General features: G+C 41.0%; 1 non-coding gene and 2 pseudogenes across 1 annotated transcript; 2 read left to right on the top strand and 1 right to left on the bottom strand.

Moving 5' to 3' along the window:
• Positions 1-3,919: 3,919 nt before the first annotated feature.
• On the bottom strand, positions 3,920-26,094 carry LOC127804555 (uncharacterized; annotated as a pseudogene).
• Positions 11,219-11,325, top strand: LOC127805387 (small nucleolar RNA R71). The gene has a single exon (XR_008024121.1). It is a non-coding gene; the product is annotated as a small nucleolar RNA R71 (small nucleolar RNA).
• Positions 26,095-26,799: 705 nt separating the features above from the next.
• Positions 26,800-26,899, top strand: LOC127805403 (small nucleolar RNA R71; annotated as a pseudogene).
• Positions 26,900-72,089: the final 45,190 nt, after the last annotated feature.

Below are 72,089 nucleotides of genomic sequence, written 5' to 3' on the forward strand. Positions count from 1 at the left end.
TAGGCGTGGCAACGGGCTTGATCGCATTTCACCTCGTTGCCTGGCCATCGGCGGGGCAACGGGCTCGATTGCATTTTTTCTCGTTGCCGGGCCATTGGCGGTGCAACGGCTCGATCGCATTTTTTCTCGTTGCCTGGCCTTAGGCGGGGCAACGGGCTCAATTGCATTTTACCTCGTTGCCAGACCATAGGCGTGGCAACGGGCTCGATTGCATTTTTTCTCGTTGCCGGGCTATAGGCCGGGCAACGGGCTCGATCGCATTTTACCTCGTTGCCGGACCATAGGCTTGGCAACGGGCTCGATTGTATTTTTCCTCGTTGCCGGGCCATAGGCGGGGTAACGGGCTCGATCGCATTTTATCTCATTGCTGGACCATAGGCGTGGCAACGGGCTCAATCGCATTTTTCCTTGTTACCGAGCCATTGGCGGGGCAACGTGCTCGATCGCATTTTACCTCGTTGCAGGGCCATAGGCGGTGCAACGGGCTCGATCGCATTTTACCTCGTTGCCGGGCCATAGGCGAGGCAATGGGCTCGATTGCATTTTACCTCGTTGCCAAACCATAGGCGTGGCAACGGGCTCGATCGCATTTTTCCTCGTTGCCGGGCCATGATAGAGCGTATATTTTCATATTATTTAGCCCTCATATTTAGTCTTATTGCACGTTAGCTGTGTCATTTTATTCATCTTGATTTTGATTTGTTTTATTTTATAGGAATTGAGCTTTACACTATTTTATTTTATTTTGGAGAGATTTGGGCTTTCTGGGTCAAGAGGTATTTTGATGGCAAGAAGGGAAACAAGGGGATTGGAGACAAAGAAGCAAAAGTGTGCTGACAAATTTGACCTTCTGTGCTTCTTTCAATTTTTTGGCCAAGTTATAATCCCAGAACGTAATAATGTCTTCAGAGATATTGTAGAGTACTTCTTGGGATTTCTGGAATGGTATGGTTGTTCCAAATCCGAGTTCGTTTGTGCTTCCAAACATCGCTTCAAAGTTGGGGCCGAAAACTTGGGTCAAATTAGGAAAGCTGCACAGACGCTGAATCTTTAAAAGGCCATAACTTGGGCGTCCGATATCCAAATCAAGTGATTAAAAATCCAAAATTCATCTACTCTTCCTGATCTACAATTTTTATGAAGGGGACGAATCCCATAACGCACGTTATTCTATTCTAAATCAGCTGTGAAATTTCGGTAACCTAGGGTTTCCTTCCTAAGCTCTATTTAAGCACATTAAGAGGCCATTAGGGGAGGATTAATTCTTTTCTCACGTGAAAAGTAGCCAATTTTCCTTTTCTCCATTGTTCTTTTCAAGATGGAAGGCTAAGGATTTTGTAACCGGTTGCATGCCATACTCCTTATCTGGTTTGAATTTTTGGACGTTTTTGTATATCTGTTTTCATCTTTAATCTTATGGTTTTGTTTCTTTGCTTCTTCTCAAGTGTGTATGTATTTTATGTGATCGTATGAATGCATGCAAGATGCTTGGGAAGATTTGACTAATAGGGTCGATTGGGGTATTGGTTTGCAAGAAACAACATAAACTTAGTGGGCGATTGTTCATGTCGGTTTCAGATCTGTGTGCTAAAAAATTTGAAACTTGTATATTGATTAAGAAGATCTTCTGTGATTTTTATATTTGTTTCGATTTAGTCCTCGGTGATTGTCAAGCATTTTTTTTTTAGATCTGGGGATTAAAGATAAATAGGTTCTTTATATGGTGGATGATGATACTCGAGTAGGGAGGAAAGGTTACAACTGGTTGCATTTCGGTTTACTGTGTTCTTGTTTATTTTGTTTTCTATTTTTCATCAATAAAAACCCCCCCGTTTAGTCTTGTTTTGACAGATCCATTTGAGGTTCGTTGGGAGACGACTTTGGGTTGCACCCTTATTGCAAATCCGAATCATTATTCATCTAATCTATCGGTGTTCGACAACCCGACCAGATTTTGAATTCCCTCACACTTAGACTTTTGCACTCCTGGGCAAAACACTAGACTCTATGATTTAAAACCAAAGATGTGGAATGGTGCAAAGTTACATGCGAGGCAAGTCTTCAAGAATTCAGCATTCAAATATCATCTTTCTTAAACTTCCAAGAAAACAAGTAGTATGGCAATTCATTCAATAGGACAAATCAAAAGAAGCAGTCTCTCACAGGACAAGTGTATGCTCTCAAATCTCTCAAGAGGTGGTGGTAACTATTTCGCTCAAATTCACCCAATCACAATTCCACTACCATAAGCTTGTTTATCTTCTCAATCTCCACTATCCATGTCACATGCATACCACAAATCAAAAGGACTTTATTCAAGGGTTGTAATGTGGGGAAGAAAGAAATGGAAAGACAACAATGAAGGAAAACATGTCTTAGGTCGAGAAAACACTTCATGTAAATCTAGGATCAAGAGATAGAATTTCCAAGTATAAACATTATGAAAAACTTTGCATCTTTATTTAGTTGAGTGCGTTTTACGCTCCGTCTCAACTTTGCTTTCTTCTTTTTCTCATCATTTTTTTTTTCATCATTTTTCATTTTTTTTTTGAAAGAGGTGAGTGCATTTTACGCTCCTTCTCACCATTTTATCCTTTTGCTTGCTTTTCTTTTTCTTTTTTTTTCTCAGATGCAAATGGCCTTTTGCCTTATGACTTGCTTGATGAATTCAATCTCTCTCTCTAGAATGCATTTAATGTCTTTTTCCTAAGATTGGAAGGCTCAAAAGGGCAAGCAAAGAGAAAACAATGGTTTTTTTTTTTTTTAATTGGGTTAACCAAATGGCCGAATGGGTTTGAAAGAAAAGAATGCCTTAATCATATTTGGGTCGTGCATGAACAAATATAGCCTCAACCAAGAATCAAAACAAGTTCTAGAGTGGAGATCATGACAGGTGAATGCACACACAAGAAAGACAATAGGCTCAAAATCCTCACGGTTGTAGACTACCCAATCAATCTATCAAATCAAACTCATTGCCAAGTCACTTGAAATCAAGGAAGATAAGATTGAAGTTCTAATCATGCTGGGTTCTTTTAGACTTAATTGCTTAACTTGCATTTCCACGCAAAATAGACTCAACTAGACCCAAGGAAAAAGAAATATGAAAAGATAAAGAAAATGCTGCTAAAATAAGAATGTTGCCCCCCCCCCCAACACTTAAACTTTGCATTGCCCTCAATGTAAACATGCAATTTCAATCAAGAATAGGACAAGTAAATGTAAAAGATTAGGGAGAGAGAAACAGCCTGATTTTGTCAATTGTAGGCGGCGTTGAGGAGATGCAGCTCCTCCACAGTATGCTCCTGAAAGCTCTCGTAGAATGGCTTAAGCCGCTGCCCGTTCACTATGAATTGCTTTGCATTGGACTCGTCCTTGATTGTAACTGCACCAAAAGGAAAAACATGAGTAACTATGAAAGGACCAGTCCAATGGGAACGTAACTTACCGGGCATCAACTTGAGACGGGAATTGTATAGCAGAACTTTCTGGCTAACTTCGAATGTCTTCCTCACAATAAGCTTGTCTGCACATCCTTGGTCTTCTCCTTGTAGATGCGTGAGTTCTCATATGCGTCCATCCTAATCTCCTCAAGCTCTTGAAGTTGGAGCTTTCTTTGGGCACCTGCGTGAGCCAGATCCATGTTGCAGTTCTTCACTGCCCAATATGCTTTATGCTCTATCTCCACTGGCAGGTGGCATGCTTTGCCAAAAACAAGCCGGTATGGGGACATGCCAATGGGAGTCTTGAATGCGGTACGGTAAGCCCATAATGCATCCTCCAATCTCTTGGACCAATCTTTCCTATTGGGCTGGACTGTCTTCTCCAAGATGTGCTTGATCTCTCTGTTGGACACTTCAGCCTCCCCATTGGTTTGTGGATGATATGCTGTCGCCATTTTATGCAAGACTCTGTACTTTCAAAGGAGGGTCGCCATTTTTCGATTGCAGAAATGAGAGCCTTGATCACTGATGATCACTCGGGGAATGCCAAACCTACAAAATATGTGAGAACGAACAAAATCTGCAACCACATAAGCATCATGAAGTCCTGGTGGCTTTAGCTTCCACCCATTTAGACACATAATCAACAGCAACAAGAATGTACACAAAGCCAAACGACACAGGAAATGGACCCATGAAGTCAATGCCCCAAACATTAAAGATTTCACAAAACAATAAGGGTTGTTGAGGCATTTCATTCCTACGTGATATAGTGCCTGTGTGTTGGCAACGTGTACAATTCTTACAAAACTCATATGAATCCTTAAAGAGTGAAGACTAATATAATCCAGAATCCAGGACTTTCCTAGCTGTACGTTGGGGACCAAAGTGACCACCACATGCAAGTGTGTGACAAAAATTTAAGACAGAAGCAAACTCATGGTTAGGCACACATCTCCTGATGACCTGGTCACTACACATGCGCCACAGATAGGGATCATCCCACACATAGTACCGAGCCTCACTCTTAAATTTATTTAGTTGCTCTTTTTTAAGATATGCAGGTAATTCAGAAGTGACTAAATAATTTACCAAATCTGCGTACCAGGGCTCAATACCATGAATGTGGTAGAGGAACTCATCTGGAAAATCATCTCGGATAGGCTGTGAGCCCATGACTGTGGAATCTGAAGAAGGAGGGACCCTGCTCAAATGATTAGCTATTAGGTTCTCAGCCCCACTCTTATCTTTTATCTCAACATTGAACTCCTGAAGTAGGAGCATCCACCGTATCAACCTGGGCTTAGCATCGGGCTTCTTCAATAGGTATTTCAAGGCTGCATGGTCAGAAAACATGACAACATTAGAACCCAGAAGATAGGAGCAAAATTTATCTAAAGCAAACACAATAGCTAAAAGCTCCTTCTCAGTCGTGGTGTAGTTTGCTTAAGCAGCATCCAAGGTGCGTGAGGCATAGGTAATGACATGTGACTTCTTCTCCACTCGTTGTGAAAGAACGACACCAACTGCATAATTGGAAGCATCACACATGAGCTCGAATGGCAAGTCCCAATTGGGTGGCTGTATGATAGGTGGGGAAGTCAGGCATCTCTTCAACTCATCAAATGCCTGCTTGCAATGTTCGTCGAACTGGAAATCCACATCCTTTTGGAGTAGGTTGGACAAGGGATAGGCAATCTTGCTGAAATCCTGGATAAACCTCTTATAGAATCCTGCATGTCCAAGAAAAGAACGAATCTCCCGCACAGAGGTGGGGTAAGGCAGAGAAGAAATGATATCGACCTTAGACTTATCAACCTCTATACCCCTCTTGGACACTACATGCCCCAAGACAATCCCCTGCTCTACCATGAAGTGACATTTTTCATAATTTAGCACAAGATTCTTTTCAATGCACCTCTCTAACACTCTACCCAAACTAACTAGGCAGTCATCAAAGGAGGTCCCATACACAGAGAAATCGTCCATGAACACCTCTATGCAATGCTCAAGAGGGTCGGAGAAGATACTTACCATGCACCTTTGAAATGTACCTGGAGCGTTGCAAAGACCAAATGGCATCCTCCTATAGGCAAATGTGCCAAAGGGGCAGGTGAAGGTGGTCTTTTCCTGATCCTCCGGTGCTATGCAAATCTGAAAATATCCAGAGAAGCCATCAAGAAAACAATAGTGTGACTTACCTGCCAGCCGCTCCAACATTTGGTCAATAAATGGGAGAGGGAAGTGATCCTTCTTCGTGGCGAGGTTGAGTCTCCTGTAATCAATGCACACTCTCCAACTATTTTGTACTCGCATCGGAACAAGCTCATTCCTCTCATTAGGCACCACTGTGATGCCCGTCTTCTTGCGAACTACCTGCACTAGACTCATCCACTGGCTATCAGAGATAGGATAAATGATACCAACTGAGAGTAGTGTACTTACCTCTTTCTTTACCACATCCAGGATGGTGGGGTTGAGTCTCCTCTGGGGCTGTCTCACAGGTTTAGCTCCTTCCTCTAGATGAATCCTATGCATGCATATGGAAGGGCTAATCCCAGGTATGTCTGCCAATGTCCAGCCGATGGCTCTCTTATGTTGTTTCAAAAGAGCCAATAACTTCTGTTCTTAGTGAGGCTGCAAATTATTTGCAATGATGACCGGTAACTTCTCGCCATCCTCCAAGTAGGCATACTTGAGATGCTCGGGTAGGGGCTTGCACTCAAGTGTAGGTGGTTGCTGTAATGAAGGGACTAACCTGTTTGGCTCTAACTCAATGGCAGCAAGGTTAGTAGAAACAATATCCTCTATGGGGGAGCCATGAAGATCAGAATGTGCATGCTCATTTTCAACTTTAGAATCACGATTATCTAGAAATGCAGCAATCTCAGAACATGCATCACATGGATCACTCTCATTACAACAATCAGGACAGATGAAGGAATCTGGAAGGTCATGAATAGTGGGGAATGCATCAATCAAATCACAAGACTTAGTGCATGCTTCATCAACCAACAATTGAATCAAGTTAACTTGCAAAGTGGAATGATCTTCAGGGGGACATTTCATGGCATCAAGTATGTTAAAATGAATGGTGCTACCAGCAAATTCCATGGAAAATGTACCCTCATGCACATTGATGATAATCCTTGTAGTTTTCAAAAAATGGCCTACCTAATATAAGAGGTGCATGCTCATGCAAATTGTCATCTTCCATATTTAAAACATAAAAATCAGCAGGGAAGATACAATCCTTAACCTTAACCAAGACATCCTCCAAGACTCCAGAGGGGTAGGCTGTGCTGCGGTTGGCTAGCTGGACAACCACTCCTGTTGGCTTCAAAGGACCACACTGCAATGAAGCATAGATAGAGTTAGGCATGACATTAATGGATGCACCTAAATCTAGCAAAGCATTACTAAATTGCATGTCTCCTATAGTACAAGGAATGGAAAACGTCCCTGGATCTTTGCACTTCCTTGGCATGGCAGGTTGTATGAGAGCTGAAACATTCCTCCCAAGGTTGACCTTCTCATTCCCCTTAAGCTTCCTCTTGTGAGTACACAATTCCTTGAGAAATTTTGCATACTTAGAAATCTGCCTAATGGCTTCAAGGAGAGGGATGTTGACTTCAACTTTCTGGAATGTTTCCATAATTTCTTTATCTAATTCAGCTTCTGCCCTCTTCATGCTTTGGGTGACTCTATGTGGGAAGGGCAGGGGTTGGCTGATGGAAGCTTCTCTCTATTCGGATTCATTGCTGGTGGGTTGGATGCCTTCTTGTATTGGAGTGGGCTGATCTTGCTTTCTGCTACCAGCATCTTCTTTCTGATTTTCTGATTGTTCACTTGTTGGACTAGCTACTTCTTTGCCGCTTCTAAGGGTGACGGCACTCACATTATGTAACGCCCCGCTCCCACCTACGGGTGTTACTCACGAATAACCAACTTACTATTTACACGCTAGGGCAAAGATGAAGAGACGACTACGTTTTAACAGAAATGACCTAGGTGGGAACTAGGCTTTGCCCTCTCTTCGCTCCGCTCGAGGGTCCAGGAATTATCAGACGACCTATTAAAACCCGAAACCTTGCAATCGTCATCCCTTCTCAAGCTCTTTAGTGATGAGCTTAGGGTGACCTCCCAGGATCGAAAGAAAATAAGCTATAGCTCTCTAGCTTCAAATAAATTATGGCATAACGCCTTAATTGTAAGAAAATAATTTTTCTTTTCTTTGCCCCAACCATTAATCCATTTATCTCACATTCAATTCCTTTGGAAAATATTTGGATTAATATTTCTTTGGAAAAATTTAAATAAATTTTCCTCATAAATCTCCATCGATTTTCCCCCTTAATTATTTCAAAAATTCCTTAATTTTCCAACCATTAGGAAATTTATTTATTTTTTTTGAAATACAAATCTCTAGGAATCCTCATCCAATTTCTAAGATTTAAGGGGGAAAACTCCATTATTTAATTTTTCAAAATATAGAAAAATTTCCCTCAATTGCCTCAAATTTATATTAATTTAATAATAATTTAGAGGCTAAATACTCATTTATTTATTTATTAAATATAGATTATTTCAGAATTTCCAAAATAATATCCTATATTTAAATAAACAGGAATTAAATAAATAAAAAAGAAAAACAGAAAAAAAAACTAACAGCAGCAAAGGGGGGGGTGTGCGGCAGCTGGCCGTGCCCCCCCTCCAACCCGGGGCCGCGCGCGCCAGCCTCGGGCGCTGGCCGCGGCCATGCGCGCAGGCCGCGCGCACCGGCCGCGGGCGTTCGTCGCGCGGCCATGCGCGCAGGCCGCGCGCGCGGCCTGGCCGTCCGCTCGCACCAGCTGCGCGCGGCCGCGCCAGGCGCGCCCCTGGCCAGCACACTGCCCCCACCTTCTTTTTTTTTTTTTGAAATGAAACCCCACATTTCCAGAATATTTTCTCATGCCAAGGGGCTTCCAAACATTCAAGTTTGCCCCCCCTTTTCCCACACTTAGCCTTCATTACATATTAACAAAATAAATACAACACTTAAAGCATAAAAATACATAAACATTGCTACTCTTGCTTTCTTCCTTGCTTTCAACTCTCAACCTTGAAAAACTCCCTTCCTTCTTGCACATGAGATACCTACATGGTGAGGATAAAAACCTCATGAGCTATTAAGCTCAATAAGGGTGCAATGACAATAGTATGAACATGAAAATAAATGTGATGCCAATGCATGTATGCAACATGGTTAGGGCTTCCACATCCTCACAACCACCTTGGTTTGAGGCTTTAATCTACCCTACCCCACTCAACCTCATGGCCATAGGTCCTAAAACACACAACATGCCAATGCACACATAGAAATCATGCATCATACTTATAACTTGCAAGCCACCATCCCATGGGGCTATCCCTTACCTCTATTCTTTTTTGATTTTCCACAATCTTTATCTTCAAGAGAGCTTCAACAACTTGACTTGGCAAGACTTCACTTGCTTCCATTCCCTAAAGAAGTAAAAGAAATAACCTTGATCTTTAAAAATCTAATCCTTGAAGATAAGAAGACTAAGAGGTTAGAAGACTTAGATTTCTTTACAAAAACTAAAGAGTTTACCTCTAGGCTCTTTCTTCTTCTTCTTCTTCTTCTTCTTCTTCCTCTTCTTCTTCTTCTTCTTCTTCAAATGGCCAAAGGGAAGACTTGTCTTCCTACCTTGCCAATATATAATTTTTCTCCCTCTTTCAAGAATGGATCCTAACCTTTGGATCTTTGTGGTTTTAAGAGGAATAATCCTAGCCTTCCATTACAGGCACAATCCATGTGCTTTGGAGATTTTTAATCTCAACCATCCATTGTAATCATTCAAAATTCACTTCCATTTATGTTGGCAATCCATGCCAACTTTCAAGACTAATTTATGACCCTTGGATCAATTTCCCAATCCAAGGCCAAGTCTCCACCCTTGGATCATCTTGGTCTTCCATTCCAAAATTAGTCATTTTCCTCATTTATTTAATTTGACTAATTTCACCTCATCACATGAGTGACCACTTGAGAGACATATATATTTTCTTTCCCACTTAATTTAATGTGACCATTTTCCATAATCAATGCTTGACCATTTTTATTTCTTTTGCATTTTCTTTAAATGCAACTTAATCATGCCTCCCATTAATTGCAAGAATGACCATATTCCAATTAATTTAAATTTCTATTTACATAATTGTGACAATTTCACCCATCAATAATATATATATCAATTGTAAGGCAACTTTCCAATTAATTGCCATTTTAATGAGATAATTTTCACCCTTCAACCATGAAAATCTTTTTTTTTTTCAAAATTCAAATTTGAATTTCTTTTCCCAACATCATCATCACCATCATTAATGGCTTGAGTGACTATTAATCTTTTCCTTTTGGGTTTAAAATAATCACTCTCATCCCTTCCATTTTACTTGGACAAGAAAATGCCAAGTGTCACTCCATGCCACAACCTTGGCTTTCAAGACTTAATCTAAGCCATCCATGTGGCATTTCCACATTATCCCACTATTTTAGGGAAAATCCATTGTTTTTCTCACATAAGTAATTTATGAGTATTTTTCCCCATTTCCATAATTTAATTCCATTATAGAATTTACTCCAAAATTTCCAAAAATACTCTTTGCAAATTTTCAATCCCATTTATCTCCACATAATCCAAAATGGGAACTAATTCACTTCCATACTTAATTCCACCTAGGAATTATTCCCAATTTACCAAATTACCCTTTATTGGACTTTACTATCCAAATTACCAAAATACCCCTCTCATAGGGCACCCTCAATCTCAAGGATCCAACACCTTCTCAAGGGCGTTTTTGGAATTTTCTCACTTTCTTTCTCATTCATTTAACACCTGTAACACCGGGTGTTACACATTACTTCTTTGATTGGTCACAGGTTGAGAGGGTATTTGGCCAAAACCTTGACTCCTTAGCTCATTTATGTTGGAAGCTAGCTGCCCAATTTGTGTCTCCAAATTCTGAATAGTAGTCTCTGTTCTCTGTTGGAATTGGAGTGTGTTGGATGCTAGTTGCTTGACAAGATCATCCAAGCTAGGTTCCGATTTGGGTGGTGGTTGTGCGGGCTGCATAGTTTGATTTGGCCTGGGTGGGGCATGGTTGCTGGAACTTGGACCTTGAGGATGATTGAATCTTTGTGGCTGCTGAAATTGTTGCTACTGTAAGTCGTGAGTCTGGTATGGATTTTGCTGCTGGAATTGCTGATTTGAAGACCCTCCATATCTGAAATTTGGGTTATCCCTCCATCCAGGATTATATGTGGCTGAGTATGAATCATACTTATGTTGTGGCTGCTGTTGGAAAGGTTGATTGTGCTGCTGGAATGGTCTACCAGGGAAGATGCCAGCAACAGATTCAGTGTTCTCTTGTAGTTAGGGACATTGGTCTGTGGGGTGAGAGGGTAGGGACCATATTCCACACAACTGCTGCTGTGGTTGTTTCCTCTCCAATGCCAATTGTCTAACCATGGAAGCCAACTCCTCCAACTTGTTCTCTATTCTTTGCTGGTCATTGGTTGCTGCAACACTAATTTCATTGATGCCTCTTGTAGGAGTGTTCATTCTTGTGCCAAATTGCTGTGCATTTTGGATATCAGCTCCTGGGCAGCAGTTGGGGTCTTTTCAGATAGTGCTCATCCACTTGCAGCATCCACAAGATATCTGTCCATTGGTATTAATCCTTCATAGAAGTATTAGACTAGAAGCTGGTCGCTTATCTAATGGTGTGGACAGCTAGAACACAATTTCTTAAACCGCTCCCAGTATTCATGCAATGTTTCTCCACCTTGCTGTCGGATGCCACAAATCTCCTTCCTTATGGCTGCTGTTCTGGAGGTTGGGAAGAATTTTTCCAGAAATACTCTCTTCAACCCATCCCAACTTGTGATGGCGGCAAGTGGCAAGTAGTAGAGCCAATCCTTGGCGGCCCCATGTAAGGAAAATGGGAAGGCCCTCATCTTGATTTGCTCTTCATCTACTCCCTGTGGCCGCATGGTGGAGCAAACAACATGGAACTCTTTCAGGTGTTTATGTGGATCTTCTCCTGCAAGACCATGGAACTTAGGCAACAAATGAATTAGTCCAGACTTAAGTTCGAAGTTGGCATCTAGCTGGGGGTATTGAATGCATAAAGGCTGGTAATGCACATCAGGTGCAGCCAGCTCTCTAATGGTTCTACCATCTAAATGACCATGGTTTCCATTGTTGCCATTATTTCCATTAAGCCCATTATGACCATTACCAATTCCATTTCCATTGTTTACATTATCAGCCATGTTGATATGTTCTGGAATAGGCTCAGATGGTATATGACAGTCAACAACAGTAGTAGAAGCCTTGAATCTAAAGTCTGCCCTGTGCTTTCTAAGGGTTAATTCAATCTCAGGATCCAAATCAATTAATTTTTCCTTAGAGGACCTGGTCATGCACTAAAGATCAACACAAAAACAGCACACAAAATGGCCTATGCACACCAAAAACTCAAAAACACAAAAACACAAAACATATCAATCAAGAAGCCCTTAGATGATTTTTTTTTTATGCAGTTTTTCACAAAATTTCAACACAAAAACATTGAGGGACCTAGAAACACTAAAAACCACACAAAATTAGCCACTGAAAAACACAAAATGGCCCCAAAAGTGGTCTAAACGTTGGAATTTGGCTAAAAAACGCCCTCCTCACTGGAAAACAGTGACTATTTCTCCTCACACCCCCATTCCTTTGGACATAAAAAATCAGGGCATTCCAAGATAGTCGACGGCGGTGAACAGTGCTGGCTATGGCAGAAAATAGAAGAAAACAGAGAAGAAAAAATAGAAAGAATGAACAAAGAAATAAAAGAAAAAAAAAAGAATGAAAAAAATCTTGTTATGGAAGAACAGATTGACGGTTCCCTGGCAACGGCGCCAAAATCTGGTTGGGCTGTCGAACACCGATAGATTAGATGAATAATGATTCGGATTTGCAATAAGGGTGGAACCCAAAGTCGTCTCCCAACGAACCTCAAACGGATATGTCAAAACAAGACTAAACGGGGGGGGGGGGGTTTGATGAAAAACAGAAAACAAAATAAACAAGAACACAGTAAACCGAGATGCAACCAGTTGCAACCTTTCCTCCCTACCCGGGTATCATCATCCATCATATAAAGAACCTATTTATCTTTAATCCCCAGATCTAAAAAAAAATGCTTGACAATCGCCGAAGACTAAATCGAAACAAATATAAAAATCACAGAAAATCTTCTTAATCAATATACAAGTTTCAATTTTTTTAGCACACAGATCTGAAACCGACATGAACAATCACCCACTAAGTTTATGTTGTTTCTTGCAAACCAATACCCCAATCGAGCCTATTAGTCAAATCTGCCCAAGCATCATGCATGCATTCATACGATCGCATAAAATACATACACACTTGAGAAGAAGCAAAGAAACAAAACCATAAGATTAAAGATGAAAACAGATATACAAAAACGTCCAAAGATTCAAACCGGATAAGGAGTATGGTATGCAACCGGTTACAAAATTCTTAGCCTTCCATCTTGACAAGAACAATGGAGAAAAGGAAAATTGGCTACTGTTCACATGAGAAAAGAATAATCCTCCTCTAATGGCCTCTTAATGTGCTTAAATAGACCTTAGGAAGGAAACCCTAGGTTACCAAAACTTCACAGCTGATTTCGAATAGGATAACGTGCGTTCTGGGCTTCGGCTCCTTCATAAAAATTGTATATCAGGAATAGTAGATAAAATTGGGATTTTTAATCACTTGATTTGGATATCGGACGCCCAAGTTATGGCCTTTTAAAGATTCAGCATCTGTGCAGCTTTCCTAATTTGACCCAACTTTTTGGCCCCAAATTTGAAGTGATGTTTGGAAGCCAAAAAGAACTCGGATTTGGACAAACCATACCATTACAGAAAGCCCAAGAAGTCATCTACAATATCTATGAAGACATCATTCACGTTCTGGGATTATAACTTGGCCAAAAATTTGAAAGAAGCACATAAGGTCAAATTTGTTAGCACACTTTTGCTTCTTTGTCTCCAATCTCCTTGTTTCCCTTCTTACCATCAAAATTCCTCTTGACCCAGGAAGCCCAAATCTGTCCAAAATAAAATAAAATAAAACAAAATTAAGATGAATAAAATGACACAGCTAACGTGCAAAAAGACTAAATATGAGGGCTAAATAATATGAAAATATGCGCTCTATCAATCACCTGAGAAGTTGAGAGAGTTTTTGAAGAAGTTGTGTGAATCCAAAGCTAAGTTAGAAATTTTTGTGAAAAAATTCTTCTACTTATCTCTCTCTCTGATATTCATGAATAGAAGTGGTTTCGAGTGGATTGACTTGGCATATAACACTTGGAGGATTATACGACAAGATACCTAGTGTTGAAATCGGATTTCATCAAAGAGGTAACATTTTATTTTTGCCTTCAATTTGTTAAACCATAATTTCTGAAAAACGAAATACTTGCAAACTAAATTTTAATTCCACTATGCATATGATAAGATCTATGTAATCCCAACACGTGCAGCAAGGAATGATGTGATTTGAAATAATTGCGAAAAAGTCTGACAAATGGATTGGCAGCTCCCGAAACCCTCATCAATTAGCTTGTATCAGCTCCTAGTCTGAAGATCACACTGTGAGCTGGGGGGCTAGTGTTATGGGTATTTTTGGGGTCACATTAAGCGAGTTGGACTCGACCTAATGGACCAGTCCAATCTCTCTAAGCCCAACGGGCCCAAGCCCGAAGCCCTCAGAATAAGGTCGCACGTCGCTAAGACTCGAGCTCAAACTACGGGGAGCAAGCGAGCTCAGATCATGGAGATCATGCAAGCTTAGGCTGCGGAGCTAAGCGAGCTCCTAGTAATGCTTCGAGCTCGCTGGTCGACCACTCAACTCGCACGACAAAAACAACGTGGAATAACCAGAGGTGGAGCCCACTTGCTTTATTCGAGGCAAATCGAATCCCAGATAATAAGGAGCCCACTCCCGGTTTTATGGAATTGATAAGGACCCCTTATCCCCCATGATATTATCTTTCCATTTTTTTATTTTATGTAAATTGTAAACACTTACACTATAAATAGGGGTTAAAATCATTGTACAAGGGGGAAACAATAACAACATACTATTACTTTGCCGGAATCACCAGAGAACAGTCATGGACTAGGCATCATTCTGGCCGAACCACGTAAAAATCTTCTCGAGTATTCTTCCTTCCTTTCTCTTGTGGTTGATTTTCTTATTACTGGTTTTCAAATCCTGGTCAACCAATTTCGAGTGTCGACAGGTAGTGTATTAGCTAAATTATCGAATTGACTTAGTAAAAAATTTAGTGGAAATTCATTGGAAGATTTCAATAGAATTGTTGCCATAGATCAATTTAATTAATTTAGATTATATGTAATTTTATAGGGAATTTTGACTGCATCGATGATACGTTTATCGCATTATCGGCAGTTAACGATTGATAAGGTAAGGGTTTAATATACTCTATGTGTAAATTACTATTGTCATGGCTTGCATAAGATGTTAAGAGAGTGCCTAGGCATGGGACGGTGGATTTCTAACCGTGGGAGTCTCGAGATAGGGTCTAGGAGGAAACCACTAGGGGCCACCTAGATCCTGAGATAGGTGTGGTGGACAGATTTGCATGCATATTGCACTTCATATTTATCTATGATGTCATGCTCAATAATTTACTGCATTGCATATTACCTTTCCTGAGTCCCATGACTCACCCCCTTCATTCCCACTAACCACACAAATAGCTCGGGGTCCGGTAAGGGAAAGGCGGTGTATGACAATGATCAGCTAGATGATGAAAGTGGCAATTCATGATAGGAATGCGAGTCTAGTGACTTGTAATTGTTTTACTTAATGGCTATGTCGAATGCCATCTGTACTTATCGGTTGGACTTGTTTCTTTTGTAATAATGAATACTTTGAGTGAGTGACTTATAATTGCATCCTATTAATCTACTTATGAGAGTAGGTTAGATTTGAGACTTGAGTGTCCTTCTACTGCTTATGAGTCTTAGATCTCAAGTTCTCGATGGCCGGAGGCCTTGAAGCCTAGACCCCACCTAAGGCGCCCACATCATTTTTAAGGTATAGCTGGCCTCTGGAATTGAACCTCTTGATGTAACATTGGGTTACGGTGACACCCGATTGTAGGGATGGGGTGTTATAGTGTACCTATTGTGACTGGGTGGATGACCATTTGAGTGGTAGTTATTTGAGGCTTTCAGCCTACTGACTGTGAATGTAGTGCCAAGGGGATTATCTATTTTATCGTTAGTCTGACGGTTTAGCTGGATCTGGTGAGCGAGATACGAGAGGCCTATGTGGGTGACAAGTATTTGTCTATGGATAGATGAGTGTGGCTAGCCCAAGGGTTTTAATTTTTGAGATGTGAGGTGGCATTCTCAAGTTTTGGGGCAGGATATACGGGCCTAACCTTTGAGAATTGAGGCAAATGATTCTAGATGAGGCCCACAGGACTCGATATACCATGCACTTGGGGGTTCATTTGATCACTCATTTGCAGACTTTAATTGAAAAATTTGCAAAGTTATCTCTCAAGGTAAAGCCATGCAGTGACACTACAGTTATGGTACAGATGCACTTGTAGGTTGACTTGTGGGAAGAGATTAAGTAGGCTATGGCTAAAGAGGGTAGTTTGAGGCAATGGGTGGAGAAGAATGGACAATGTAAACGACTTGAATTTAAACACCATAGAGGTGCATAGACTCATGGTTACAACTATTCTAGATAATCCCTTCACGAATTTCAATAACAGATTGTCAATCTCAAAAAGCTTTCAACCATTTTCGAATAGTTAGGGATCCTATCACAGTGGTCCGGTCCCTTGGGACTTGGATTCTAGTCCAAACATAACAACCACGGTGATACACAAACTTTGGCATCTAACCGTCTCCACAGTTCACTATGTAGCTCTAGCTCATGGGTCTCACACCCCTACCATAAGCTAGCTTACAAGCTACTCCAGTCATTAGTCATGAGTCCATCACAAGTCTTCTTCTTTGGTCCCTAGGCTCAGATCCGTTGTTACAAGCCACACACCCATGGCGCTATTGTCATGCTAGAGCCTCTCATCCCGTCTTCCGAGAGTTGCAATTGACTCCACCCCTATCACTTCTGGTATTTCTTTTAGTACTAGCCTTAACTCCAAACCTTATGTTTCCTCAAGTTAGTCGTCTTTGAGGACTTTATAATGCTTAACAACGTAGGACCGATCAACAGACGTGCCTCAAAGATCGATAGCTAAGGCTTAAAGCTAAAAGATGATCGACAGTCTCGTCACACTAGTCGACAGCTAGCACCCACCCATACATCCAACGGCTGATAGACATGGCATGGATGGTTGATAGCTCAAGCTAAATTCTCGAAAATGGTCGATGATTTTGGCACATCGAGCGACCTACATTATGCTTTTTCACAAAATGAATATCCACCGATCATGCTCAAATTACTTCACACCAATTCTCATTTTCTTTCAATTCATTATTCACATAACTGAAAAGACAACAATCCATAACCACACTACTAGGTAGCACATATAGGCACTTACATCAACCATAGTACCCCAATCTTGTACCACTTTAACCTTACAAATGATACTCTTCACTTCCCCCTTTATCTGCGAAATGATCTCATCATTATGATAAAAAAAGTCTCATTATTTCTCAACAATAGAAACAGATACCACCTAATCATATTACAGAAATCGAAAAAATTCGGACACCCTAGAGCCGACCCTAGAGACGTTACAAATAAAGTCTCTAAGATACAAAAATAACTAATAAAAATAATGATGATGGTGAAAAAGAACACGACTTATAGATAGAGCAGTACCTTATTATCAAACGGTATGTTATAATGGGTTTACTTATGTCTTTTATTATAATAATCTATTTATCTTTGAGATGACTGTCCTTGCTCGGCTCCCACTACTCGTGTTCTTGATTATGTCAGGGGAGGTAAATTGCAGGTTGAGCTTTTGGCCATTGTATAGGGTGAGAATTAAACTCCTAACCCACCGAATTAACACCAACATATTACTCATCCGATCACTCTCGATAGACCTATGCCCTGAGGACAATAATCTATCTATCCTTGTTAGGTCATCACATGGGTTTAATACAGAGATTGGATGAGGGGTGAACCGAGGAAGAGGGAGAGAGTGGCAGGGATCATTGAAATGAGGACAAAGTTTTTCAAACTCAACCAACGTCTCCCAATGCACCATTTTATTGATGCTTTGAATTGCAACAACTTAGAAATTCGAGGAAACTGTTAAGAGAGAGATTGAGTCATTGTTAGTTGGTTTAATTAGTGTGCTTTTTATAAATTTTTTTTTATTATATGAGAGATTTAAATCTGATTATTATGTTATATGATTGATGTTAGTGAGATGATCTGAATTATTATATATTTAACTTAATTTAGGGAAACGACAAAAAAAATATATACAACAAGTTACTTACTGAAATGCAACAACTGATGCTAACACGTGGCATGATTGCATTAGGTGAGTAACATGGTCCATTCTAATGGCTATTAGTCAGTAGCATAGGTAGGTACTTTGGGTAATTAAAATTGTGCCTGTAATTATACCGAAATTATGTTTTAGTCAAAGTGCGTCCACGTACCTTGGAAATGGCATATACGTTGCAGCGTGAGTTGCTTTGCATCGTTGAGGCCCAACTCACGCCACGTCGCTGCGCATGTTGTGTTTACTTGCCTTGGAGCTAGAATGAGATGAAAGAAAGAGTTGCCAATTATTGCAAACATGTGTTTCATTATTTGCCATTGTTTTTCTCAAGGAAAGCCATAAGTTCTAGTCGGCATGTAAGCAAACAGCCTCGAATTGACTATTAATTACTTCTTCTTTTTTTGTTACTAAACAATAACAATTTAATTAGCTGATACCATTTCTATATCACTCTACTACCAAAACAAATTAAGCAGTTGTTTATCTGGTATTGTCTTTTGGAGAAATTATGTTTAACAGCATTTTGGAAAGGAGAAAAGGACACCTGTTAATTGCCTGTGTCTCCCTCCACTTCGTCTCTTGAATATTATTATTATTATATAGTTTTAAAGGTTTGAGATGAAGAAACTATAGAGAATGAGGTGAATGAGCGAGCTACGAAACAGGGATGAAATGAGGGAGATTGTTTTTTTGGGAATGGTGATGTGGTATGATCTATGTGGTTAATTAAAATCTTATCAATGATGATAGATAGATGATCAAGATTTAACTAATATGACACTGTTATGTTAAATAATAATTGTAACATCCCGTATCGAGCGATAGGAATGACTGGAACAACTTACCTTAATGAGCCTATGCGAACTTCTTAGGGGTTACCCATCCTTAAGCTTCCCCAATTCAAACACACTTAACCCAAGAGTTCTTTGCCAATATCCAGCCCAAAAGCTATCCAGCTGGTGTTGTTTCCTTCTTACAATTGTCAGGGCCTACTTCATGATATATCCGCTAGCATAGGACATTTGAAAGAGAGTCCTTCCAAAATGGAATACAGAAGCTGTTGAGTTCTAACCTAGTCAAGAGGGGGGGTGAATTGACACCTTTTAAAAACTTTAATGCAAAACTTATGCATGTATATATATGAGAAAACAAATTTAATATAAACCAAAATTGTAATTGAGAGTACGGGAGCACTTAAATACTAGATGGATAATATGATATCCGCCAGCTGTGCTAGTATGTGCTTAGATCCAATATACTCTTCAAATTACAACTTGGTGAAAACATGTGATTTGAATGCACACAATAACAAGACTTTAAATAAACCAAATGGAATATTGAATGAGTAAAAGGAATGATCAATTAAAGCAAATCAGAATATAATAGCCAATAAGAATGTAGGCCTTAGGATTTGGCCACACAAAACCAAAAACAAACAAGTATAATCAAGCAAGAATAAGTAAAGAGTGAAGAGAAGAAGGACACAGCGATTTATAGTGGTTCGGCCCTTATGGCTTACATCCACTACCTAAGGATTCCCTTCCTTAGGATTTTCAATCAAATCCACTATATGAAACTTTTCTTACAACCACCAAAGCCTTCACTTGGCTTCACCACCACCAAACTATTTCTGGAGTCTCACACTCACTAGTTTGGATTTTGTACGCTCTTTACAAGATAGTAGAGATTGAGAAATAGGGTTCTCTCAAAAATAATACAATAAAGTGTAGAGAACTCTCTTAGTTTTCCCTCAAGAAGATAGAGGAAAAGAAAGACTTAGAGAGAATGAAAATCTTGGCCAATGATGTAGAGAATAATAGGGCTTCCAAAAGTTGTTCCAAAGCCTTCAAGAGATCCTTTTATATAGTGTTAGAGCAGGCTTTCCTTGATCAATCTCAGCCCTCCATGTGTCAAGTCTTCAAGCCAATCTTAGCCCTTCGTTTTGAATTTTTGATTTACCTTCCATAATCAGCTAACTTGATTGATCTTCAAGACCTTTGAATTTTGTAGATCTCCAATCAGCCTTGAATGAGCAAATCAATTCCAATAATGCATGGCTGATTTTAAGGATTAAAAAATATCACCCAAACCCTTCATAATTCTTGCAAAATCGAAATTAAATAACAAATGATCAATTCTGACTTCTAGTTGATCTTCAAACTCCTTTGATTGTGCAATTGGCCCCTTAGCTTCCATAACAAGCATAGCTAATTTGAAATTTGAGTTTAAACCTCCAAATGGTGTAAAATCCTTCAAATATTCTCATAATGAAGCAAATTTGTCCAATAATGAAGATATCAATTATAACTTCAAAGGCCCTTAATTGATCAAGTTTCCATACTAAAAATGTTGATAACAAGAAGAGAATCAATTTGTGTAGCTGAATATATGCAAGATATCCTTAGAATATTCTCCCATAATGAAGATATCAATTAGCTATAATGAGGATATCAATTAGTCATAATGAGTAGGATAATTGATTCCATGATTTGAGTAGAGGATCCTTTTAATGAGATAGAATTAGCAATAAAGGAAAGTAATATCATTCAAGGTTTAACTTTCAAACCTTAATTTCGTCCATTAATGTTGAACAATAATGCTGAATCTTTAACTTCTCCATTTGAATGCCATTAAAAAATTCTTCCATATTTAACTGAGTAAAGAAGCTTCTAAGAACCTTTAAATTTACTCCATGATTCTCTTACCATATTTAGACCAACGAGATAATGTAACCTTGATGAGTGTGCTCCACGTGGCTGCCATGTCAACAAAATGCCACATTAACAATGCCATGTTGCCAAGTTACATATATGGCAACTCCATATAGTGGATTACTCCAATCTCCTCAAAAACTTCCATATATATCTTTTGAACTTCCCATATATGAACAAGGATTCAATATATTTTCTAGACTTTCCATTCTAAGAAGAACTTTCCATTCATAGCTCAAATACTCAAATTTCTAGAAAGCTCTCTAAAAACTTGTTTCCATATATAATGAAATCTCTATATAAGTATAAGAAGTTTCCATATATAACTTGTGTCATGAAATCACTAAAGAATAGCTTTGTAAGCCTTATGAAGGCTTCATGCTTTATTAGTACATAAAATATAAATTCACATTCACACATGCCAATCATCAATCATCAAAATCTACACTCAACAGAAGCAAGCATAACCAAAGACTTCATATTATAAATGGCTTCACTTCTAATAGGAGCGATAATCTTTCTTACAACATTTATTAAGGCTTTAAAAGTCATACACTTCTCAAAATAAACAAAGGCCCTAAAAACATACAAAAGAAATAACCTTTGACCCTGGCTTTCCACACAAGTCTAAAAAATCTTTAGGTCGGGGGAGATCTTTGTACACGACTGAACTCAACTTTGAGCCCTACTAGACTCCCCTTTTGCTACAGATTTTTCCTTACTTGGAATGACAACAAGCAACAAGTGAGCCACAAGGCTCAGCAAGCATAAATATAGCAAAGGGAATAAAGATAAGATGAATCTATAAAAGCATGCATAAGATAAGAATCAATGGAAGAAGAAGAAAAGAAGAAGATGAAGAAGGAGGAAATTGCCGAGAGAACCAAGGGAAGAAAGAGAGAAGGAAAATGAAGATTGGAGAAGAAGCAAGAGGGCATGGCTTGCCTTCTCGCTAGCCACCAAACCCACCAACTTCACTCCCCTTTTCCACATTTGCCCCTTACATTCACACACACAACACTACTTTATTAAGCCCCTTTTAGTCTTTTGGCCTTATTTACATTTTCTTATCCCTTTTTCTTTAATCACCAATTTTACACACACAATCTAACATACATATATAATTTATGCCAAGGCCCACTTTTATTTATTCCCCAAGCCCACTCAAAAGCCCATCCCATGCTAGGCTCATGGAATTATCCAACCCATTATTTCCTTTCGGGCTACAAACCCTTGGTCCAAGCCCACTTCATTACACATTTTATGTCTTAAATATTACACACATACACACACACATTAATTTACTTTCAATTAAATTTTAACCAAAAACATTATTATTTTTTATTTAATTGCATCTAACAATTAAGGCCCACATGAAATGCTCTACACCAAAATGTAATTATCATCTAAGATCCATTAAATGGGTCATTACACTTTCTCCCCCCTTAAAATAATTTGGTCCTCCAAATTCGTACCTGGTTGAGCAAATAGTTGGGGAAACAGACGCCGCATCTCATCCTCATGCTCCTAGGTAGCCTCGTCTAAGGAGTGACGCTGCCACTGAACCTTCACAAAAGGAATCGACCAGTTCCTCAAAACTTTTTCCTTTCACTCCAAAATGCTAGTTGGCTTTGTCCACCTCTATTCCCTTAGCAGAGACAATATGCCCTAGGACTATACCTTGTTTGACCATGAAATGACATTTTTCCTAGTTAAGCACAAGGTGGGTTTCTTCACAACGAGCTAGAACTCTCTCTAAATTCTCTAAACATGCCTCAAAACTAGCTCCATAGACAGAGAAATCATCCATAAAAACCTCCACAATGTGTTCTGTCATCTCACTAAAAATACTCATCACACACCTTTGGAAGGTGGCAGGGGCATTGCATAGTCCAAAAGGCATACGTCTATAGGCAAATGTCCCAAATGGACATGTGAAAGTGGTCTTTTCCTGGTCCTCTAGGGCAATGTCAATCTGGTTATATCCTGAACAACCATCAAGGAAACAATAGAATGCTTGCCCAGCTATTCTTTTAAGGACTTGGTCCAAGAATGGCAATGGAAAATGGTCTTTTCTAGTCATTGCATTGAGTTTTCTGTAATCGATGCACACTCTCCATCCGATTTGGATGCGAGTAGGGATCAATTCATTCTTTTCATTTCTCACCACTGTGACTCCAGACCTTTTTGGGACCACTTGAGTGGGGCTGACCCACTTTGAATCCGAGATGGGGTATATAATACCTGCATCCAGCAACTGTAGCACTTCTTTCCTAACCACCTCTTTCATGTTAGGATTGAGTCTCCTCTGCATTTACCTAACAGGTTTAGCATCCTCCTCTAGAAATATCCTATGAGTGCAAGTCAAAGGGCTAATTCCATGCAAGTCTGAGATGGTCCATCCTAAGGCTTTTTTATGAGCTCTCAGAATGTTTATCAGTTGAATTTCCTGTTGGGATGTCAAACTTGAAGAGATGACTACGGGGAGTGTGTTCTCATCACCTAGAAATGCATATTTTAACTCACTTGGCAAAGATTTCATTTCAGGTGTGGGTGAGGTATTATCAGATTGTGACTCCTCATTGTTCAGAGAACCCAATGGTTCTGATTTGGGAATCCATTGAGCCACAGGCATTGCTTCTTGCTCCCTAGTGTTCTCCAATTCTTTTAACTCTATCTCTTCTTGATCTTCTTCCATAGATTTGTTCAAAAATTCTTTTGCAAAATAGTCCTCAGCTAATGTTTGAACCAAATCTACTTCCTCCACCTCATTCTCATCTATGTGTTGTTTGGAAACTTTAAAGATATTCATCTCTACAGTCATGTTTCCAAATGATAACTTAAGTATTCCATTCTTATAATTAATTATGGTATTTGAAGTTGCTAGGAATGGTCTACCAAGAATGACTGGAACAGGGGGTTGAGGGCCTTGATGGGGTTGTGTGTCCAAGACTATAAAATCAACAGGGAAGTAAAATTTGTCCACCTGCACTAATACTGTTGGAAATGTATGCCCTAAAGACACGTATTGTTTAATTTATGGTAATGATGTTTCTTTTATTCAGTTTATGGCACATATATTATTTGCATTTAATTGTTAGAAAAGTGTCCATGCTATTAAGTAAGTGATTCATGTGATGGGTCGTTCTTCACAGTTAGGCATGAATCATGGGTACTTAATGAGCAAGAAAATATTACTCTTGATCTTTTGATAGAACTGGGCATTCTATCATGATAAGATCATTGTGCAATAGATCCTAATGGAGGATGGCTTGCCTTAGCCAGTAAACAGTCCGTTTACTCTAATTGTACAAGCGCATTCGGAATGCGTAGAGTGGACCTGTGATAGAAGCTAATGACAAAGTACTAATTATCATGGAGCTAGTCTATCACTGCTACTACGTGGACGAGTACTCTAATACTTGAGTATTAGTTTGTGGTCTAGTGAACCTAGAGCTACATTCTTAAATTCACTGTAGGTGAGGTCTATCAAAGATCAATAACCTTTTGAGTTGGGAGTATGGTTTCTAATTAGCTAAGACAGACTGATATAAGATAGTTTCTGTGATTCACCCCCTTGTGATTGTCCAAGAATAATCAAATAATCCAGAGCCCTAGGAACGTGACTTAAGAGTGTGTGCTTCTGGGTAGCTCCCAGTGATAAGCAAGTACATTCGAGTAGTCATGGATTATTGGACTAGTGATCTAAGGATGGTAGAAATCATTTAGAGAGGTGTTAGTACATTATTCCTTTCTAAATGATGGGTGTTACGCAGAGGGGTATTTTTGTCATTACACTAGTAAGTCAAAGACATTGCATATGCAGAATTATTCGTGGGGTCAGTGTTACCATATGGTGATAGTTAGAACACTTAGAATGATAAAATATAGCTACTAGGTAGCAGGGATATTTTGGTCATTTTAGTAGCCGTGAATAATTTGTCTTTTGGTCCCCGGGGTAGCTCAATATAACTCATGTATTATTTAATACATTTGGCTTGTTGGATGAATTACATTGAGAGAGAATTATTTTATTCAGAATGGTCCATAATTAATTGGGCTAGAATAAAATAATAGTTCATTAGTTTTTAATTAATTGGGCTAACCCAATTAGAAAATTAATTAAATGGACTTGGCCCACTAGGGTTTTAACCCTAGGGTTCTCCCTATATATTCTCTCCTTGGTTGTTTTTCATCCAAGTCGATTTTACTCTTCTTCACCGAAAGAGAGGCCACGAGTTCGAGTCATACTTCAGAAGATCGAAAGAGAGCCTCCAAGTTCTGATGCGAAGGAGCCGAAGGATTGCAGGACAACTGTCATCTCCACCACGAGAAGAAGCTCCCGCCCATCCTCTGCCTGTCGCCTCATTTCGTCCGGTAATCCGAAGGAAAAGTAAGTTTCCTAGATTCTTATCAGTACGAGGAAAGTTTTTTTTTTTGAAAAAACCGCTTCCGTTGCATGCTATGTTCCTCGTTATGGATCCTTCAAATACATCCTCCACTATCCCCCTAGGGACTTTGATTGACCTATCAGCAAGCTATAGGGTAACTCTTGTTGGCTTGAGTTCTCCTAAGCCCAGTTGCTGATATACACTATAAGGAAGCAAGTTGACACTTGCTCCTAGATCTAAGAGTGCTTGGTCCACCCTCTGGCTTCCAATTATGCAAGAAATGGTTGGGCTACTAGCGTTTTTGTACTTAGGAGGTGTTTTAAGTTGCAGGATGGAACTCACCTGTTCAGTTAAGAATGCTTTCTCATTGATGTTGATATTTCTTTTAACAGTACACAAGTCTTTTAAGAATTTTGCATAAGATGGTGTCTGTTTGATTTCATCAAGGAGAGGAATGTTAATCCTCACCTGCTTGAACACTTCATAAATATCAGCATTTTGTTTTTCCCTCTTTGTTTGAGTAAGTCTTTGAGGGAATGGTGGTGCAGGGTTGCTCTTGAATTCTTCCACCTTATTTTTTTCTTTAGCTTCCTTTTTTTTGTTTTCAAGTTTTTCCTCCAAAGTTGGAGCATTGTCATTTTTTATATTTTCATTTTGTTCTTCTTCTTGTGCATTAGGTTGGCTTGTCCTAGGATCATCTGGTTTGTCAATTATTTTTCCATTCCTAAGGACAGTAACTGCTTGCACCTGCTCATGATTATTGTTCCCACTATTTGATGATTCCACTTGATTTGTTTGCCTCACGGGGTTGGGATTTGGTTGAGAAGGGAATTTCTCAGGTTCTCTCACAGTCAAAGTTTGAGTTAGCTTGGTTAGCTGACTCCTCATATCCTCAATTGCCCTATTTGTTTGCTCTTGGAATTTTGCTACCTGGGCATTGTTCCCCATCTGCCCTTGCATAAATTGTTGTAGAGTATCCTCTAGGGATCTCTTATGCGGTGGCTGATATGAGCCAGATGGTCCTTGGTTAGGCTGGTAGGGCTATGGCTGAGGTTGTGGCTGTGGTTGTGAGGGAAATGGTTGGTGTGGCTGAGGTGCTGAGTCATTTCTCCAAGAGAAATTTGGGTGGTTCCTAGAATTTGGATGGTAGGTGTTTGAGTTTGGGTTGTACCCTTGATAATTTCCACCTTGGTTCTGGTTTTGGTATATCCTACCCTTTGTTTTCCTTGGTTGTGAGTTTGAAGTTTGGCCATACAGCACTTCTTTGAAAGTAGGGAGAGTTGGACACTCCTCTATTCTATGGCTATTGGCTTCACACACTACATAATGCACCTCTACCTCATTGACAGCCTCATTTTTTCTATCTCCAATTCTTCCATTTTCTTTATCAACAGAGCTAATCTAGCACTGATGTCATCAGTTTCATTTAATTGGAGTTCTCCCTTTGGTTGTGGATTGTATTGGTCTCTCAAATCTCCCATCGTTAATGGCCCAACTTCCCAATTTCTAGAGTTTTCAGCTACACGGTCAAAGTATGCAACAGCCTCTTCAGGAGTTTTTTCATAAAAATCACCATTACACATGGTGACACTAGCATTTTCAAATTAGGAGTTAAAGGCATTAAAGAAGAAACTAACTACCCGCCATTGCTCAAAGGCATGGTGTGGGCAAGAATGTAAGAGCTCCTTGAAACGTTCCCAAGTTTGAGCAAATGTTTCATTTGGTTTATAGACGAAATTCATCATTTGCCTTTGGAGTGATGCTGTTCTATTAGCTGGGAAGTATTTTTTTAGAAATTTTGTTTGCATCTCCCTCCAAGTTCCTATTGATCTAGGCTCTAGAGTCCCTAACCATATTTTTGCTTTATTCTTGAGTGAGAATGGGAAGAGCTTTAGTCTAACAGTGTCCTCATGTATATTTTGATCCCCACAGGTACCACATAGCTCTTCAAAATCCCTCATGTGTGTATATGGATTTTCAGAATCCATACCATGAAATGTGGGGAGCATTTGTATGGTACCTGGTTTAAGGACAAATCGATGATGGTTTATTGGTAGGATTATGCAAGAGGGAGTGGTTTGCCTTGGAGGGTGCAAATAATCCCTGAGGGGTTTAATCTCATCACCATCCAAGGGATCATGTTCTCCATGATCACTCCCGTGAGCAGATAGGTTTTCATTTTGTTGAGACATTATGGATTGTAAGAGTGATATTTCAGTCTCTGATAAAGAATCTATAGAATGGTTTGACTCAGTTTGATGGCTTAAGATTCTACCAGATCTAAGTCTCATACAATTTGAATAATATGCAAACAGTTAAGAAAAAACAATATTAAGAACAAAGTTACCCGTGGAGTGAATTTTTTCTTCTGTTGCACCTCCCCGGCAACGGCGCCAAAATTTGGCTGCACTCCTCACCCTACAATTTAGATAGCCTTAATTAGTTTGGATGTTCAGTGTTGAAATGGTGAGGAGGTTTAAACTCACCAGTGTGTGAGTGTAGTTGTAGCACAAATATAAATTCCAGACAAGTCCGGGTCGATTCACTAGGAGGTTTATTTAACAAAAGAATTGTTCATTCTGGTTGATTTATCCAAAGAGAGCTAAGTTTTCTTGATTGTGAAAAGGCTTTTTGGATTATTAAAAAGGTCTTGGGTTGAGGCGAGTTCAAAACCAATGCCTAATAATCTCTTATAGCAATTTAAACAGCAACGTTAATCTGAAATAAACAGAGGATCATTTGGTAGTTATAATTCAAGATACGAATGATTCTCAGCTAAGCAACCCTCATACATGATATGAGGGTTCTAGGTTAAGATGTCACTGTAAATTATATTATACTATAGACTATGATTTGATCGTCTGAGCTTGGGTATATCCCATCTCTATAATACCCCATATTTTTGTGAAGATGCCACGTATTTTAAGTGAGTTTAAAATACCAAAAATATGTTTGAATTGGCAACGAATGACCGAATCAATTGTAGGGAGTACCCTAGAGCTTAGATACCTAAGGTTAAAGGTATATTTTTTATGAGCGTCTCGAGACGAGATTTATGACGCTAAAAGAAATCAAATTAGAAATGGTTTTCGGTTAAGCTAAGATCGAATGATGGTAAGGGGCTTCCAAAAAATTGTATATATTGAGTAATTTTGAGTTATTAATTTTGGAATTTTAAGTATCTCGATAAATTTGATGTTTGAGGGTGTAATTGTAATTATAAAATTATCCAAATGAAATAACCATGAAATTAAGAACTTATGTGGTAAAAGATTTAAGTTGAGGACTTGAAATAAGGGCCAAAGTGATATTTGAAAGAAGTTTGGGGGTTTAGCTTGGATTCCAAAAGTTCAATTCATTCTAGTTTTGGATTTCAAAAGCCACTCAATTATGGCTTTGAGTCTTTGGAGTCCATGGCTAAGATTTTGACAAGTGACATAATGTGATTGGTTGGAGAAATCTATAAAAAGGCACCATGGGTTCTTCTCAAATGTAACGACCCGTTAGAGGGCCCAGTATTTTTTCAAGAATGATTTAATTAATTGTTGAAGTATTTGATTAAGCGATTTTGTCAATTAATTATTTAATGTGGCAATTTAGAGATTTTAAAGGAAAAGAATAGCATTTATCTCTTTTTAATGTTGGAGTTAAAGGAATTTGCCAAGATGGCAATTTAGATTTTTAATTGAGAGAATAGTATTTAAATAGCATTTAAATGGCATTTATTTTGTGGAAATTAAATGCAAGGGCATGAAGGTAATTTTGGAGTTTTATTATTATTTGAGAGTTTTAATAATAATTTTTGTATTATTATTAATTAAGTGAGATTATGTATTTAAAGGAGAATAAGAATCCATGTATGAGATGGATTTGGATTAAGAGTGTAATACCTGGTATTACATGGTATTAAAAAATAAATAATTTTCGATTATTTTGAAAGGACCTCGGGTGGTCCGGGAAGCCCAAAGGTCAATATTGAGAAATTAATTAATGAAATTTGCCGAATTGGCGGCTGGGAGTGCCTCGGGACTTGGAGGTCCAGGGAAAAAGGGCAAGAGATTGATGAGCGTCTCGGGATGAGGATAGTGACGCTGGAAGCGGTCCAATCGGGAAAAATTTTCGGAATAAATTCTGTCTAAGCCCGAGAGGGTGCCAGTACCGAATGGTCGTAGGGAATCTCCTGGAAGCTAAGGGGACCCTAGGGGTGGCCCGATTTTGTGAGTAAGGCAGCTCTGAGGCGTTTTCGGGTGGAATGAAGGTCCCGTATAGGCGCAGGGATGAAATCGGCATTTTCGAGTAAAAGTTGATTATTAATTTTGGAAAAATTAATATTTGAGTGCTTTAAGAGCAATTAATTAAGGCTTGGAGGGTCAAGTGCAATTAATAAATCCCTTAAGTGGGATTAAGGATATTGGGAAGTGAAATTATAGAGAAATTTGGGGATTAAAAGTGTAATATATATATATATAGATATGCGGCGGGTGAGAACTGCCCATATTTCAAATTTTGAAATCTGAAATGGAAGGGAGAGAGAGCTCGTGAGCAGGGGGCTTGGCCGAGAGATGCAAAGCAAGAGAGAATGAGAGAGATTGTGAGAGAATGAGAGAGCTCGCGAGAGAGATTAAACGACCGAAGGCAGCGGATATGGCTGCCGTTGGGATGATCGAATCAGAGGAACAAAGAGCGGGCTCGGGAGAGCTGAAGCGGAGAGAGTGAGGCCGAGAGCTTGCTCGAAGAGAGGAGAAATCGTGGCTGGTCGATGGCGGCTCGAAGCAGCGTCGGAGGCCAGTTATGGGTGGCTGGTTGCGGCGGCTCCGGGAAGGCTGCCATGGCAGCTCGAGCAACACGTTAAGTAGAGCTGGAACGGCCGCGAGGAGTCTAGTGACGGCCATGGAGGTAGCTGGCGAGCTCGGTAGGGGCCGATGTGGCTGCTGGCTAGGCCGAAGGCAACCTGGGCTGGCCGAACCACGAGCTCCCAAGGTCGGCCATGGCGGATGCGAGTTGCAGCGCGCAGGGGAGCTGCCAGCTGTGTGATGCTGCGACGGAGGCAGCCGCAAGGAGGGTCGCGATGCAGTCGGTGGCCGCCGAGGGCAGTGCTGCAAGCGACGAAGGGCGTCAGAGCAAGGCGACGATGGCTGTTTGTGCCCAGCCGTGCGCGCAGAGGGAAGAAGAACAGTGCTGCGCGGGAATGCGAAGGAGGAAGAAGATGAACAGGGGAAGGGAAAGGAAAATAAAGAGAAAAAAAAAAGAAAACTAAAAAGAAAAGAAAATAAAGGGAAAAGAAAATAAAGAAAATTTGGGAAAAATCTGGAAAAATAGGAGGAAATTCCAGAAAATTCTAGAAAAAGTCTGAAAAATTTTTGGGGACACGAGGAGCATGTCAGAGGCTCGAGATCGAGATTTTGGGTGTAAGTGGCAGCTCGAGAGCCAACGCCGGTGTGGGTGTCTGATCGATTTTCCTCTCCAAATTAATCAAGGTAATTAATTTAATTCTTTTCAAAATATTTTCATGATGTGAGATAATGAAATGTGATTAGTTGATTGGTTTATGCCTTAGTTGGGATTGTTTTTGTTGAAGTGATTGTCGGGGGTTTTGCGGTATAAGGCATAGTTGAGGGCATCGGTTAAATGCTGGATGTTAATATTGTGGGGGTTTTGCCTGTTTGCCTCTAGGTTCGACCAAGAAGGCAGTGATCCTAGAGGAACTTGAGATTCAGGCTGGAATTCGTGCCGAGGCAAAGATGAAGCTTCGAGCCAGGTAAGGGACGGCCCCATGTGGAGGTGGCCTTGCAAGTTGGTAAATGTGTTTGATAATGTATTTATGTTGCATTGGCATGTAGTGGTTATATCTTGTGTGATGCAAGAACTAGTGGACCTGTGGCCATATGGAGGACTAGTGTGGTGGGGGCTGATAGGTTGATGCCTCAAACCTTAGTGGGTTGTGAGGATGACTGGACCTAGCCTCATTTGCATGCATTTGGCATACATAAACATGATTATATTCATATTTACATGCATTGCACCCTTACTGAGTCTTTATGACTCATGAGGTTTTACCTCATGTGTAGATGATTCAAGTCCAGATGCAAGCAGGGATGGTGCCGGGAGGCTGTTGTGGCAATTAGCTAGTTGCTTGAGATGTGATGTTGTGTAATCTCCTGCAATTTTTTTTATGTATTCATGTAATTGAATGTAAACGATATTGGGCACTAGATGTATTTAATTGTTGAAATCATCGTAGTGTGATAAATGATTGTGAGATTGTTCGTGGTATATGGCTTACTTGGAGAAGCCGAGTAGCGGACCGAGTAAAGATCATCAAGGTATGTTCTCATAAATCCCCAATACTCAGCGAAATGTTTGTATGCTAGCTTTGTGCCTGGGTCACCTCTGGCTTGCTATGGGGTGAGCTGAAGAGAGGTGAAGCTCACTCGGGTTTCGGGTCTTGGTCCGCTGGATTTTTCTTATTTGAGTTGAGACCGATTCCTGAGTGGAGCGAAGGGAAGGACGAAGCCTAGTTCCCACCTAGGGCGTTTCCTGTTGAAACATAGTCCAACCCTTCAGTTGTGGTTGTCGGGTGAGTAATCCGGTCGATTATTTACCAGTGGCGCGCAAGTGGGAGCGGGTCGTTACAGTTGGTATTAGAGCATGACTAGCTATATGAGTGAGGAAGGCTAGCGTGCTTAAGTGTTAAATATGGTCGGTTAAGTGATAAATGCGAGGAATCGCTAGAGTTTTGGAATAGAGGATGTCTGGCATGATGTGAATGCAAGTCGAAATGTCGTAACTGCTGAGTTGGGGTTGAGAACAATTGATTTGAAATTTTGATATTTCAATGTAAGGTTGGTCCAATAACCTTGAAAGTTGGACATGTGGACCGAGGACCCTAAGGGATTGGGTCAAGTCATTGAGGCCTGCAATGGCATGTTTGGATATTCCTGTTCTTGGGATGAGAAAGTACCCTGGATCGAGAAGATATACCTGTGAGAGGTATACGAGTTGAGCAATGAGGAACCAAAAACCCAAGTGTGGGTGCGGTGTCAAGAAACCCGAATTTGTGAATTTTGGGTAATATTAAGTGTTCTTGGGATGAGAACTTCTTGAAGTTGAAGTGTCGAGGCTTGTGTGGGGACACGAAGCCGAGGCATGACTAATCCGAGAAGGGATTAGTAGAGCATCCTTATGCTAGGGGCTTGCCGAGCATGTTCGAGGGAATAGAGTTGTCCCTTGGAAGTGGTGTAGTAAGGCTTGTACGCTTGAGATAGAGTGAGCTAAAGTGGAAGATAGCTCGGGACTCAAGGACATGAGACGTTAGTGAGGATCTATGGAGAGTATGCGTGTAATGCATCAGTATATCATGGCTAGTGAAAGCATGACGTAAGCAAAATCCGGAAGGACTCTGAGGAAAGTCGGGATGCTAGATAAATGTGATGCGATGTGATAGTATTGTTATGATGATCCCAGAGGGGATGTGCCTAGGGTATGAGTAGACCCTATTTGGCTTCTTGATGAGACGAGGTCTATCCTTGGGAATGATAGGTGTGTGGCAAGTGGACCCTAGCGGGTGTTTGCACGAGATGGAAGTCCCAAGTGAGTCGAGCTGGAATCTAGGGGAATCCAGATTGGGTATTAAAGAGTTGGTCATGTGTTGATATGAGCATGAGAGCCATTGGGTTAGAAGTCCTGGTTGAGTAAGGCCAAGTGACCGTTCATGTGATCGATGGATGAGGGGCCAATCAAAACTCTCATTATGACGCTTGGGGTCTAGTGGGACGCCTAAGGTCGGGAGATGAGAGGTGAATAGACCCTCATTATGATGCCTGGGGTCGTGATGACGCCTAAGGTCTCGAGACCCTTGATGGGAGACGTGGAGGTCACCCAATGAAGGGTATGAGCGGTGTGTGGGCCGAGGGTAGTGAATTGTGGCAACAGGATATCCATAGGCTATGCGCGCAATGGAAATGCCAACTTCTGATGCCAAGTGGGCAGGGGCATGGTAAGCAATGTGAAGGCCCCGAATTTTATATTCCAAGTCATGGGAGCCTGAGAGAGGCCTGTTGGAAAGCCAAGCTGGGCATCGTGACTGAATGCACTATGGGTGTGCAAGGAGAGACAAGAGGTCTCAATCTACCTAGAGGGTAATGATGGGTGCTCGATGGTTATGGGTACCGGAGCTTGAGATAGGCTCAGCATGTTGGTTGTTGTTTGAGAGTCCCTTAAGCGATAAGAGATGTAGAGTCTTGAGGAGCGAGACTCATGGTATGAGCTTGAGGTTATCAAGGCAAGGATAATCAAGTAAGATGGCTTGGTAAGATGGTGGTAGAACCATCGTAGTTCGGGAAGGCTTTCAGTAGCTTTGATGCTACGGGTGCAAGGCTCGATGTGACGAATCTGATGCTATGGACCGTGTGGCAGAGGACTAATGAGTTGGCTCGCGTTGAGGGCAAGTGGCCCATGGGCCTGAGCAATTTAGTGAACTGCAGGTGACGATCAGATGCCAAAAACCTAGAGCAGCACCTTAAGAGAGTTAGTCAGGTGAGATCGATAGTCTCCTGCAAGGGATAGGACATCTAGAGTACTCCTAGGGAGAAATCGTGGAAAGCAAAAAATGTTCTGATGGATTAGTAGTCGAGTAGGAAGCTTGGTAGGGCGAAGCTACGGGTGCGAAGCAAATCAGTGATGGGCCTGAGCCATGCTGTTGGAAACTGTTGTTGGGCCAGTGTATGGGAGCAACACGGTAATGATGATTGGGTGTTGACTCTCTGAAGCACAGGGCAACACGATGGGGAACTAGTGTTGGGCCAGTGTATGGGAGTGACACGGTGATAGTGATTAGGTGTTGGCTCGCCTAAAGCACAGGGCAACACAGTGATTATGCAGATGGTCAGGGGCTAAAGATTTGTGAAAGGCGGTAGGGTGACGAAAGTTGTGGCCATTCCCACAACTCAGCTGCTAGTAATAAGAGCTATCAGGGTGTTACACCCAAGTGGGGTTTAAGCCCTTTATCTGGTTAAAGTGATGTCAAAGCAATTTAGCGTATGTTCAAGTGTGGTAGCGTCTTGAGATGTTTGAGAAAGAAACCCAGGGAAAAGAAACAGGTCTAGCGTGGGAATAACGCTACAGTTGATGCTTATGGTTGACGGGTCTAATGCTAAGGACCACTGGATATAGACGGTTAGTTCACGGGAGGGACTGCAGCTCTCTATGTGGAGTAACCTGTCTGCGGTGGAGAAGATTAGACGTCGAAGACTTGGGGTATGCTGTAGGTTATGTCTGGGCCAGACCTAAATTTCTGTGAGGGTTGAAGTATCATGGTAGTACCTTTGTTGTTATTGCAACAGAAGGTTGTGAATAGATTGAGTGATATCTTGTGGTGTGAAAACAAGATGTGTGGCGATGCTCCTTGTTAAAGGATGCTAACACAGTTGTGATTAATTCGATCATAGTTGATCAGGCAAACTGGGAGGATGGACCTTGTGTGACCTTGCAGCGAGGCAAGGAGATGGTCGGTTGGTGGAGTTGGTAAATGACTCGAGAATGTTACGTAAGTGCCATGGAAGGCGAGACTTACGAGTTGGAAACCAACCATGAGATGGGAATATTGAAGCTTGTGAAGTGACAAGTATGGGGATCTCTAATCCTGCGATGTGAGTTGTGGCAGGCTGAACAAGTGGATAAGGCACGGTTTGAAATCCATGAAGGCTCGTGATTGCACAGTCTAAAGTTAGTCCTGATGTGTCGATGAGAAAATGAGAAAGTATCCTCATGTAGCACTAGATGGATTTCTAGTTGATGACACAGGATCAGTTGCCAGGTGGTAGCACTTGATGGCAATGATAGGAGCGTGAGGCTCGAGGACTGTGATGTAAAGCCTTATTGATTGACCGTGTACAAAAAGGTTCAGCGGGCCCTGGTGGTTAGACCAGGCGAATTTTGAGAAAGAGAATCAAGGGGATAAAAGATGGTTGGTCAAGGCAAAGTTGTGCCGCTTGAAGGAGTGCTACCCCATAACGAGAGTTATAAATGGTGGAGTTGAAATGTGTCCTGGGTAGAACGTGAGAGGTTCCTTCGAGAAAGGTCGAGCATAGGGCAACAACATTAAATGGACCTCCTAAGGCACTACCACTCTAACAGGATGCATCGCCCGGGGAAAGCCAGCGTGATGGCAAGTGCCTGAGTAGGAATGTGAGTCCTACGGCATCGAGTGGAAGTGTGGGTTCCACAGTAGTAGCAAGGGTGATTTCCAGTGGGTGGAGTTTAAATCGAAGTTATAATCGATGAGTGCAAGAGTAGTGCTTGGAAAAAAAAAAAAAAGGGTTGTGTTGGTTATGAGCCGAGCGATCCGGTTAAAGCTAATCGAGTGGATTAGATGGGAGGTGAAGGCGAATTTAAGATGTCACCAATGGGTGGCTAGAGCTCAAAGGAAGAGCTTGTGGGACGAGATTGGATCCCAAGAATGCTGTTTAGGTGATGAAATCACCTGATAGCTGTGAGTGATACAGCTAGAGGGATGCCTGGGTATGGGGGCAATTGATGAGATTTAACCTCGAGGTTAGGGGTTAACGGTGTGAAAGGAAATCAACTAGTGGAGCTGATTGGTGACCGACTGAGGGTAGCCAAGGGCGACCGAAGGTGCCGACCGGTGATAGCGGCAGCGGCAAGCAGTGACTGGCCATGATCGTGCAGTGTCACGAGAGTAGTGGGTCAATGGCGTTGGTGGCTCATGAGTCGCGGTTGCGATTGGATGTGGCGCTAAGCGATGGCAAGAGGTCGTCTTAGCTGACGATGATGGCATTAGAGCCAATGTAGTCGCTCACTGAGGTGTGAGCTGATTGAAGCAAAAGTTATAAGGAGTTCGGGAGAAGCTAGAGTCTCTCAGGGAATTGGCTAGCTGCTTTAAGCATAGCAAAGTGACATGAGGAAGGCGGCCTAAGAGTGGGGTCGTGCCGGTTGCATTGAGCAGTGAGATTCATGGAGCAGCAGGTCTTTTGAGATGGCATGGTAGTGTCATCGTCGCTGCCAGGGAGAAGATGTCAGGAAGGTCAAAGATAACCATTTTACATGGTAAGGCCTCGAAGCCAAGTGTGAATGGCCATGAAGGCTGGTGCCTGTGAAATTTGAGATGCAATGACCATGGAGAGAAATTCGTTGTTGATCTGGTGTTGTCTTTGTCGAGGAGGACAAAGGGAACCATTATGCATGGTCTAAATCAGGTGTTTATCGCAAATTGAAAATGAACCTGATTTAGGATTGCTGAAGGTTTCGTGCCTCAAGAGTAAGAGGCCCCGTCGAGGCTCTAGTGAGATTTGAAAAGTCCCAATGAAATTGAAGCTGGGCGAGTAAATATGGCTAGAAGACCGCTACAAGAGTGGGGGTGTTACCATGTTAGCTTGTTGTGGTGCGGACCAAAGGCACGAGTCATCCTACAGGTGCGATGCAATAAGTGATTGTGCAGATGGTAATAAGCCAATCACTTGTGCCACGCACCGTGGGTGATGACGAGGGCTGACTAATGGTTCCGCGACCTTAAGGGCAATGGTAGGATCCTTAACTCACGGTAGGGTTTAATAGCCAAGGTAAGGCCTAGCATGGGGCATGATGGTGAAAGCTAAATTGGGTGAAGAATAAAAAAAAGAGGGGGTTGCTCAGCGAAGAGTTCCTTGTTTGGGATATGAAACCCCTATTAGCATGTGATATCGGCTAGTAAGTACCTTGTGTGCTTAACGCGAAAAACTCTTGGTTGGGAGAAGGTTGTGGCCCGAGCATGGTTAAGCTCGAGGTGAAAATGTCATGGTGCGTGCATCGCCAAGCTCGAGGTGGACTCGAGTAGTGCACGTGTGATTGAAATGTGAAATTTCCTAGCATGGTGTTGGGTATGTCGATTATGCATAATCGTACAAATAAATGAGGGTTGGCTGGTCAAGATAGAAGACCATGTATGAAATGGTCAAAATTGGCAGAGTGGGCCAAATGGGTACTTCCCATGTAGTGCTAGCGTGATAAGTTGATCGGTGATGAGAGATTGCCATGAGAATCAACTCAAGCTATGCATGTGTGTGATTAATGATGGTATGCCATGATAAATGGGTGTCTGAGTGTCTCGTGGGCACTAAAAGAAACATTGCGGCTGATGATCAGTGGTAAGACGTTGCTGGTTGGACCGGCGTAAAATCGTGGCCATGTGATTTGGCAGTGTGAAACGTTGCTGTGTGCGATCGGCGTAAAAATCGTGGTAGACTGATCAGTGATGCAATGTTAGCAAGAGCTTTTTTTAACTTGATGCGAAAATGGGAAAATGGGAAGTGGACTGCAAAGCGATGCATCGAGGCAGAGGAAATCCATCAGGAGATGGACGTCGTTGCAGTAAGCAAGACCAGCGACCAGTGGTGCGGTTTGGCGAGAGGCCAAAGTAGTGTTTAGTTGTGAATGTCCTCGAGAGACAGAGGACCAAATGCTTAAGTGAAGCCTTGAGGTGAATAAGTCAAGGTAAAAGGCTGAGAAATGGTTCGGCTACGAGATTCTCGTGTAGGAGATTCGAAGAGTAGCTTGAGAATGTGATTGTCTTGGGCAAGAGATAAAGGCAAAGTGAATTTCGAGGACGAAATTCTTTAAGGAGGGTGGAATGTAATACCTGGTATTACATGGTATTAAAAAATAAATAATTTTCGATTATTTTGAAAGGACCTCGGGTGGTCCGGGAAGCCCAAAGGTCAATATTGAGAAATTAATTAATGAAATTTGCCGAATTGGCGGCTGGGAGTGCCTCGGGACTTGGAGGTCCAGGGAAAAAGGGCAAGAGATTGATGAGCGTCTCGGGATGAGGATAGTGATGCTGGAAGCGGTCCGATCGGGAAAAATTTTCGGAATAAATTCTGTCTAAGCCCGAGAGGGTGCCAGTACTGAATGGTCGTAGGGAATCTCCTGGAAGCTAAGGGGACCCTAGGGGTGGCCCGATTTTGTGAGTAAGGCAGCTCTGAGGCGTTTTCGGGTGGAATGAAGGTCCCGTATAGGCGCAGGGATGAAATCGGCATTTTCGAGTAAAAGTTGAATATTAATTTTGGAAAAATTAATATTTGAGTGCTTTAAGAGCAATTAATTAAGGCTTGGAGGGTCAAGTGCAATTAATAAATCCCTTAAGTGGGATTAAGGATATTGGGAAGTGAAATTATAGAGAAATTTGGGGATTAAAAGTGTAATATATATATATATATAGATATGCGGCGGGTGAGAACTGCCCATATTTCAAATTTTGAAATCTGAAATGGAAGGGAGAGAGAGCTCGTGAGCAGGGGGCTTGGCCGAGAGATGCAAAGCAAGAGAGAATGAGAGAGATTGTGAGAGAATGAGAGAGCTCGCGAGAGAGATTAAACGACCGAAGGCAGCGGATATGGCTGCCGTTGGGATGATCGAATCAGAGGAATAGAGAGCGGGCTCGGGAGAGCTGAAGCCGAGAGAGTGAGGCCGAGAGCTTGCTCGAAGAGAGGAGAAATCGTGGCTGGTCGATGGCGGCCCGAAGCAGCGTCGGAGGCCAGTTATGGGTGGCTGGTTGCGGCGGCTCCGCGAAGGCTGCCATGGCAGCTCGAGCAACACGTTAAGTAGAGCTGGAACGGCCGCGAAGAGGCTGGTGACGGCCATGGAGGTAGCTGGCGAGCTCGGTAGGGGCCGATGTGGCTGCTGGCTAGGCCGAAGGCGACCTGGGCTGGCCGAACCACGAGCTCCCAAGGTCGGCCATGGCGGATGCGAGTTGCAGCGCGCAGGGGAGCTGCCAGCCGTGTGATGCTGCGACGGAGGCAGCCGCAAGGAGGGTCGCGATGCAGTCGGTGGCCGCCGAGGGCAGTGCTGCGAGCGACGAAGGGCGTCAGAGCAAGGCGACGATGGCTGTTTGTGCCCAGCCGTGCGCGCAGAGGGAAGAAGAACAGTGCTGCGCGGGAATGCGAAGGAGGAAGAAGATGAACAGGGGAAGGGAAAGGAAAATAAAGAGAAAAAAAACAAAGAAAACTAAAAAGAAAAGAAAATAAAGGGAAAAGAAAATAAAGAAAATTTGGGAAAAATCTGGAAAAATAGGAGGAAATTCCAGAAAATTCTAGAAAAAGTCTGAAAAATTTTTGGGGACACGAGGAGCGTGTCGAGGCTCGAGATCGAGATTTTGGGTGTAAGTGACAGCTCGAGAGCCAACGCCGGTGTGGGCGTCTGATCGATTTTCCTCTCCAAATTAATCAAGGTAATTAATTTAATTCTTTTCAAAATATTTTCATGATGTGAGATAATGAAATGTGATTAGTTGATTGGTTTATGCCTTAGTTGGGATTGTTTTTGTTGAAGTGATTGTCGGGGGTTTTGCGGTATAAGGCATAGTTGAGGGCATCAGTTAAATGCTGGATGTTAATATTGTGGGGGTTTTGCCTGTTTGCCTCTAGGTTCGACCAAGAAGGCAGTGATCCTAGAGGAACTTGAGATTCAGGCTGGAATTCGTGCCGAGGCAAAGATGAAGCTTCGAGCTAGGTAAGGGACGGCCCCATGTGGAGGTGGCCTTGCAAGTTGGTAAATGTGTTTGATAATGTATTTATGTTGCATTGGCATGTAGTGGTTATATCTTGTGTGATGCAAGAACTAGTGGACCGGTGGCCATATGGAGGACTAGTGTGGTGGGGGCTGATAGGTTGATGCCTCAAACCTTAGTGGGTTGTGAGGATGAGTGGACCTAGCCTCATTTGCATGCATTTGGCATACATAAACATGATTATATTCATATTTACATGCATTGCACCCTTACTGAGTCTTTATGACTCATGAGGTTTTACCTCATGTGTAGATGATTCAAGTCCAGATGCAAGCAGGGATGGTGCCGGGAGGCTGTTGTGGCAATTAGCTAGTTGCTTGAGATGTGATGTTGTGTAATCTCCTGCAATTTTTTTTATGTATTCATGTAATTGAATGTAAACGATATTGGGCACTAGATGTATTTAATTGTTGAAATCATCGTAGTGTGATAAATGATTGTGAGATTGTTCGTGGTATATGGCTTACTTGGAGAAGCCGAGTAGCGGACCGAGTAAAGATCATCAAGGTATGTTCTCATAAATCCCCAATACTCAGCGAAGTGTTTGTATGCTAGCTTTGTGCCTGGGTCACCTCTGGCTTGCTATGGGGTGAGCTGAAGAGAGGTGAAGCTCACTCGGGTTTCGGGTCTTGGTCCGCTGGATTTTTCTTATTTGAGTTAAGACCGATTCCTGAGTGGAGCGAAGGGAAGGACGAAGCCTAGTTCCCACCTAGGGCGTTTCCTGTTGAAACATAGTCCAACCCTTCAGTTGTGGTTGTCGGGTGAGTAATCCGGTCGATTATTTACCAATGGCGCGCAAGTGGGAGCGGGTCGTTACAAAGAGTCTCCTAGTCACAATAGGAGAAGGTTTTGAGAGTCTCCAAGTTTAATTGGGAGAGGGATTCCAAGTTATAAAAGGAAAGAGATCTAGGACTTTATGTCTATATATAGAGCCCATAGCTTAGCTTTTCTTCACACTATGTGAAGAATAGAAAGGCCAAGAGATAGCAAAGGCTTGCTAGAGTCTTCAGGATCGCTCCAAGGTTCGATCAAAGAGTTCTATCATGCAAGTATTCTTCCTGTAATCCCTTTTAGTACAGGTTCATATCAGTTTTTCAGATTATTCCAGTTCTTCATTGAGTTCTTAGATTTTATATCAGTAAGCAGAGACGTATATATATATATATGCGTATAACAATGAAATTATGAGCCAGTTCTATTAATCCTCATCCATTTTGGATTGCAAGTTTCATTAATCCTTATCCATTTTGGATTGCAAGTTCTATTAATCCTTATCCATTTTGGATTGCAAGTTCTATAAATTCTTATCCATTTTGGATTGTGAGTTCCATTAATCCTTATCCATTTTGGATTGCAAGTTCTATTAATCCTTATCCATTTTTGGATTACAAGTTCTATTAATCCTTATCCATCTTGGATTGCAAGTTCCAGTAATCCTTATCCATTTTGGATTGCAAGTTCCAGTAATCCTTATCCATTTTGGATCGCAAGTTCTATTAATCCTTATCCATTTTGGATTGCAAGTTCTATTAATCCTCATCCATTTTGGATTGCAAGTTCGATTAATCCTTTTCCCTTTTGGATTGCAAGTTCTATTATTCTAAGTTCTAATATCTGGATACCTTGTATCGTATAAGGATGTATCTAAAGTTCTTCGAGTATGATATCTGGATGGTTTGTTTATACATCCAGAAAGCTCAAGATTATATCCGGATGCCTATCTCAAAGTTGAATTTTTCATTCGAATAGTCCCCAGTTATATTCGAATGCATCAGTGAGATATCTGGATGACCAGAATCATATCCAGATGTCCTAGTTCATATCCGAATAGCTTCTTCTTTGAATGTCAGTGTATCCGGATGAGCCTTCTTCATATCCGGATGTCTTTCTTCTTATCCTGATATCTTTTTTGATATCCGGATGACTTTTCCAGAAATCTAATTTAGCTTCCAGTGAGTCCTAATTCAAGTTTAATTCAATCAATGTATTCAATACCTTCCAACATTGAATTCATAAGCCAAAACATGACAAGTTAATCATACCCATACCATAAATCATAATTCATAGAATCTTTGTATTCCAATATAGAGATGAAGATCATATCATGTTCAGCATTATTTTATTTTGACATGATCAGCATTATTTTGTGAGATTATGTGCATACATTTTGGTATGAGCATTGAGCATGACTTTATATGGAGCACTACATATCGTGTGCCAGCATTTATGTGAGCATTGCATTGCATTATGCACGTTAGGCGGCTTGTTCGCGGGGATCCCATCAGTTTCAGTTTTAGCTCAGTTTATGAGTTGCTCGCCTGGTGGCAACCAGGGGGCTAGGGGCTTTGCCCACAGTATGTGCTTATAGTTTTTATGTATGCAGGTTTCAGATCAGACAGGTATGTATTATCAGATTATGTGGGCCTATGAGCCAAAGTTGCATACCTGCATTTAGTTTACAGTTTATGTGCATTACATTTTATGAATGCAATCAGACAGTGATTTTACAGTACAAGTTTAGTTAGTTATTTACCAGTATCGATATTCTTCGATTCAGCTTCAGTATTCTTTCCAGCTTATTACTTGCTGAGCTTTTGTAGCTCACCTTGTACTCTTCACCCCTCCAGGTTCTAGCAAGGGAGTATCAGATGTGGGGCCTAGCAGCAGTGATTTATAGTGTGTGTACGTGGAGTCGCTCAAGATAAAAGATGTCTGGGAGTCTATTGAGTTTATAGTGTTTTCTTAGTTTAGATCTATTTTACATTTCAGTTGAGGGATTGTCCCTTAGACAGAGTTTATGCTTTTCAGTCTGTATTGACTCAAAGTTTTTATCCCAGTTGATTGAGATGTACAGTCATGGTATCAAATTTCAGATTATCAGTTAGTTTATTTTATTATCCCCAGTAGCACCTCTTCTCGGGCAGTTCTAGGAGAGGGGGTGTTACAGTATTGGTATCAGAGAGGTGTTTTGAGGAGTCTCCTGTACACACATAGGATGTTGGGTAGAGTTAGGACTTGTGTCCATCAGTTTGATAAGTTGGCCCAATTAACAATATTCTAACCCTAAGTGGTGATGCAGAAAGATGAGTAATAGAGGTGGACGACCCCGTACTCGCAATCAGACTATTTTTATGCAAGACGAGGTTTTAGTGTCCACACCAGGCTCGGCAAGAGAGTCTAGTCGCGATCTACGACAGGGAATGGTCGAGATGGGAGGTATGTTAATAGGATTGATGAGGGTGATTGATACCCTAGTTACTAATCAGGTAAGGGAATCACAAGTTCCCCAAGAAGTAGGAGGTAGTAGAGGCGATAAGTCAGTCGCTCCAACAACTCTAGGTGTGGAGGCAAATACAGGGAGCCAGCTATTATAGGATTTCATGGCCTTTCGACCACCAGCGTTCCAAGGAGGCACAGATGCAGCAGTAGTTGAGAATTGGATGCTATCAATGGTATGGACGATCACCGAGTACGACTTAACACATTCTTGTTTAAAGGCGATGCCGAGAGATGGTGGAAGATTGTCCGCCAAAGATTTGGTAATCAAGAACCCACATGGGTTGAGTTCCAACAAGTGTTCAATGATGCTTATTATCCAGCATGGGTCAAAGACCAGAAAGTTTTTGAGTTTGATGAGTTGGTGTAAGGTACCAAGATAGTGGCCCAAGTGAGGTAGAGTTTACAGCCTTGACTAGATAGGCCTCAGAGTTGGTGTCCACTGAAGCTAAGAAGGTTGTTAAATTTCAGAGAGGATTGCGTGTTGATATTATCCATGCTTTTGAAAGAGCTCTAAGTGTGGATTATGCCATAGTAGTTTAGCAAGCATATGCTATCAAGATAAATGTTTGAGAATTGTGAAATCGAGGTACATGATAAGAAGTTATTTGGAGACTTAGAAATTCTTGATGTTAGTGATTTTGGTTTGATCCTTGACATGGATTGGTTGTCACGGCATTATACAAGAGTTGATCGTCAATGGAAGATTATAGACTTTGATATAACTCGACAGCTAGTCTAGATATATAGAGGAGTTAAGCCTATGGCTATGATTCCTATAAATGAAAGTAGAGAAGCTGATGTGTAATGGATGTGAAGCTTACCTAGTTTTTGTTACCTCAGACGAGGGTAGCAAGAGGAAGTTGTTTGAGGTGCCAGTAGTACAAGATTTCTCAAATGTTTCCTTAATGAATTACCAGGATTACCTCCCCATAAAGGAGTAGAGTTTACTATTGAGTTATTGCTTGGTACGTAGCCTATCTCTAAGGCTCCATATCGAATGACACCTAATGAGCTAAAGTAGTTGAAAGCCCAGTTAAAAGAATTAATAGAAAAAGGGTTTTATCTAACCCAGTTTAGCCTCGTGGGGAGCACCAGTATTGTTTTTGAGGAAAAAAGATGGATCTTTAAGATTATGTATTGAGTATCGCCAACTGAATCAGGTGACAGTGAAGAATAAGTATCCTTTATCTCGAGTGGATGATTTATTAGACCAGTTGCAAAAAAGCTAAGGTATTCTCGAAGATAGATTTAAGATCAGGTTACCATCAGGTGCGAGTCAGAGATAATGATATTCAGAAGATTGCTTTCAGGACTCACTAAGGACACTTTGAGTTTGTGGTGATGCCATTTGGGTTAACAAATGCTCCAACTGTTTTCATGGATTTGATGAATCGAGTTCTAATTACTCACCTAATATAGAAGAGCATACAGAGCATCTTACTTTAGTACTATAGAGGCTCAGAGAAGAGCAATTGTACGCCAAGTTCAGTAAGTGTGAGTTTTGGCTCACTCAAATTGGATTTCTAGGCCATGTGGTGTCAGGAGATGGTATTTCAGTGGATCTAGACAAGACTAAAGCAGTTATGGATTGGCTGAGGCCGACGACAGTGAAAAAGATATGTAGTTTTCTAGGTCTTGTAGGCTATTATAGCCTATTCATTAAGGGATTTGTTTGTTTATCTTCCCTATAACTAAGATAACAAGGAAATGAGAAAAGTTGGAATGGAATGACGCGTGTGAACGTGCTTTCTAAGAATTAAAGTGAAAGTTGACCACCGTACCAGTTTTAGCTATACCAAGAAGTGGAGAGAAATATTCCATTTACAATAATACTTCCCATTAGGATTGGGTTGCGTATTGATGCAATAAAGTTGAGTTAATGCTTATGCCTCAAGACAATTGAAGAAACACGAGGTGAACTACCCTACTCATGATTTAGAGTTGACAGCGATAGTATTTGCATTGAAGATATGGCGACACTATTTATATGGTGAGAAGGTTGAGATTTATATAGATCATAAGAGATTACATTATCTTCTATCATAGAAAGAATTGAGCATGAGGCAAAGATGTTGGGTCGAGTTATTTAAAGACTTCGATTGTGAGAATTCTATACCATCCAGGAAAGGCTAGCGTAATAGCCGATGCTTTAAGTCGGCGAGGAGCTTCTATGGCTACGATGATGGTTCAAGAATGGAAGTTATTTGACCAATTAAGTGTTTTATCTATTTCAGCTCCAGAGGATAGTATAGTGATGAGTTGTGCTTACATGAGAATACAACCCGAGTTATTTGTTTTACTCAAGAACCAACAATCAGAAGATGAAAAGTTGGCATAGATTTTAGCAGATATTGAGAAATTTTCTCCTTTGGGATATACTATACGGAGCGATGGTATACTCTTATTTCAAGGACGTATTTGTATACCAGATGATGGAAGTCTTAAGCACGAGATTTTGAATGAAGCACACAAAAGTCGTTATACTATTTATCCAGGTGTTGCGAAGATATACCACAACCTAAAGTGATAGTATTGGTGGAGTGGTATGAAGAAAGATGTAGCAAAATATGTTTTATAGTGTTCAGTATGCCAACAAGTTAAAGCGGAACATCAGAAACCTGTAGGTTTATTAGTTCCATTACCTATTCCAGAGTGGAAGTGGGATAATGTTGCTATGGATTTTGTGATAGGTTACCCAGGATGACTAGAGGCTACGATGCTATATGGGTGATTGTTGATCATTTGACTAAATTAGCCCATTTTCTGCCTATCAAGAAGACTTATCCATTGAATAGATTTGCAAGAATTTATATTGAGGAGATCGTGAAGTTAAATGGTGTTCCATCCAGCATTGTATCAGATCAAGATCCTCATTTTAATTCTCATTTTTGGGGAGCTTTGCATGATGCATTAGGATCTCAACTGAAGTTTACTATGGTATTTCATCCGCAGAAGGATTGTCAATCAGAAAGGACTATCAGGACTCTCGAGAATATGTTGAGAGCTTATGTTCTAGACTTCCAAGGTAGTTAAGATGAGCAATTATTTTTAGTAGAATTTGCCTACAATAATAGTTTTCATTCAAGTATTGGAATGTCACCGTATGAGACTTTGTATGGGCGACCATGTCGATCGCCGATATGTTGGAAAGAGATTGGTGATAGGGCTTTATTAGGTCCTGAAATTGTTGAGCAGACGACATAAAAGATTCGAGTTATAAAAGCAAGAATGAAAATAGCCTAAGACGGACAGAAGAGCTATGCAGATAAGAGACGATGAGACCTCGAGTTTGAGGTAGGCGACCATGTTTGGTTGAGAGTCAAGCCTATTAAAGGTGTGCGAAGATTTGGCGTAACAGGGAAGCTTAGTCCCCGTTACATTGGTCCGTTTGAGATTTTGAAATGGATAGGGACTTTAGCATATGAGTTAGCTTTGCCACCTTAGTTGTCCCATATGCATAACGTGTTTAACGTTTCGATAGTATGTGCCAGATCCTCAGCTTGTAATTGATTTTCAGACTCTTGAAGTTAGAGATGATGTGTCTTATGAAGAGATGCCTATCAGTATTCTAGAGTGAAGAGAAAAGATTTTGAGGAACCGATCAATTCCTGTTGTTAAGGTTCAATGGCAGCAACACTCATCAGAAGAGGCGACGTGAGAATTAGAAGAATAGATGAGGCGTCTTTACCCCTCGTTTGAGTAATCGGATACGAATTTTGAGGACCAAATTCTTTTAAGGAGGGGAGAAATTGTAACGACCCGTTAGAGGGCCCAGTATTTTTTCAAGAATGATTTAATTAATTGTTGAAGTATTTGATTAAGCGATTTTGTCAATTAATTATTTAATGTGGCAATTTAGAGATTTTAAAGGAAAAGAATAGCATTTATCTCTTTTTAATGTTGGAGTTAAAGGAATTTGCCAAGATGGCAATTTAGATTTTTAATTGAGAGAATAGTATTTAAATAGCATTTAAATGGCATTTATTTTGTGGAAATTAAATGCAAGGGCATGAAGGTAATTTTGGAGTTTTATTATTATTTGAGAGTTTTAATAATAATTTTTGTATTATTATTAATTAAGTGAGATTATGTATTTAAAGGAGAATAAGAATCCATGTATGAGATGGATTTGGATTAAGAGTCTCCTAGTCACAATAGGAGAAGGTTTTGAGAGTCTCCAAGTTCAATTGGGAGAGGATTCCAAGTTATAAAAGGAAAGAGATCTAGGACTTTATGTCTATATATAGAGCCCATAGCTTAGCTTTTCTTCACACTATGTGAAGAATAGAAAGGCCAAGAGATAGCAGAGGCTTGCTAGAGTCTTCAGGATCGCTCCAATGTTCGATCAAAGAGTTCTATCAGGCAAGTATTCTTCCTGTAATCCCTTTCATTACAGGTTCATATCAGTTTTTCAGATTATTCCAGTTCTTCATTGAGTTCTTAGATTTTATATCAGTAAGCAAAGACGTATATATATATATGCGTATAACAATGAAATTATGAGCCAGTTCTATTAATCCTCATCCATTTTGGATTGCAAGTTTCATTAATCCTTATCCATTTTGGATTGCAAGTTCTATTAATCCTTATCCATTTTGGATTGCAAGTTCTATAAATCCTTATCCATTTTGGATTGTGAGTTCCATTAATCCTTATCCATTTTGGATTACAAGTTCTATTAATCCTTATCCATTTTTGGATTACAAGTTCTATTAATCCTTATCCATCTTGGATTGCAAGTTCCAGTAATAATTATCCATTTTGGATTGCAAGTTCCAGTAATCCTTATCCATTTTGGATTGCAAGTTCTATTAATCCTTATCCATTTTGGATTGCAAGTTCTATTAATCCTCATCCATTTTGGATTGCAAGTTCGATTAATCCTTACCCCTTTTGGATTGCAAGTTTTATTATTCTAAGTTCTAATATCCGGATACCTTGTATCGTATCTGGATGTATCTAAAGTTCTTCGAGTATGATATCTGGATGGTTTGTTTATACATCCAGAAAGGTCAAGATAATATCCGGATGCCTATCTCAAAGTTGAATTTTTCATTCGAATAGTCCCCAGTTATATCCGAATGCATCAGTGAGATATCTGGATGACCAGAATCATATCCAGATGTCCTCGTTCATATCTGAATACTTCCCAGCATATCCGAATAGCTTCTTCTTTGAATGTCAGTGTATCCGGATGAGCCTTCTTCATATCCGGATGTCTTTCTTCTTATCCTGATATCCTTTCTGATATCCGGATGACTTTTCCAGAAATCTAATTTAGCTTCCAGTGAGTCCTAATTCAAGTTTAATTCAATCAATGTATTCAATACCTTCCAACATTGAATTCATAAGCCAAAACATGACAAGTTAATCATACCCATACCATAAATCATAATTCATAGAATCTTTGTATTCCAATATATAGATGAAGATCATATCATGTTCAGCATTATTTTATTTTGACATGATCAGCATTATTTTGTGAGATTATGTGCATACATTTTGGTATGAGCATTGAGCATGACTTTATATGGAGCACTACATATCGTGTGCCAGCATTTATGTGAGCATTGCATTGCATTATGCGCGCTAGGCGGCTTATCCGCGGGGATCCCATCAGTTTCAGTTTCAGCTCAGTTTATGAGTTGCTCGCCTGGTGGCAACCAGGGGGCTAGGGGCTTCGCCCACAGTATGTGCTTACAGTTTTTATGTATGTAGGTTTCAGATCAGACAGGTATGTATTATCAGATTATGTGGGCCTATGAGCCAAAGTTGCATACCTGCATTTAGTTTACAGTTTATGTGCATTACATTTTTATGAATGCAATCAGACAGTGATTTTACAGTACAAGTTTAGTTAGTTATTTACCAGTATCGATATTCTTCGATTCAGCTTCAGTATTCTTTCCAGCTTATTACTTGCTGAGCTTTTGTAGCTCACCTTGTACTCTTCACCCCTCCAGGTTCTAGCAGGGGAGTATCAGATGTGGGGCCTAGCAGTAGTGATTTATAGTGTGTGTACGTGGAGCTGCTCAAGATAAAAGATGTCTGGGAGTCTATTGAGTTTATAGTGTTTTCTTAGTTTAGATCTATTTTACATTTCAGTTGAGGGATTGTTCCTTAGACATAGTTTATGCTTTTCAGTCTGTATTGACTCAAAGTTTTTATCCCAGTTGATTGAGATGTTCAGTCATGGTATCAAATTTCAGATTATCAGTTAGTTTATTTTATTATCCCCAGTAGCACCTCTTCTCGGGCAGTTCTAGGAGAGGGGGTGTTACATCAAATCATTCCAACCAAGTTTGAGGAGTGAAGCACTCTAAGAAGAGGAGCTTGCTCTAGAGAGAGAGAAGGGAGTTCGGCAAGAAGGCGGGGAGAAAGCGGCGAAGAAGCGGCGAAGAACGAGCCTCGTCAGAGTTGCGGGTCTTTGCCTGAATTCGTCAAAATCAGTTAGCAAAAAAGCGAGGTAAGTCTTTTTTTTTTGATAATCTTGTAGAGGGGGAAGAGAGGGTCGCGTAGGTTCAAACTGGGGTCGAATCGGAGTTAAAATGAGGAAGTTATGGCTGAAATACCAACCCAAGGCGAAGCAGTCCGAGACTGCTGTGCTGCGCGTGAGATACACGAGCTGAATAATAGCTGCGCGTGAGGGCGCGTGGCTAGCCTTCTTGGGGCGCGTGAGGGGTCCTTTTTTCCTCAAATTTTCCAGTTATACCCCGAATTTAATACCCTTCAACCTTATGTAAAAATATTTAAGGTTAGGTTTACCAAAACGCATGTTTTCTGCAGAAACCTAGGCCGTTTGCTGTGAAATTATACCGTTGAAAAGATAAACCAACAAGGTGAGACTCCTATACTCCAAATCTTATTTTTTATTCTCTTATGAGAGATTTCTATTGCATGAGACGTGTTTCGTGAAGTTCTTACACATAAACGCTTGTTATTCTCTTACGTGAAATCATGATGCATATATGAAATGTATTTTTTTGAAAATTATATGCTATTAAATTTTTAACTATTGCATTTATAAAATTCGTGTGGCCATACTGTTGTACCTATTTGTTGTTGGCTAAGGGCAAAAGTCAGATATCCCCCGAGAGGCGCTATGCGTGCGCCATCGAGAAAGCTCTCGTGGGGAAGACCGTGAGCCTAAGGAACAACGAATGCGGTGCTTGCATGAGTGCTATGAGGTCGGGCCGAAGTGACATGGTTAGGAACCTCCCGAGAGGCGCTATGCGTGCGCCTTTGAGAAAGCTCTCATTGGAGGAGGCTAACGTGTTCACGAGGTACTTCGGAGTAGTTCTCGTTGTCTTCTCATACATTTTATACCTGATCATGCATCGATATAAACTGTTTTTGGAGTTTCTCACTAGAAGATTCATCTTCTAATTGGACTATGTCCCTGGAATATTCAAACGTTCCAGGTTCGACGAGCGGCTCTAAGGGAAAGGAGGTAGCTGAAGAATAAGTTTAATTTGCTGTCTATAGCATGTTTAGAATATTTTCATTTATATGCGAACCTATGTATGTCTTGGATATGTTTAAGACGTTCAGTTATATCTTGCAAGAGATGATGTCTATGTAATTCATTTTGTAAACGTCTTGAACAATTTTATGATAAATAAAGTATTATGGTTGTGAACCATATCAGGTTCGATCTAGCTTCCGTATTCTAGATTTTAACGCCTGTCTTAGCTATTCGATTATTGGGTTTGTTAAGCTGAGAAGGTGTAAATTTGGATTTTTGGGATATTGTGTGATGTATGACAGCTATTGTGATATGAAAAATTTTTATATTCCTGAAATCCTAAGTTATAACACGCTCAAGAAATTTGGGGTGTTACAATCTCCAATTCTAGTAACTCTCATACATGGCATGAGAGTTCTAAGTTAGGATGATGACCCAATCCAAACTCACAAAACCATTTACACACTTAACTCGAGTTTAACTCAGATAAATCTTGCATTCATCGAGGTTTAGCTTATCTTGAGATTCAAGAACATTGGACACTGTCCTTGCCTTAACCTAAGATTAGATTTAGCTACTCATTTCCATTTAAAAATTAATTGACAGGAATTTAAATGACGTAATTTAAATGATAGAATTTAATTGACAGTAATTAAAATAGCAGAAACTAACCGACCATTTAGGCGGTGGATAATTTAAATGACATGAATTAAAATTGCAAAAATTTAAAGGCAGAAATTAACCGGCCATTTAGGCGGTGGATAATAAAGTAACAATAAATGACATAAGAATTTAAAAGAAGAAAGAAATGAAGTAAGATTACAAGAGAAAACAAGAGAGAGAATAAGAGCAATTCTCTAAGAGAAACTCTAAGAACAAAACTAAACTTTGATTTAAGTAATAACCACCTCCCACAAATGCACCCAAGTGAGCTATTTATAGCTCACAAGATGCAATACAAACCACACAGTTATTCAACTAAACATAATTATATCTAATGGGCACTCACAAAACATTCACTTAACTAATGGAAGAAAATTAGGTAAAAGACAAAAAATACCAAAGACTTTAGGTGGTGGACTACTCATAAGAATACAAAAGACTTTAGATGGTAAATCACTTATAAAAAAAATACAAAACAAAGAAAAGTCTTCTACAAATTGGGCTTTGTTGGGCCTTTGATTGGTCTTGGGCCTTTGGTTGGTCTTGGACCTTTCTTATGTTGGATTCTATTTGATAGTTGGGCCAAGTGCACTTGAAACATCCTCTAGACTCCATAATTGGCTTTTGAATTTGAGCAATAAAAATGGGTAATCCAATGTCTTCGATTATGCCCCTAATTAATTGTAGAAGCCAACTTCCTTGCTTCATCCTGAAATAATATGTAATACGAATAATTATTTACTTTAAGCATAAATATAAAGCCAAAATAGGGATATAATTCATTAGGATATAGGAAATATTGACCCTTATCAAGCAGCAGCTCGGGAAGCAATGCCAATGTGGGCGATGGGCCAAGTTTCTTTTCCAGATTGATTAAGGTAAGTTGATTAACTCTTTTCAGAATATTTTCCTTTATGTGAGATATTAAATTGTGTAGTGTTGCTGGATTGAACCCTATGTCGGGGTTGTTTGGACAATTGATGGATGGTTCTGATGGTGTTATTTTTGTTGATTTGTTATCGAATGAGTTTTGCGATGTGTGGCGAAGTTGAGGGCATTGGTTTAATGCTGGATGTTAATGGAGTTGGATTTGTGTGTGTTTACATCTAGGTTTGATCGGGGAGGCGGTGATCCTAAAAGAACTTGAGATTCAGGCTGGAGTTCGTGCCGAGGCAGAGTTGAGGCTTCGAGCCAGGTAAGGGACGGCCCCATGTGGAGGTGGCCTTGCAAATTGGTAAATGTGTTTGATAATATTTTTATGTTGCATTCGCATGTAGTGGTTAACACTTGCGTGATGCAAGATCTAGTGGACCTGTGGCCATGAGGAGGACTAGTGTTGTAGAGGCTGATAGGTTAATGCCTCAAACCTCGGAGGGTTGTGAGGATTAATAGGCCTAGCCTCATTTGCATGCATTGGCATACATAAACATGGTTATATTCATATTTACATGCATTGCACCCTTACTGAGTCTTTGTGACTCATGAGGTTTTACCTCATGTGTAGATGTTGCAAGTCCAGATGCAAGCAGGGATGACGCCGGAAGGCTGTAGTGGCAACTAGCTGTGTTGCCCGAGTTATGTATTTTGTTATCTCTTGTACATAGCCATGTAGTGTTTTGTATGTATACCCTTGTGAGTAAATGTATCTGTTGATGAGAGTTAGATGTATCTAATTGTTGTAATCATTAGTGTGTTAGATGATTGTGAGTCTGCGTGATTTATATGTGGCCTAAGTTGTTGATGTAACACCCCCTCTCCTAGAACTAACCGAGAAGAGGTGCTACTGGAGAAAATAAAATAAACTGGTTGACAAACTTAAATTTGATACCATGACTGAATATCTCAATCAACTGGGATAAAAACTCTAAGTCAATACAGACTGAAAAGCATAAACTCTGTCTAAGGGACAATCCCTCAACTGAAGTATAAAATAGATCTAATCTGAGAAAACTCTATAGAACTCAACAAACTCCCAGACATCTTTTATCTTGAGCGGCTCCACGTACACACACTATAAACTACTGCTACTAGGCCCCACATCTGGTACTCCCCTGTTAGAACCTAGAGGGGTGAAGAGTACAAGGTGAGCTACAAAAGCTCAGCAAGTAATAAGCTAGAAAGAATACTGAAGCTGAATCGAAGAATATCGATACTGATAAATAACTCACTGAACTTGTATTGAATAATCACTGTCTGATTGCATTCATAAAAATGTAATGCACATAAACTGTAAACTAAATGCAGGTATGCAACTTTGTCTCATAGGCCCACATAATCTGATAATACATACCTGTCTGATCTGAAACCTGCATACATAAAAACTGTAAGCACATACTGTGGGCAAAGCCCCTAGCCCCCTGGTTGCCACCAGGCGAGCAACTCATAAACTGAGCTGAAACTGAAACTGATGGGATCCCCACGGACAAGCCGTCTAGCGCGCATAATGCAATGCAATGCTCACATAAATGCTAGCACACGATATGTAGTGCTCCATATAAAGTCATGCTCAATGCTCATACCAAATTGTATGCACATAATCTCACAAAATAATGCTAATCATGTTATAACAATGCTGACATGATATGATCTGCATCTATATATTAGAATACAAAGATTCAATGAACTATGATTTAGGGTATGGGTATGATTAACTTGTCATGTTCTGGCTTATGAATTCAATGTTGGAAGGTATTGAATACATTAATTGAATTAAACTTGAATTAGGACTCACTGGAAGCTAAATTGGATTTCTAGAAAAGTCATCCGGATATCAGGAAGAGTATCCGGATATAATGAAAGACATCCGGATATGAAGAAGGCTCACCTGGATACACTGACATTCAAAGCAGAAGCTATTCGGATATGCTGGGAAGTATTCAGATATGAACTAGGATATCCGGATATGATTCTGGTCATCCGGATATCTCACTGATGCATTCGAATATAACTGGGGACAATTTGAATGAAAAATTCAACTTTTGAGAGAGGTATCCTGATATCAGGCGAGACATCTGGATATTATATTGACCTATCCGGATGTATAAACAAACCATCCGGATATCATACTCGAGGAACTTTAGATACATCCGGATACGATACAAGGTATCCGGATATTAGAACTTAGAGTAATAGAACTTGCAATCAAAAATGGATAAGGATTAATAGAACTTGCAATCCAAAATGGATAAGGATTAATAGAACTTGCAATCCAAAATGGATGAGGATTAATGGAACTTGCAATCCAAAATGGATGAGGATTAATGGAACTTGCAATCCAAAATGGATGAGAATTAATAGAACTTGCAATCCAAAATGGATGAGGATTAATCGAACTTGCAATCCAAAATAGATAAGGATTAATTGAACTTGCAATCCAAAATGGATAAGGATTACTGGAACTTGCAATCCAAAATGGATAAGGATTAATAGAACTTGCAATCCAAAATGGATAAGGATTACTGGAACTTGCAATAAAAAATGGATAAGGATTAATAGAACTTGCAATCCAAAATGGATAAGGATTAATGGAACTTGCAATCCAAAATGGATGAGGATTAATGGAACTTGCAATCCAAAATGGATGAGAATTAATAGAACTTGCAATCCAAAATGGATGAGGATTAATCGAACTTGCAATCCAAAATAGATAAGGATTAATTGAACTTGCAATCCAAAATGGATAAGGATTAATAGATCTTGCAATCCAAAATGGATCAGGATTAATTGAACTTGCAATCCAAAATGGATCAGGATTAATTGAACTTGCAATCCAAAATGGATAAGGATTAATGGATCTTGCAATCCAAAATGGATCAGGATTAATGGAACTTGCAATCCAAAATGGATGAGGATTAATAGAACTTGCAATCCAAAATGGATGAGGATTAATCGAACTTGCAATCCAAAATAGATAAGGATTAATCGAACTTGCAATCCAAAATGGATAAGGATTAATAGATCTTGCAATCCAAAATGGATCAAGATTAATGGAACTTGCAATCCAAAATGGATGAGGATTAATAGAACTTGCAATCCAAAATGGATGAGGATTAATAAAACTTGCTCATAACTTCACTGTTATACGCATATATATATATACGTCTTTGCTTATTGATATAAAATCTGAGAACTCAATGAAGAACTGGAATAATCTGAAAAACTGATATGACCCTGTAATGGAAGGGATTACAGGAAGAATACTTGCCTGATAGAACTCTCTAATCGAACCCTAGAGTGATCCTGAAGACTCTAGCAAGCCTTTGCTATCTCTTGGCCTTTTGGTTCTTCACATGGTGTGAAGAAAAGCTAAGCTAATGGGCTCTATATATAGACATAAAGCCTTAGATCACACTTCTTCTACAACTTGGATTCCTTCTCCAAATCTAACTAGTAGACTCTCAATCCAAATCCATCTCATACATGGATTCTCATTCTCCTTTAAATACATAATCTCACTTGATTAATAACAATACAAAATTTATTATTAACACTCTCAATTAATAATAAAACTCCAAAATCACCTTCATGCCCTTGCATTTAATTTTCAAAATAAATAACTAGAATTAAATGCTCTTTAAATGCTATTTATATACTATTCTCTCAATTAAAAATCTAAATTGCCACCTTGGCAAATTCCTTTAACTCCAACATTAAAAGGAAATAAATGCTATTCTTTTCCTTCAAAATCTCTAAATTGCCACATTAAATAATTAATTGGCAAAATCACTTAATCAAATACTTTAACAATTAATTAAATCATTCTTGAATAAATACTGGGCCCTCTAATGGGTCGTTACAGTTGAAGCCAAGTTCGAACCGAGTAAAGATCAGCAAGGTACGTTCTCATAAATCCCCAATACTCAGTGAAGTGTTTGTATGCTAGTTTTGTGCCTGGGTCACCTCTAGCTTGCTATGGGGCGAGCTAAAGAGAGGTGAAGCTCACTCGGGTTTCAGGTCTTGGTCCGCTGGATTTTTTTTTGTTTGAGTTGGGATCGATTCCTGAGTGGAGCGAAGGGAAGGACGAAGCCTAGTTCCCACCTGGGATGTTTCCTATTGAAACATAGTCTAACCCTTCAGTTGTGGTTCGTCGGGTGAGTAATCCGGTCGATTATTTGCTAGTGGTGCCCGTAAGTGGGAGCGGGTCGTTATAGTTGGTATCAGAGCATGGCTAGCTATATGAGTAAGGAAGGCTAGCATGCTTGGGTGTTAAGTATGGTCGGTTAAGTGATTAATGTGAGTAATTGCCAAAGTTTGGAATAGAGGTTGTCTGGCATGATTTGAATGTAAGTCGAAATGTTTGAACTGCTGAGTTGGGGTCGAGAATAATTGATTTAAAATTTTGAGATTTCAATGTACGGTTGGTCCGATAACCTTGAAAGTTAGACACGTGCACCGAGGACCCTAAGGGGTTGGGTCGAGTTATTGAGGCCTGCAATGGTTTGAAAGGCATGTTTGGATATTCCTGTTCTAGGGATGAGAAAATGCACTGGATTGAGATGATATACCTGTGAGAGGTATACAGGTTGAGCAAAGAAGAACCGAAAACCCAAGTGTGGGTGTCGGTGTCAGGAAAACCTGAATATCGAAATTTGGGTGCATGGTATGTTCTAAGGATGAGGACTCCTTGAGATTGAAGTGTTGAGGCTCATGTGGGGACACGAAGCCGAGGCATGACTAATCCGAGAGGGGATTAGTGGAGCGTCCCTATGCCAGGGATTTGTCGAGCATGTTCGAGGGAATAGAATTATCCCTTATAAGTGGTGTAGTAAGGCATGTACGCTTGAGATAAAATGAGCTAAAGTGGGTGTTAACTCGAGGCTCAAGGAAAAGATTCGACATCAGGTGATGTGACAAGCTACTGGGAATAAGGTTGCTTGCAGTAAAGCTATGTGAGGAGTATGCATGTAATACATTTGTATGTTATGGCCAGTGAAGGCATGACGTAAGTAGAATTAGGAAGGACCCCGAGGGGAGTCGGGTGTGATTATGCACAAGAGATGCATATAATGCCATGTGATTGTATCGCTATGGCGATCCCGGAGGGGATGTGCCTAGGGTATGAGTGGACCCTAGTTGGTTTCACGACGAGACAATGCCTATCCTTGGGAGTGATAGGTGTGTGATAAGTGGACCCTAGCGGGTGTTTGCATGAGATGGAAGTTCCAAGTGAGTCGAGCTGGAATCCAGAGGAATCCAGATTGGGGATAAAAGAGTTGGTCATGTGTTGATATGCATGTGAGAGCCATTGGGTTAGAAGTCCTAGTTTTGAAGGGCCAAAAGATCATTCATGTGATTGATGGATGAGGGGCCAATCGAACTCTTGTTATGACGCTTAGGGTCTGGTGGGATACCTAAGGTTGGGAGACGAGAGGTGAATAAACCTTCATTGTGATGCCTGGGGTCGTGATGACGCTAAGGTCACGAGACCCTTGAGGGGAGACGAGGAGGTCACCCAATGAAGGGTATGAACGGGAGCATGGTCCAAGGGCGATGAGTGTGTGGAAACAGGACATCCGTGGGCTATGCGCACAAAAGAAATGCCAACTTTGGATGCCTAGGTGGGCAGGGGCATGGCGAGCAATGTGGAGGCCCCGAAAATTTTAGTTCCAAGTCAGGGAAGCCCGAGCGAGGCGTGTGAAAAGGCCAGGCCGGGTGATAGAGCACATATTTTCATATTATTTAGCCCTCATATTTAGTCTTTTTTGCACATTAGTTGTGTCATTTTATTCATCTTGATTTTATTTCATTTTATTTTATAGGAATTGGGCTTCACACTAGTTTACTTTATTTTTCCAGGTTTAGGGCTATGGGAGCATGAGATGGGGCATGAGACGTCTTGATGGCAATGAGATATCTTGGAAATTGGAGATAGAGAAGTAAGGGCAAATTTTGGCAGATTTAACCTCCTGCACTTCCTTCAGTATTTTGGCCAAGATAAAATTCCAGAATGAAGATGATGTCTTCAGAGATACTGTAGAGGACTTCTTGGGCTTTCTGTAATGGTATGGTTTGTCCAAATCCGAGTTCGTTTGGGCCTTCAAACAGCACTTCAAAGTCGGAGCTAGGAAGTTGGGTCAAATTAGGAAAGCTGCACAGATGCTGATTCTTTAAAAGGCCATATCTTGGGCGTCCGATATCCAAATCACGTGATTCAAAAGCCCAAATTCATCTAATCTTCCTAATCTACAATTATTATGAAGAGGCAGAAGCCCATAACGCATGTTAACCTATCTTAAATCGGATGTGAAGTGGAAGTAACCTAGGGTTTCCTCCTTAAGCTCTACTTAAGCACCTTAAGAGGCCATTAAAAGGGGTATTCTTTTGAAGGGCGTGAGCAGTAGCCAACTTTCCCTCTCGCCATTGTTCTTGTCAAGATGGAGGGCTAAGGATTCTGTAATCAGTTGCAATACCATCCTTGTTCCCGGTTTGAGTCTTTGGTTTTAATGGAAATCTATTTTTTAGTTTTAACTTCATTGTTCTCTTGTTTCTGTTCTCTCTTAAATCTGTGTATGTGTTGATGCCGGTTGGATGAATGCATGCATTATCTTTGTTTGAGAATCCAAGGTTTTTGTGCTCGGTTGAGGCTTTAACTGGAAACAAGAACAATCTGTTTGAATGGTATTTCAATCAGTCTCGAATCTGTGCAATAAGGGGAATCAAAACTGATAGATTGAACTAAAGGTTTCTGAAATCTGTTTATTGGTTTTCTTTCCAATCTTTGGCGGTTGTTAAAGGATTTTTCTGATTTTCGATTTGAGGATTAAAACTAAACAAATTGTTTATTGAGAAGGCGATGAAAACTGGGATAGAAGGTTGGTTTGCAATTGATTGCATCTCCATTATTTGTGTTCTTGCTTATTTTGTTTTCTGTTTTTCATCAAAACTTTCCCCCCCCCGTTTAACCTTGTTTTGACAGATCCGTTGGAGGTTCGTTGGGAGATGACTTAGGGTTGCACCCTTGCTGCAAATCAAAATTCTTATTCATTTAATCTATTGGTGTTCGACAGCTCCGATCAGATTTTGGCGCCGTTGCCGGGGAACCAATCTCGTTTCTATCAAAAGAAGACTGATTAAAAAAATATATATATTTATTCTTTGATAATCTAATAGCAGAGATTGTGGTTGCTACTTGGTATATAGGTTGGAAACTAGCTGGTTGCGGGCTACCGGTCCAAAGCGAGTTAACCATACTCGGCACTGCTAGATACAACGCCACGTACCAAGTTTATGCCATAAATCAAGAAGTGAACATGCCTTCAGGAATAGCTGCTGACAGATAAATCTTATTCTCTGTTTTGTAGTGAGACTAGCAAGCTGCATCCAAGTGCAAGAGATAGCAAAATTCAGCAGTTTTGACAGAAAACTCAGCAAGTGCAAGACAGAAAACTCTTATTCAGCAGTTTCGACAGCCTCCATGACAGATAGCAAAATTTAAGGATTGAGAACAAGATACCAGTTCTATCCTCTTCCTTTCTCATCCTTACTTGATGTTCTTTCATGCCTTTATGCCTCCCTTGATGTTTTCTTGCATTTAGAATGGTCTTTGAGGCAAAATAGGAGCTGATTTGATAAAAAAAACGATTTTGACAGTTACTGTTCACTGCTTCCTACTTTCTCCGTTTGAGCTGAAACTTGGTGTCCAAAGAAATGGGGTAGTGAGGATTATGAGTCACTGCTATGCGATGAGGAGATCGTTTTTTGGCCAAATTCCAAGGTTTAGACCACTTTTTGGTCCATTTTGTGTTTCTCAGTGGCTAATTTTGTGTGGTTTTTAGTGTTTTTAGATCCCTCAGTGTTTTAGTGTTGAAATTTTGTGAAACATTGCATAAAAAAATCATCTAAGGGCTTTTTGTTTGACCTGTTTTTGTGTTTTTGTGTTTTTTGTGTTTATTGAGTTTTTGGTGTGCATAGGCCAGTTTGTGTGCTGTTTTTTTTTTTTTTTTTTTTTTTTGTGAGTCATTTTGAGTGTGTTTTTGTGCTGATCTTTAGTGCATGACCAGGTCCTCTAAGGACATACCAATTGACCTAGACCTTGAAATAGAAAGAACCCTTAGGAAGCAAAGGAAGGCTAGAGAGTTAGAGCTTCGGATAACTGATAATCCTCCTGCCTCTTCTGCCACTGCATCTGATATTCCTTCTGTTTCTATACCTACCCCTGACTTAAACACAATGGCGGGTAATGGGAATAATGGAAATCATGTAAATCATGGTCATTTGGATGGTAGAACCATTAGAGAATTGGCTGCCCCTGATGTGCACTACCAGTCTTTATGCATTCAATATCCCCAATTGGATGCAACCTTTAAATTGAAATCTGGGCTAATCCATTTGCTTCCCAAGTTTCATGGCCTTGCAGGTGAAGATCCGCACAAGCACCTCAAGGAATTCCATGTTGTCTGCTCCACAATGAGGCCACAAGGAGTTGATGAGGAGTAGATAAAACTTAGGGCCTTCCCATTTTCATTGGATGGAGCTGCAAAGGATTGGTTATACTACCTACCACCTTCTGCCATCACAAGTTGGGATGGGCTAAAAAGACTCTTTTTGGAGAAGTTCTTTCCAGCATCCCGAACAGCCGCCATTCGGAAAGAAATTTGTGGCATAAGGTAGAATCATGGGGAGACATTACATGAGTATTGGGAGCGATTCAAGAAACTTTGTTCTAGTTGTCCACACCATCAAATCAGTGACCAGCTGTTGATCCAATACTTCTATGAAGGTCTTATTCCAATGGATAGGTATTTGGTGGATGCAGCTAGTAGAGGAGCCCTCTCTGAAAAGACACCAGCAGCTGCTCAAGAGCTAATCTCCAAGATGGCACAGAATGCCCAACAGTTTGGTACCAGGTCAGCCACTCCCATGAGACAGGCCAATGAGATTGGTGTTGCTGCCTTCAATGACCAACAGAGGATAGAGAACAAACTGGAGGAATTGGCCTCCATGGTCAGACAGCTAGCCCTTGATAAAGGACAGTCCAAATCTCAGCAGGTATGTGGTATTTGTTCATTATCCTCCCATGGTACTGACCAATGTCCTCAACTGCAGGAGAATATAAAAGCCTGTGCTGGCATTTTTCCAGGAAGACCCTTCCAGCCACAGCAGCAGCAACCTCAGCAGCACAGATTCAATGCACAAAGACCAAGCCAATCAATGCAGCAACCGCAACCAGTACCTAAATCCGAATCAAGCTTGGAAGATATCATGAAGCAGCTCGTTGCCAACAATCTCCAGTTTCAGCAAAGGACCGACACTGCCATACAAAATTTGGAGACACAGATTGGACAGCTGGCAACCAACATCAGTGAGCTACGGAGTCAAGGTTCGGGTCAGTTGCCTTCACAGCCAGTTTCAAATCCAAGGGGCAATGTAAGTGCCATCGTTCTCCACAGTGGCAAGGAGTTAAGCAGCCCACCCTCTCCACAACCAGAATTTGGGCAGCAGCAAGAAAGCCAAAAGGAAGATCAGCCTCCCCCCATTCAAAAGGACAAGCAGCCCACCACCATTGATCAAGATAGAGGAGAGACTTCTTACAACCATCCACTGCCATTTCCTCACCGAGCCACTCAAAATAAAAAGAGGGCAGAAGCTGAGTTGGACAAGGAGATCATGGAAACTTTCAAAAAAGTTGAGGTGAGCATACCACTCTTGGAGGCCATCAGACAGATTCCCAAGTATGCCAAGTTTCTCAAAGACTTGTGCACCCACAAAAGGAAACTGGAAGGAAATGAAAAAATCAACTTGGGAAGAAATGTGTCAGCATTGATTCAACCTGCCATGCCTCAGAAATGCAAAGATCCAGGGACTTTCACCATCCCTTGCACCATTGGAAATTTGCAATTTCATAATGCTATGTTGGATTTAGGAGCCTCTATTAATGTGATGCCTAAATTTGTGTATTCTTCTTTGCAGGCAGGTGCAGGCACATTGACATCTACAGGAGTGGTGGTTCAGTTGGCAAATAGGAGCACAGCATACCCCGAGGGAGTATTAGAGGATGTATTAGTAAAGGTAAAGGATTTCATATTCCCTGCTGACTTCTATGTTTTGAATATGGAGGATGATCACACACCCGGACACGCACCACTTATTCTAGGTAGACCCTTCTTGAAAACTGCAAGGACAATAATTAATGTGCATGAGGGTACTTTATTCATGGAGTTCGCTGGTAACACCATTCAATTCAATATCATTGATGCCATGAAGTATCCCTTAGAAGATCATTCTGCCTTGCATGTTAACTTTATTGACTTAATGGTGGAGAAAGCATGTGTTGAGTTGTATAATCTTGAGTCTGAATTCCCCACCATCCATGATTTTCCTGATAATATGCATTGCCCTTAGTGTCATGACGGACTCAGTAAGTGTAGTGTTTGTTCTGAAATAGATGAGTTTTTGAGTATTGTTGAGAGTGCACCTTCTCATACTATATCCGATTCTCATGTGCCTCCCATAGAGGAAGTTTCTGTTGTTGAGAATGTAGTGCAGGTAGGTGGCAACATAAGCAGACTGGTGCCTTCAATTCAACAGCCACCCACCTTGGAGTGTAAGCCCCTGCTCGAGAATCTGAAGTACGCCTACTTGGCGGATGGAGACAAGCTACCCGTGATCATCGCCGACAACCTTCAGCCTGACCAAGAGGAGAAGTTGCTGAATCTGTTGAAGCAACATAAGAGAGCCATAGGTTGGTCACTTGCAGACATTCCCAGTATATCCCCTTCCTTATGCATGCACAGGATTCATTTAGAGGAAGAAGCTCGACCAGTGAGACAGCCCCAAAGGAGACTCAATCCAACCATTCTAGATGTGGTAAAGAAAGAGGTAAGTAAACTACTTTCGGCTGGCATTATTTATCCTATCTCTGATAGCAAGTGGGTGAGTCCAGTGCAGGTAGTTCCGAAGAAGACAGGATTCACAGTGGTAGCCAATGAGAGGAATGAGCTAGTGCCCATGCGAGTGCAGAACAGTTGGAGAGTCTGCATTGACTATAGGAGGCTCAACCAAGCTACCAGGAAGGATCATTTCCCACTCCCATTCATTGATCAGATGCTAGAGAGGTTAGCTGGAAAGTCCCATTACTGCTTTCTTGATGGTTTTTCCGGTTATTTTCAGATTTGCATAGCACCGGAGGATCAGGAGAAGACCACCTTCACCTGCCCCTTTGGCACTTTTGCATACCGGAGGATGCCATTTGGTCTATGTAATGCCCCAAGTACGTTCCAGCGATGCATGGTGAGTATATTTTCAGATTTACTTGAGCATTGCATGGAAGTCTTCATGGATGATTTTTCCGTTTATGGGACCTCCTTTGATGAGTGTCTAATCAGTTTGGGTAGAGTCCTAGAGAGATGTGTTGAGAAGAATCTTGTCCTAAATTTTGAAAAATGTCATTTCATGGTTGAGCAGGGGATTGTTTTGGGTCATGTTGTGTCCAATAGGGGTATAGAGGTTGATAAGTCCAAGGTCGATATCATTTCTTTTTTGCCTTACCCCGCGTCTGTGCAGGAGGTACGTTCTTTCCTTGGACATGCAGGATTCTACAGGAGATTCATCCAAGACTTCAGCAAGATTGCCCTTCCAATGTCCAACCTGCTTCAGAAGGATGTGGAATTCAAATTTGATGAGTCTTGCAAGATGGCCTTTGAGGAGCTCAAGAGGCGCTTGACTTCTCCACCTATCATCCAGCCACCCAACTGGGACTTGCCATTCGAGCTCCTGTGTGATGCTTCCAATTATGCAGTTGGTGCCGTCCTTTCACAACGAGTGGAGAAGAAGTCACACGTCATTGCTTATGCCTCGCGCACTCTGGACAACGCCCAAGTAAACTACACCACTACTGAAAAGGAGCTTCTTGCCATTATGTTTGCTTTAGATAAATTTCGCTCTTATCTCCTGGGTTCTAATGTTGTCGTGTTTTCTGATCATGCAGCTTTGAAATATCTCTTGAAGAAGCACGATGCCAAACCCAGGTTGATACGGTGGATGCTCCTGCTTCAAGAGTTCAATGTTGAGATCAAAGATAAGAGTGGAGCTGAGAATCTTGTGGCTGATCATTTGAGCAGGCTTCCTTCCTCTTCAGATGCCACTACCATGGACTGTCAGCCTATCAAAGATGACTTCCCAGATGAGTTACTCTATCACTTGCATGGTACTGAGCCCTGGTATGCTGACATTGTTAATTTTCTAGCTGCATCTGATATCCTTGCCCATCTTAAGAGAGATCAGCTAAGTAAATTTAAAAGTCAGGCCAAGTACTATGTATGGGATGATCCATATCTATGGCGCATGTGTAGTGACCAAGTCCTTAGGAGATGTGTGCCCGATATTGAGTTTGCTTCAGTCTTGCATTTCTGTTATTCACTTGCATGTGGTGGTCACTTTGGTCCTCAACGCACAGCTAGAAAGGTCCTAGACTCAGGTTTATATTGGCCATCCCTTTTTCGAGATGCTCATACATTTTGTAAGAATTGCACACGTTGCCAACACACAGGATCGATATCACGTAGGAATGAAATGCCTCAGCAACCCTTACTATTTTGTGAGATCTTTGATGTTTGGGGCATTGATTTCATGGGTCCTTTTCCTGTCTCCTTTGGTTTTGTGTACATTCTTTTGGCTATGGATTATGTTTCAAAATGGGTGGAAGCTAAAGCCACCAGGACTGATGATTCTTCTGTGGTTGCAGATTTTGTTAGATCTCATATTTTCTGCAGGTTTGGCATTCCCAAGGCCATCATCAGTGATCAAGGATCCCACTTCTGTAATAGAACGATGCAATTCATGCTCCGAAAGTATGGAGTTTTACATAAAGTGGCGACGCCCTACCATCCACAGACCAATGGGCAGGCTGAGGTTTCAAACAGAGAGATCAAGCATATTCTAGAGAAGACAGTCCAGCCCAATAGGAAAGACTGGAGCAAAAGGTTGGAAGATGCACTTTGGGCCTACCGCACGGCCTACAAGACTCCTATTGGCATGTCCCCGCATCGACTGGTCTTTGGAAAAGCATGTCATCTGCCGGTAGAGATCGAGCATAAGGCCTATTGGGCGGTAAAGCAATGCAACATGGATACGACAGAGGCTGGTTCCCAACGAAAGCTTCAATTGCAAGAGCTTGAGGAATTGAGATTGGAAGCATACGAGAACTCCAGAATTTACAAGGAAAAAACTAAGGCTGCTCATGACAAATTCATCAACAAGAAAGAGTTCGAAGTTGGCCAGAAAGTCCTCCTATACAACTCCCGTCTAAAACTAATGCCAGGTAAGTTGCGTTCTCGTTGGATTGGTCCTTTTGTGGTTACTCATGTTTTTCCTTATGGTGCAGTTGAGCTTATGGATGAGTCAACCACAAGGCGATTCATAGTCAACGGGCAGCGGCTTAAGCCATTCTACGAGAGCTTTCAGGAGCATACTATGGAGGAGCTGCATCTCCTCAATGCCGCCTACAATTGACAAAATCAGGCTGTTCCTCTCTCCTTATTTTTTTTTTATTATTTACTTGTCCTATACTTGATTCTTGCTGCATTCTTTCATTGAGGACAATGTAATGTTTAAGTGTGGGGGGAGGAGTTTTAGAAAATTGTATTAATAAAAAAAATAAAAAAAATAAAAAATTATTCTTATTTTTGGCAAAATGAGGCAAATTGAGTTTGAAAGAATTTGGCATGATTAGAAAGTCGATCTTATCTTTTTGGGCTTTAAAGTAAATTGGAAATGAGTTTGGCTTGGTGAGTTGATTAAGGTAGCCTTTGTGGGGATATTTGTGCATGTTCTTGTCATTTCTTATGCTATGCCTGCATCCACTAATTATGGGTATCACTCCAGATCTTGTTTTGAATCTTTATTGAAGCTATCAATGCTCATGCATGTGAAAAGATGATTAAGGCATTCTTTCATTTTACTCGTCATACCAAAAAAAAAAAAAAAGAAAACTTTCCCCTTCTTTAGGTTGAAGAACATTCATTGCATCCCTTGATTATGGCAACATATTAAGCAAGTCCTTTGGAATCAAAAAGAAAAATAGATAGAAAGGCCAAAGGCCAAGGTGAGATGGAGCATAAAACGCACTCGCCAAAGTGAGATGGAGCGTAAAACGCACTCACAAAGGTTGGGATGGAGTGTAAAACGCACCCACCATTCAAAAAAAAAAAAAAGTTTTATTTTCTGCTTGCTTAATAGTTCTTCATTGATCTTGGATTGTCTTGAATGTTTTCTTCCTAAGGTTTACTTTACTTTTCATTGTTATCTTCCTATCCTTTTCAGAGCCATGAATAAAAGTCCTTTTGATTTGCATGCAAAAAGCATTGAGAGTGGAGATTTAGAAGATGAGCATATCTGGTAGTGGAATTGTGATTGAGTGGAGTGAGGCATAGCATTTGAAGAACTTGAGAGCATATTCTTATTCTATGAGGATCTGCTTATTTTAACTCGTCTTGCCAAGTAAAATTGTCATGCTACTTGTTTGTCTGGGAAGTGTAAGAAAGATGATCTTTGAGTGTTGAATTCCTATAAAACTTGCCGTGCCTCTCATTTTGCATTCTTTGCATTTTTTTTTGTTTGAAAGAGTGAATGTTAGTGTTTAGTGTTTTGCCCAGGAGTGCAAAAGTCCAAGTGTGGGGGAATTTGATAGAGCACATATTTTCATATTATTTAGCCCTCATATTTAGTCTTTTTTGCACATTAGTTGTGTCATTTTATTCATCTTGATTTTATTTCATTTTATTTTATAGGAATTGGGCTTCACACTATTTTACTTTATTTTTCCAGGTTTAGGGCTATGGGAGCATGAGATGGGGCATGAGACGTCTTGATGGCAATGAGATATCTTGGAAATTGGAGATAGAGAAGTAAGGGCAAATTTTGGCAGATTTAACCTCCTGCACTTCCTTCAGCATTTTGGCCAAGATAAAATTCCAGAATGAAGATGATGTCTTCAGAGATACTGTAGAGGACTTCTTGGGCTTTCTGGAATGGTATTGTTTGTCCAAATCCGAGTTCGTTTGGGCCTTCAAACAGCACTTCAAAGTCGGAGCTAGGAAGTTGGGTCAAATTAGGAAAGCTGCACAGATGCTGATTCTTTAAAAGGCCATATCTTGGGCGTCCGATATCCAAATCACGTGATTAAAAAGCCCAAATTCATCTAATCTTCCTAATCTACAATTCTTATTAAGAGGCCGAAGCCCATAACGCACGTTAACCTATCAGAAATCGTCTGTGAAGTGGCAGTAACCTAGGGTTTCCTCCTTAAGCTCTACTTAAGCACCTTAAGAGGCCATTAAAAGGGGTATTCTTTTGAAGGGCGTGAGCAGTAGCCAACTTTCCCTCTCGCCATTGTTCTTGTCAAGATGGAGGGCTAAGGATTCTGTAATCAGTTGCAATACCATCCTTGTTCCCGGTTTGAGTCTTTGGTTTTAATGGAAATCTATTTTTTAGTTTTAACTTCATTGTTCTCTTGTTTCTGTTCTCTCTTAAATCTGTGTATGTGTTGATGCCGGTTGGATGAATGCATGCATTATCTTTGTTTGAGAATCCAAGGTTTTTGTGCTCGGTTGAGGCTTTAACTGGAAACAAGAACAATTTGTTTGAATGGTATTTCAATCAGTCTCGAATCTGTGCAATAAGGGGAATCAAAACTGATAGATTGAACTAAGAGGTTTCTAAAATCTGTTTATTGGTTTTCTTTCCAATCTTTGGCGGTTGTTAAAGGATTTTTCTGATTTTCGATTTGAGGATTAAAACTAAACAAATTGTTTATTGAGAAGGCGATGAAAACTGGGATAGAAGGTTGGTTTGCAATTGATTGCATCTCGATTATTTGTGTTCTTGCTTATTTTATTTTCTGTTTTTCATCAAAACTTTCCCCCCCCCCCCATTTAACCTTGTTTTGACAGATCCGTTGGAGGTTCATTGGGAGACGACTTAGGGTTGCACCCTTGCTGCAAATCAAAATTCTTATTCATTTAATCTATTGGTGTTCGACAGCTCCGATCACCAGGCGTAGTGACTAAATACGTTCATGAGTGTGCAAGGAGAGACGAGAGGTCTCGATGTACCTGGAGGGTAATGGTAGGTGCCCTATGGTTATGGGTGCCGGAGCTTCAGGTAGGCTCAGCATGTCGGTTATGGATTGGGAGATCATTGGTAATCAAGCTCTAGGATGAGCTGGGTGGTAAAATGATTCATGATGGATTTGGATCCATTGTTAAGGAAAGTTAAAACTTTCAAATGTTGAGTGGGAGCCGTGAGATATGATCTTATGGGGTACGATCATGAGGCCTCAAGATGTGAAGTGGTTTGAGAGTCTTGTAAGCGGTAAGAGATGCTGAGTCTTGAGAAGTGGGGCTCATGGTATGAGCTTGAGGTTATCATGGCAAGGATAACCCAGCAAGATGGCTTCAGTAAGATGGTGGTGGAACCATCGTAGTTCGCGGAGGTTTTATGGTAGCTCAATGCTACGGGTACAAGGCTCGCAATGACGGATCTGATGCTATGGACCGTGTGGTAGAGGACTAATGAGTTAGCTCGCGTTGAGGGCAAGTGGCCCATGGGCCTGCGCAATTTGGTGAACTGCAGGTGGCAGTCAGATGCCGAAGATCTGGAGCAGCACCTTAAGAGGATTGGTTAGGTGAAATCGATAGTCTCCTGTAAGAGATAGGACACCTAGAGTAGTCCTAAGGAGGAATCGTAGAACGCGGTAACGTTCTGATGGAGTAGTAGTCGAGTAGGAAGCTCAATGAGGTGATGCCACGGGTGTGAAGCAAGTCAGTGTTGGACCTGAGCCATGCTGTTGGGAACTATTGTTGGGCTAGTGTAAGGGAGCAACAGGTAATGATGATTTGGTGTTGACTCTCCGAAGCACAGGGCAACACGATGGGGAATCAGTGTTGGGCCAGTGTATGGGAGTGACACGATAATGATGACCAAGTGTTGGCTCTCCTAAAGCACATGGCAACACAGTGATTATGCAGATGGTCAGGGGCTAAAGATTTGTGAAATGCAGTAGGGTGACAAAAGTTGTGGCCAGTTCCACAACTCGGCTACTAGTAATATGAGCGGTTAGGGCGTTGCACCTGAGTCAGGGGTTATGCCCTTTATTTAGATAAGTAGTGTTGAAGTGGTTTGGCGAATGTTTGGGTGTTGTAGCGCTTCAAGATGTTTGAGAAAGAAACTCGTGGAAAAGAAACAGGTCTAGTGTGGGAATAATGCTACAGTTGATGCCTATCGTTAACGGGTCTAATGCTAAGGAGTTAGTTCATGGGAGGAACTGCAGCCCTCTATGTGGAGTAACTCGTCTACGGTGGAGATGATTAAACGCCAAAAACCTGGGGTATGCTGTAGGTTATGTCTGGGCCAGACCTAAAATTTCGTAAGGGTTGAAAAATCATGGTAGTGCTTTTGTTGCCTTGGCAGTAAGAAAGTTTGTGAATTAATTGAGTGATACCTTATAGTGTGAAAACAAGATGTGTGGCGATGCTCCTTGCTAAAGGATGCTAACGCAATTGTGGTTAAATTTGATTGAAGTTGATCGAGTAAATTGAGATGATGGACTAGTGTGATCTTGCGGTGATGCAGGAATATGGGTTGATTGGTGGAGTCGGTAAATGGCTCCAGGATGTTACGTAAGTGCCGTGGAGGGCGAGACTTACGAGTTAGAAGCCAACCATGAGATGGGAATATTGAAGCGTGCGAAGGTTTCAAGTAAAGGGATCTCAAATCCTGTGATGTGAGTTGTGGCAGGCTGAACAAGTGGATAAGGCACGATTCAAAATCCATGAAGGCTCAAAATTGCACAGTCTAGTGTTGGTCCTGATTGTGTCGGTGAGAAAATGAAGAAGTATCCTCATGTAGCACTGGATGGGTTTCTAGTTGTTGACACGGGATCAGTTGCCAGGTGGTAGCACCTGATGGCAATGATAGGAGTGTGAGGCTCGAGGGCTATGATGTAAAGCCTTGTTAATTGACCGTGTTCATAAAAGTTCAGTGGGTCCTGGTGGCTAAATCAGGCAAATTTTGAGAAAGAGATCCAAGATGATAAAAAATGGTTGGTCAAGGCAGAATTGTGCAGCTTGAAGGAGTGCTACTCCATAGCGGGAGTTATAGATGGTAGTGTTGAAATGTGGCCTGGGTAGAACTTGAGATGTTCTTCCAAGAAAAGTTGAGCATGGGGCAACAGTGTAGGATGAACTTCCTCAGGCGCTCCAACTTTATCAGGAGAGACCACCCGGGGAAAGCTAGCGTAATGGCAAGTGCCTGAGTAGGAAGATGAGTCTTACAGTATTGAGTGGAAGTGTGGGTTCCATGGGATTAGCATGGGTGATTTCTAGTGAGTGGAGCTTAAATCGAGGCAATAGTCGATGATTGCAAGTGTAGTGCCTGGAGGAAGGTTGTGTTGGTTATGAGCCGGGCGATTCGGGTAGAGTTAATCGAGTTGGTCAAATGAAAGTTGAAAGCAAATTTAAGATGTCGCCAGTGGGTGACGAGAGCTCGAAAGAAAGGCTTGTGGGACGAGATTGGTTCCCAGGAATCATGTATAGGTGATGAAATCACCTGAAAGCTGTGAGTAATACAGCTAGAGTGATGCCCTGGTGCATGGGCAATTGATGGAAAAATTAACCTCGTGGCTAAAGGTTAAGGGGTGTGAAAGAAAGCATCTAGTGGAGCCGATTGGTGACCGGCTGGGGTAGCCGGTGGCAACCGAAGGCGCGGTCTGGTGATAGCAGCAACAGCGAGCAGCCGCTGGCCATGGTCGTGTGGTGTCGTGAAAGCAATCGGTCAGTGGCGTAGGTGGCTTTGGAGTCGCGATTGCGGTTGGAAGTAAGCGTGAAGTGATGGCTGAAGGTTGTCTTAGCTGATGATGATGGCATTAGAGCCAATGCGATCGCTCATTGAGTGGTGTGAGCTGGTTGTAGCAAAGTGTATAAGAAATCCGGGAGAAGCCAGAGTTCTCAGGGAATTAGCTAGCTGCTATAAGTATAGCAAAGTGATTTGTGGAAGGCGGCCTAAGAGTGGGGTCATGCTGGTTGAGATAACCAGTGAGATTCAAAGAGCAACGAGTCTTTTGAGATGATATGGTGGTGTCATCGTCGCTGTTAGAGAAAATATGTTGTGAGGAAGGCCGAAGGTAACCATTGTGTATGGTAGGACCTCGAAGCTGAGTATGAATGGCCATAAGGCTGGTGTTTATTGTGACTGATTTAAGATGGCCGAAAAGTTTCGTGCCTCTAGAGTAAGAAGCCCTGTTGAGAAATGATGAGATTTGAAAAGTCCTAATGAAATTGAAGCTGGGCGAGTAAATTTGGCTAGAAGACCATTACAAGAGTGGGGTGTAACCATATTAGGTTGTCGTGGTGTGGACCAAAGGCACGAGTCATCCTATAGGTGCGATGCAATAAGTGATTGTGCAGATGATAACAAACCAATCACTTATGCCACGCACCGTGGGTGATGATGAGGGCCAATTAATGGTTCCACGACCTTAAGCGTAATGGTAGAATCTTTGACTCGCGGTAGGATTTAATAGCCAAAGTAAGGCCTAACATGGGCATGATTGTGAAAGCTGAAATGGGACGAAGAATTGAAGAGGGGTTGCTCAGTGAAGAGTTCCCTGATATGGGTATGAGACCCTTACTAGCGTGCAATATCGGCCAGTAAGGAAGGCCAAAGTATCTCTGTGTGCTTATGCAAAGAGCTCTTAGTTGGGAGAAGGTTGTGGCCCGAGCATAGTTAAGCTCGAGGTGAGATTGTAATGGTGTGTGCATTGCTAAGCTCGAGGTGGACTCGAGTAATGCACGTATAGTTGAAATGTGTGATAGCCTGGCATGGTGTTCGATAAGTCGATTATGCATGATCATATCGATAAATGAGGGTCGGCTGGTCAAGGTAGTAGACTATGTATGAAATGGTCGAAGTTGGCTGGTGTAACGCCCCGCTCCCACTTACGGGAGTTACTCGTGAACAATCACCAGAATTGTCCACCTGCCC

Source organism: Diospyros lotus, chromosome 6, assembly GCF_014633365.1.
Source record: "Diospyros lotus cultivar Yz01 chromosome 6, ASM1463336v1, whole genome shotgun sequence".
NCBI lineage: Eukaryota > Viridiplantae > Streptophyta > Magnoliopsida > Ericales > Ebenaceae > Diospyros > Diospyros lotus.